This window comes from Oncorhynchus masou, chromosome 3 (assembly GCF_036934945.1).
Source record: "Oncorhynchus masou masou isolate Uvic2021 chromosome 3, UVic_Omas_1.1, whole genome shotgun sequence".
NCBI lineage: Eukaryota > Metazoa > Chordata > Actinopteri > Salmoniformes > Salmonidae > Oncorhynchus > Oncorhynchus masou.
This window is the reverse complement of record NC_088214.1, coordinates 35,170,466-35,242,323: the sequence shown is the minus strand read 5'-3', so window position 1 is coordinate 35,242,323 and position 71,858 is coordinate 35,170,466. Positions and strand designations below refer to the sequence as shown.

Here is a 71,858-nt window from a genome sequence, read left to right as displayed (position 1 = left end):
TGTACAACACTTGCCCATTATTATTATTTTTTATTCTGTAAGTTCTATCAAATTGGTTGTTGATAATGGTTAGTGTAATGAATTACTTCACCATGCTCAAAGGGATATTCAATGTCTACCAATAGGTGGCCTTCTTTGCAAGGCATTGGAAAACCTCCCAGGTCTTTGTGGTTGAATCTATGTTTGAAATCCACTGCTTGACTGGGGGACCGTACAGATAATTGTATGTGAGGGGTCCAGAGATGCAACTTATCATGTGACTTGTTAAGCACATTTTTACTACTGAAATCAACTTGCCATAACAAAGGGGTTGAATACTTGCCGACTCAAGACATTTCAGCTTTTCATTTTTGTAAACATTTCCATAAACCTAATTCTACTTTTACGTGATGGGGTAATGTGTGTAGGCCAGTGACAAAAACAAATCTATTTTTAATCAATTTAAAGTGTTGCCTGTAACACAACAATGTGGGAAAAGTCAAAGGGTTTCTGGAGGCACTGTACAGTATGTAGACACTGGGTTGGTGCTGGAGATAATAAGAGAATGAAAAGTGGTAGAATTGCCTGCTTATCCTTTATCCAGTGTTAAAAACTCAGAGGACATTGATTAAGTTCTTTGCTGTTTCGTCTCTCTCGTACAGGGTTATGAAAGAGTCGAAACGTGTCCCCAGAAACTTTCACATTGTAGCCTCTCTATCTCAAATGAGAAAATAAGTGCAAAATATAACTCTGTATGTTGTTACAGAAGCTCTAGTCCATTCCCTGTCTTTATATGAAATGGTCCAAAGGTTGACAATCTGTCCAGGTGGACAGTGTGCAGGGTGTTGAGCTTGGTTGGGTTCTCTCACAACAGTGTTTTGAGCCCGGCTGGACTCTTTCCCAGTCTGTTGTGTCGTGTTGTGTTTGCCTGGGTACTCTCCTCTTCTTAACCTTCGGCCCTTTTCTAACTGATCAGTAAACACTGGACGGTCGACATGTACATTTTGGCCTCACCTGTAGTGCATAGGTCCTATGTCAATGTTTGAGGAGATTCTATCACTTTTGGACAATGGATTAATTTAATCATTTGTTTTATTTGAGTCCGTTTGTTTGGAATTTGGGAGCAAGATAAGAGCAAAATGATTTTTGATGAAGTGCCTCTTGTGGTGTTCTATTGACGTTTTAGTTGAGGCTTGTTTGGAACACACTGCTTGCTACACCTCCATGAATATATATACAGTGGGGCAAAAAAGTATTTAGTCGGCCACCAATTGTGCAAGTTCTCCCACTTAAAAAGATGAGAGGCCTGTAATTTTCATCATAGGTACACTTCAACTATGACAGACAAAATGAGAAAAAAAATCATGAAAATCACATTATGATTTTTAATGAATTTATTTGCAATTTATGGTGGAAAATAAGTATTTGGTCAATAACAAAAGTTTATTTCAATACTTTGTTATATACCCTTTGTTGGCAATGACAGAGGTCAAACGTTTTCTGTAAGTCTTCACAAGGTTTTCACACGCTGTTGCTGGTATTTTTGCCCATTCCTCCATGCAGATCCCCTCTAGAGCAGTGTTTTGGGGTTGTTGCTGGGCAACACGGACTTTCAACTCCCTCCAAAGATTTTCTATGGGGTTGAGATCTGGAGACTGGCTAGGCCACTCCAGGACCTTGAAATGCTTCTTACGAAGCCACTCCTTCGTTGCCCGGGCGGTGTGTTTGGGATCATTGTCATGCTGAAAGACCCAGCCACGTTTCATCTTCAATGCCCTTGCTGATGGAAGGAGGTTTTCACTCAAAATCTCACGATACATGGCCCCATTCATTCTTTCCTTTACACGGATCAGTCGTCCTGGTCCCTTTGCAGACAAACAGCCCCCATGCTTCACAGTAGGTATGGTGTTCTTTGGATGCAACTCAGCTTTCTTTGTCCTCCAAACACGGCGAGTTGAGTTTTTACCAAAAAGTTATATTTTGGTTTCATCTGACCATATGACACTCTCCCAATCTTAGTACTGTAATTAGACAACTTATCCACTAATTTGAAAGTTTACTAAACCCCTGTAATTTGACTGTATCAAGTGAATATTTTATTTTTAGAAACTACAAAATAATATTATTACCCTCATTTGTAATTTTTCTTGTTGTTACCAATGATATTTTAACTTCCAGGTTTTTTGAATTTCAATCTATGCCCTATGCTCCAATAAATAGAAATCCATAGAAGTAGGGGAGGGGGAAAGCAACAGGAGTCTATCAACCATATATTCGACCCTCTATTTCTGAAACTATCCACCGCCATTGTCACAACCCCTATTACCAGCCTGTTCAACCTCTCTTTCATATCGTCTGAGATCCCCAAGGATTGGAAAGCTGCCGCAGTCATCCCCCTCTTCAAAGGGGGAGACACCCTGGACCCAAACTGCTACAGACCTATATCCATCCTGCCCTGCCTATCTAAGGTCTTTGAAAGCCAAGTCAACAAACAGGTCACTGACCATCTCGAATCCCACCGTACCTTCTCCGCTGTGCAATCTGGTTTCCGAGCCGGTCACGGGTGCACCTCAGCCACGCTCAAGGTACTAAACGATATCATAACCGCCATCGATAAAAGACAGTGCTGTGCAGCCGTCTTCATCGACCTTGCCAAGGCTTTCGACTCTGTCAATCACCATATTCTTATTGGCAGACTCAGTAGCCTCGGTTTTTCTGATGACTGCCTTGCCTGGTTCACCAACTACTTTGCAGACAGAGTTCAGTGTGTCAAATCGGAGGGCATGCTGTCCGGTCCTCTGGCAGTCTCTATGGGGGTGCCACAAGGTTCAATTCTCGGGCCGACTCTTTCTCTGTATATATCAATGATGTTGCTCTTGCTGCGGGCGATTCCCTGATCCACCTCTATGCAAATGACACCATTATATATACTTCCGGCCCGTCCTTGGACACTGTGCTATCTAACCTCCAAACAAGCTTCAATGCCATACAACACTCCTTCCGTGGCCTCCAACTGCTCTTAAACGCTAGTAAAACCAAATGCATGCTTTTCAACCGTTCGCTGCCTGCACCCGCACGCCTGACTAGCATCACCACCCTGGATGGTTCCGACCTTGAATATGTGGACATCTATAAGTACCTAGGTGTCTGGCTAGACGGTAAACTCTCCTTCCAGACTCATATCAAACATCTCCAATCGAAAATCAAATCTAGAGTCGGCTTTCTATTCCGCAACAAAGCCTCCTTCACTCACGCCGCCAAACATACCCTAGTAAAACTGACTATCCTACCGATCCTCGACTTCGGCGATGTCATCTACAAAATTGCTTCCAACACTCTACTCAGCAAACTGGATGCAGTTTATCATAGTGCCATCCGTTTTGTCACTAAAGCACCTTATACCACCCACCACTGCGACCTGTATGCTCTAGTCGGCTGGCCCTCGCTACATATTCGTCGCCAGACCCACTGGCTCCAGGTCATCTACAAGTCCATGCTAGGTAAAGCTCCGCCTTATCTCAGTTCATTGGTCACGATGGCAACACCCACCCGTAGCACGCGCTCCAGCAGGTGTATCTCACTGATCATCCCTAAAGCCAACACCTCATTTGGCCGCCTTTCGTTCCAGTTCTCTGCTGCCTGTGACTGGAACGAATTGCAAAAATCGCTGAAGTTGGAGACTTTTATCTCCCTCACCAACTTCAAACATCTGCTATCTGAGCAGCTAACCGATCGCTGCAGCTGTACATAGTCTATCGGTAAATAGCCCACCCAATTTTACCTACCTCATCCCCATACTGTTTTTATTTATTTACTTTTCTGCTCTTTTGCACACCAATATCTCTACCTGTACATGACCATCTAATCATTTATCACTCCAGTGTTAATCTGCAAAACTGTAATTATTTGACTACCTCCTCATGCCTTTTGCACACAATGTATATAGACTCCCTTTTTTTTCTACTGTGTTATTGACTTGTTAATTGTTTACTCCATGTGTAACTCTGTGTTGTCTGTTTACACTGCTATGCTTTATATTGGCCAGGTCGCAGTTGCAAATGAGAACCTGTTCTCAACTAGCCTACCTGGTTAAATAAAGGTGAAATAATTATTTATTTTTTTAAATGGAGTGTAACCCTTTTTTTTCTCCAATGGAATTACTCTTCCTTCCAAGGTGAAAGAATGTGGATATGGAATAACTTTTACAGTGGAATAGACTCCAGTGTCCACATGTGGACATGTGGTTGTGTTCAATTATGTTTTCCATGAAATGTCATAAAATGATGCGGCTAAAAAGCATAAAGCACAAAAATTACAGAATTGTTTTTACTCGATACTTAACCGGTAAAGTGTTGCCATCTAGTGGCGAAAATAGCAGTCCAAACGTGCATGAGTTAGTATCTTTATACATCCCATTATCCATTATCCTGCACTATGCTGTAAAATACTTCTATCAATTATCATTGTCAAATGACTCGTAGGTCTGCTATTAGACATGACCCCATGAATTGTACAGACGTCCATAAACGTACTATCAAGATATCATCTTCATTGAATGTAATATTTTACAGACAGAAATTATTATTTCAATGACTATTTCAATCCTCTGTGGGATAAAGATGAATATGTCTTGTTATTATTATTATTTTAATGTTTTAATTTATTATGATTTATTTTTTATATATATATACAGTGCCTTGCGAAAGTATTCGGCCCCCTTGAACTTTGCGACCTTTTGCCACATTTCAGGCTTCAAACATAAAGATATAAAACTGTATTTTTTTGTGAAGAATCAACAACAAGTGGGACACAATCATGAAGTGGAACGACATTTATTGGATATTTCAAACTTTTTTAACAAATCAAAAACTGAAAAATTGGGCGTGCAAAATTATTCAGCCCCTTTACTTTCAGTGCAGCAAACTCTCTCCAGAAGAGGATCTCTGAATGATCCAATGTTGACCTAAATGACTAATGATGATAAATACAATCCACCTGTGTGTAATCAAGTCTCCGTATAAATGCGCCTGCACTGTGATAGTCTCAGAGGTCCGTTAAAAGCGCAGACAGCATCATGAAGAACAAGGAACACACCATGCAGGTCCGAGATACTGTTGTGAAGAAGTTTAAAGCCGGATTTGGATACAAAAAGATTTCCCAAGCTTTAAACATCCCAAGGAGCACTGTGCAAGCGATAATATTGAAATGGAAGGAGTATCAGACCACTGCAAATCTACCAAGACCTGGCCGTCCCTCTAAACTTTCAGCTCATACAAGGAGAAGACTGATCAGAGATGCAGCCAAGAGACCTATGATCACTCTGGATGAACTGCAGAGATATACAGCTGAGGTGGGAGAATCTGTCCATAGGACAACAATCAGTCGTATATTGCACAAATCTAGCCTTTATGGAATAGTGGCAAGAAGAAAGCCATTTTTTAAAGATATCCATAAAAAGTGTCGTTTAAAGTTTGCCACAAGCCACCTGGGAGACACACCAAACATGTAGAAGAAGGTGCTCTGGTCAGATGAAACCAAAATTGAACTTTTTGGCAACAATGCAAAACGTTATGTTTGGCGTAAAAGCAACACAGCTCATCACCCTGACCACACCATCCCCACTGTCAAACATGGTGGTGGCAGCATCATGGTTTGGGCCTGCTTTTCTTCAGCAGGGACAGGGAAGATGGTTAAAATTGATGGGAAGATGGATGGAGCCAAATACAGGACCATTCTGGAAGAAAACCTGATGGAGTCTGCAAAAGACCTGAGACTAGGATGGAGATTTGTCTTCCAACAAGACAATGATCCAAAACATAAAGCAAAATCTACAATGGAATGGTTCAAAAATAAACATATCCAGGTGTTAGAATGGCCAAGTCAAAGTCCAGACCTGAATCCAATCGAGAATCTGTGGAAAGAACTGAAAACTGCTGTTCACAAATGCTCTCCATCCAACCTCACTGAGCTCGAGCTGTTTTGCAAGGAGGAATGGGAAAAAAATTCAGTCTCTCGATGTGCAAAACTGATAGAGACATACCCCAAGCGACTTACAGCTGTAATCGCAGCAAAATGTGGCGCTACAAAGTATTAATTGTCTTTCCACTTCATGATTGTGTCCCACTTGTTGTTGATTCTTCACAAAAAAATACAGTTTTATATCTTTATGTTTGAAGCCTGAAATGTGGCAAAAGGTCGCAAAGTTCAAGGGGGCCGAATACTTTCGCAAGGCACTGTATTTTTTAAACTTGCTATATTGTATTTACTTCGTCACCATGGCCTTTTTTTCCTTTACCTCCCTTATCTCACGTCATTTGCTCACATTGTATATAGACTCATTTTTCTACTGTATTATTGACTGTATGTTTGTTTTACACCATGTGTAACTCTGTGTTGTTGGACGTGTCGAACTGCTTTGCTTTATCTTGGCCAGGTCGCAGTTGTAAATGAGAACTTGTTCTCAACTTGCCTACCTGGTTAAATAAAGGTGAAATAAAATAAATAAAAATTGACATGGAGGCCCAGACAGACAGCCATTCGAACAGGAAGAGACACATATGTTTACATACATATAAGGACATGTTACCTAGTAGTCAGTAGGGTCCTGTCAATGGAAATAGCATGTTTCACCTGATGTACACCTTCATATATGCATAATGTACACCACCGCTATGTCAATACCAGCATATAGGCTAATGCATATGGGAACACTCCATGTGCTCTATGTATCAGTGAGTGACTCAGTGTGAGTTGAACTGCCGTCATGAAGTCATACAATATTATTGGCAGCAAAGATGACATGATGTGATTTTAGACATTTACTTAGGTATCACATTGTTGATAATCCCATTTCACAATACCTGGAGTTACCTCTTTGATGGTTCTGGGATATCTTTATTAATAAACCGGTTTAAAGATGTTTCTTTGTTCAGATAAAAAATAAAGCATTAAGATTAGCCCTTTGGTTCTGTATATTCAAATTAAATAAACCATTGATACAATGATGAGCATTGTGTGCCAGTAATACTAGTAAAGACAGTGTTGGGCACTGATTCCAGTCCATACAATCAATTGGACATTGAACTTGAATGCTTCAATTTCTTAGAATGTTAATCTGTCATGTGCATTTTCAGTCTGATCAGCAACTGTAAACCATTGATAGATCTCATCCACATATTGATACTATATACTAATTTACAGCCCAAACCCCTTAGGACACATACAATTCAATTTTTTATTTTATTTAACCAAATTCATATTTACAATGACGGCCTACCACAGCCAAACCCTAACCTGGACGATGCTGGGCCAAATGTGTGCCGCCCTTTGGGACTCCCAATCATGGCCAGTTGTGATACAGCCTGGAATCAAACCAGGGTCTGTAGTGACGCCTCTAGCACTGAGATGCATTGCCTTAGCCCGCTGCGCCACTCGGGAGGAATAGACATAGACTTGGCCTATTTGTACAGTATTTAGCCAGGGGTGTTGGAAACGGGACTACAAAACTCAGGCAGGGAGCGCCAAAGAGGTCCCCACTATAGTCCACTATCCCCCCTCCAACATTCCATCCAGGTGATTGGATCATCCCTCTAGCACTTTCATCAACACCCTGTCCACACCCCAACAAAATACAAAAATGGGTGAGGTGATCAGGACATACCAAAGCCTTTTGTCCTTCCTGTTGTCTCTGTCATTCATACAGTATGTGACAAACCAACACCCACTACCATATCAGACCCCTCCCCCACATCGTACCTGACCCCCTCCCCTGTCCTCTGCACCCCGACCCCACTCCACCCAGGCCACTGCCTGGGGCAGCATTATCTGTGAATCTGGGGACTGTTTGGATAGGCAGGCAAGCAAACGGAATCTCACTATTGGGTCTACTGTTGGGATAGTTTGGTAGGGGTCTTTATGAAAACTGACATGGAGGTGCCAAAATACATTACATTCAACTAGCTTCATTCACACCAGGGCTTGGTTTACATTGACAACAGAACCTAAATCCTGACACACACAACTGACTGAATATGTACTCACTGGTTACACTTGGGGGTCCCATCTTCTGCAATAGTTGAGAAATAAATTATAATTTGAAGATCGAAAATATGAGTGATAAGACTACAACTCTTTCTTTGCCTCTTTTGACCTCACCCTTCCCCAGACCCCTCCCACTCACAAGGCAGGCAATACGCTTGACCTCATCTTTCCGAGAGGCTGTTCTCCTACTAATCTCACTGCAACCCTCTCCAGGTCTCTGATCACTACTTTGCACTTTCTATCACTCTAAATTTCAAGCTTTTGCGCCAACGGTCCACCTTCTCCTCCCTCTTTAAACCTCCACCCCCTCCCTCTCCTTGGACGACTGTCAGCCACCTTGAAAAGAAGGTTGGAATGTTGACGACATCTGCTCCTCATTCACTCTGCCTATTGAGTCCATCCCACTCACACTGAACTACCCTACGCTTTGATCTCTCTCTCCCCTCTCTCTCCAGATGAAATCCTGCAACTAGTGAGGTCTGGCTGCCCGCACGACCCCACCCCCCTCCCTTCTCCAGACCATCTCTGAAGACCTTCTCCCATTCTTCATTACCCTCATCAACTCATCCCTGACCACTGACTGCGTCCCCTTCTGACTTCAAAATGGCCCGAGCCGCTCCCCTCCTCAAGAAACCAACATTTGACTCCTCTGTCGTCAAAAACTACAGACCAGTACCCCTGCTTTCACTCTTCTCTATGTGACGGAGGCTCTCTGCATTGCCCGCTCCAAGACCTCTCCATCACGGTTGCCAACTCCACAGTGACCCCTCCCTAAGTGCAAAGAACCTTGGCGTGACCCTGGACAACATCCTGTCGTTCTCTGCAAACATCAAAGCAGTAACTTGCTCCTGCAGGTTCATGCTCTACAACATCCGTAGAGTATGACACTACCTCCCCGCTTGTGACATCAAACCCCTGCAACTTATCCAGAGCGCTGCAGCCCGCCTGGTGTTAAACCTTGCCAAGGTCTTCCATGCCACCATGCTCCTCAGGACACTCCACTGGCTTACAGTCAAAGCTCACATCCACTACCAGAACATGGTACTTGCTCCCTAGTGGCGCAGTGGTCTAAGGCACTGCATCTCAGTACTAGAGGCGTCACTACAGACCCTGGTTCGATTCCAGGCTGTATCACAACCGGCCGTGATTGGTAGTCCTATAGGGTGGCACAGTCGTCCGGGTTAGGGTTTGGTCGAGGTAGGCCTTCATTGTAAATATGAACATGTTCTTAACTGACTTGCCTAGTTAAATAAAGGTTAAATAAAATAAAAAAATAAAATACGGAGCAGCAAGAGGAACTGCCCCTCCTTACCTTCAGGCTACGCTCAAACCCTACGCTCAAACCCTACACCTCAACCATAACACCCCCTGAGTAGCGCTTACTTTGCTGATAGAGGCTAAATGTACTTACTATGACTGTAATATGTGGTTGTCCCACCTAGCTATCTGAAGATGAATGCACTCTCTGGATAAGAGTGTCTGCTAAATGACTAAAATATAAAAGTAAAAATTCGCTGAAAAGCATTCTAACATCAGTAATGCACCAAATGCATGAACCTGTCCCTTGCACAACGCATCTCCGGGGGCAAACGACAGTTGAAGTCAGAAGTTTACATACACTTAGGTTGGAGTCATTAAAACTCGTTTTTCAACCACTCCACAAATTATCTTGTTAACAATCTATAGTTTTAGCAAGTTGGTTAGGACATCTACTTTGTGCATGACACAAGTCATTTTTCCAACAATTGTTTACAGACAGAGTACTCCTCTTATAATTCACTGTATTACAATTCCAGTGGGTCAAAAGTTTACATACACTAAATTGACTTTGCCTTGAAACAGCTTGGAATATTCCAGAAAATTATGTCATGGCTTTAGAAGCTTCTGATAGGCTGATTGACATAATTTGAGGCAATTGGAGGTGTATCTGTGGATGTATTTCAAGGCCTACCTTCAAACAGTGCCTCTTTGCTTGACATCATGGGAAAATCAAAAGAAATCAGCCAAGACCTGAGAATAATGGTAGACCTCCACAAGTCTGTTTCAAGTCTTGGGAGCAATTTCCAAACGCCTGAAGGTATCCCGTTCATCTGTACAAACAATAGTACGCTAGTATAAACACCCTAGGACCTCGCAGCCATCATACTGCTCAGGAAGGAGACACATTCGGTCTCCTAGAGATGAACGTACTTTGGTGCGAAAAGTGCAAATCAATCCCAGAACAACAGCAAATGACCTTGTGAAGATGCTGGAGGAAACAGGTACAAAAGTACAATGAGGGAAAAAAGTATTTGATCCCCTGCTGATTTTGTACATTTGCCCACTGACAAAGAAATTATCAGTCTATAATTTTAATGGTAGGTTTATTTGAACAGTGAGAGACAGAATAACAACAACAAAATCCAGAAAAACACATGTAAAAAATGTTATAAATTGATTTGTGTTTTAATGAGGGAAATAAGTATTTGACCCCCTCTAAATCAGAAATATTTCTGGCACCCAGGTGTCTTTTATACAGGTAATGAGCTGAGATCATGAGCACACTCTTAAGGGGAGTGCTCCTAATCTCAGTTTGTTACCTGTATAAAAGACACCTGTCCACAGAAGTAATCAATCAATCCGATTCCAAACTCTCCACCATGGCCAAGACCAAAGAGCTCTCCAACGATGTCAGGGACAAGATTGTAAAACTACACAAGGCTGGAATGGGCTACAAGACCATCGCCAAGCAGCTTGGTGAGAAGGTGACAACAGTTGGTGCGATTATTTGCAAATGGAATACTTATTTTCCACTATAATTTGCAAATAAATTCATTAAAAATCCTACAATGTGATTTTCTGGATTTCCCCCCCCTCTCATTTTGCCTGTCATAGTTGAAGTGTACCTATGATGAAAATTACAGGCCGCTCTCATCTTTAAGTGGGAGAACTTGCACAATTGGTGGCTGACTAAATACTTTTTTGCCCCACTGTCCATGCCCGTCTGAAGTTTGCCAATGAACATCTGAATGATTCAGAGGACAACTGGGTGAAAGTGTTGTGGTCAGATGAGACCAAAATGGAGCTCTTTGGCAACAACTCAACTCGCCGTGTTTGGAGGAGGAGGAATGCTGCCTATGACCCCAAGAACACCATCCCCACCGTCAAACATGGAGGTGGAAACATTATGCTTTTGGTGTGTTTTTCTGATAAGGGGACAGGACAACTTCACCGCATCAAAGGGTCGATGGACGGGGCCATGTACCGTCAAATCTTGGGTGAGAACCTCCTTCCCTCAGCCAGGGCATTAAAAATGGGTCGTGGATGGGTATTGACAATGACCATGATGACAATGACCATGGGCATGACAATGACCCAAAACACACGGCCAAGGCAACAAAGGAGTGGCTCAAGAAGAACCACATTAAGATCCTGGAGTGGCCTAGCCAGTCTCCAGACCTTAATCCCATAGAAAATCTGTGGAGAGAGCTGAAGGTTCGAGTTTCCAAACGTCAGCCTCGAAACCTTAATGACTTGGAGAAGATCTGAAAGAGGAGTGGGACAAAATCCCTCCTGAGATGTGTGCAAACCTGGTGGCCAACTACAAGAAACGTCTGACCTCTGTGATTGCCAACAAGGGTTTTGCCACCAAGTACTAAGTCATGTTTTGCAGAGGGGTCAAATACTTATTTCCCTCATTAAAATGCAAATCAATTCATAACATTTTTCACATGCGTTTTTCTAGATTTATTTGTTTGTAATTCTGTCTCTCAATGTTCAAATAAACCTACCATTAAAATCATAGACTGATAATTTCTTTGTCAGTGGGCAAACGTACAAAATCAGCAGGGGGTCAAATACTCCCCCCCCCCCTCACTGTATCTATATCCACAGTAAAAACGAGTCCTATATCGACATAACCTGAAAGGCTGCTCAGCAAGGAAGAAGCCACTGCTCAAAAACTGACATAAAAAAAGCCAGACTACGGGTTGAAATTGCACATGGGACAAAGATTGTACTTTTTGGAGAAATGTCCTCTGGTCTGATGAAACAAAAATAGAACTGTTTAGCCATAATGACCATCGTTATGTTTGGAGGAAAAAGGGGGATGCTTGCAAGCCGAAGAACACCATCCCAACCGTGAAGCACGGGGGTGGCAGCATCATGTTGTGGGGGTGCATCCGGCATCATGTTGTATATGTATTTGGCTAAAGTGTATGTAAACTTTCGACTTCAACTAAAACTAAATGTCCTAAGTTTAATCAAAAAATTTGTTTATACGTATGTGTAGTTTTATACAGGCAGGATTTTCACATTGTCTAGGATTTTCACATTGCCTGGAAAGGACCCATCTGCACTGTCTTTGATGATGTGGACAATTGAATAAATTGGGGAAGGGCACAATGTATGGAACATCAACCTACAGACACACAGTATACTAGGCTAGCACTTGTAGGCTACATCAGAATTGAATATTGAACTGGACAGTAATGATTTAGATTTAGTATGCTGTCGATGGAATATTTGCCATTTATAAAGGGGGTTCTCTACTTTGATAATAATATATATTGGTTTCTGATGAATAAGAGTAGAATCACCACCGTTGACACTGGATTTAATTGCGCAAGCACTACTGAGCTCATGGAAGCTAGGCTACTCTATGTGATTCATTCTCTGCACGTTCTCTGATCCGTGTGACGCTGACGGTGGTCATTCTCTGCACGGTCTCATCTTTGTGATACTGAGAGTACTCTATCAAATGTACATAAAACATCCATCAATGACATTCCACAACAAGATTACGTGGTTTTAAGCCACATATTTGTTAAAAACTGGTTACAACTACACAAAGGCTCAGAGATTACATAGGTTATGTAATAACAAGCTAATACAGTACTGTGAAAAACAGTCAGTTCTCGCGATGGGTGTATCTTCCATCTTGCCACGTTCGAGCGCTGACGTAAAACGGTTATGTCTAGATGGAATACAGCTTTTGTCAAATGACTGTCAAAAATATATTTTTTGCATTTTAGCTAACCCTAACCTAAACATAAGTATCCTAAACTGCTACGTTAATTCTACTAACATGCTGCGTAAGTTCTTCTAAAAAACTGCCGCACACTAGGAGCTCAGATGCAATCATTTAATAACCTAATTAACCAACGTTTCGACAGACAAGCTGTCTTCTTCAGCGTAGTTCTCATAACCTACGAAAAGTCAATTTTGACAAAAGCTGTATCCCTTATAGTTAAAACCACATAAAGGGGGGATAAACAAGGCGGTTCTAGCCTGCGGGGGTATCCCAATGACTGTATCCATACGATTGAATAAGACAACCACCTCTGAAAGCGAATTGGACGAGATTTTCCTTTTCTCCGCCCACCTTGTCTTCGTGAAGCTCGCACTGGCTGAGGGCGCATTCACTAAACTGTGGACGGGGTTGCTATGGGCTTCGGGTTATGAGGGCAGAGATTTGATTGAGATTCTATTGGGCCACCTTTAGTGCAAGAAATTGAGAGTGAAGCTCTTTAATTTTGAATTTGCACATTTCAACTTGAATTCAAGCAACTTCGAATAGCCATGGCCCCGAAGAAAAACGCACGAGGACACAAAATGAAAGGTTCGTAATTTTAGTAGTGGCAGTGGTGCATGGAACCAACCTTCACTTAGCTGCAGAATGGCTTTAAAAGTTAATCGGGGGGCAATATTGACATTTTCATTTAAGCATTGCAAGTTAGCCTACAACAATACGATACAACAAATACAATAAATAATACGAAGCCTATAAAACTGGACAGTATGTAGCATAACGTCAACAATATACCAACAAAGTAAGCCAGCAATTGTGCCCCTTTTTACGGAACCATCAACTGTACAGTACATTGTTTCGAGTTATAGTAAACACAAACAGTGTCTCTTTATATCCAGATTTCAGACGCTTTTCCCTATCTTACTATACATTGTACATACTATTCATAACAGGGCATTTGTTCGATTTGAAAAATGTTCGTGCAATTCGTCAGGTTGCAAAGAATAGTTTGCACGACCATAGCCCGTGCATTTTACATTGGCTATGGCATCTGTATCATCTTGTGCTCACGTATGACAATATGTGTCATTTTACGCAGCGAGACCAATTACAATATCAACCTCGTAGACTTCAGCGGAAACGGCATCAGTTGCGTGTATTGTTCCCCCCCATTTACTTTTCCTTAATTTCTCCCAAGTGCTCACGTGTCAATAGTGGGAGAACGTGGGAGGGGTTACACGTGGCTTATATCGTCACTGTTGCGAACCAGGACCCATATGGATCCCTTTGAAATTATATGGACACCCCTTTTTCTCATCGCAGGACCGCTCCCCAAATTATCGAGATTATGAATTATATTGGCATGGGCTAAACTCCCAGATTTAAACTTTCTAAACTATTGGTTTCAGGGCAGACTGCAAGGGGGAGCTAAATATTGGGCCCCTTTTCAAAAACTCCAGTGTCATTGTGACACGTGTCCTTAGAAAAGTTTACCCGAAATGTTATTGTATTTTAAAAAATATATATATATTTAACCTTTATTTAACCAGGCAAGTCAGTTGTTTTTTGTAGACTTCTAGTTCTTGTAGACTTATAACCTTAGAATGTGTTGCACAAAGGTAAGTAGATTGTGGCAATCTTCTGTTACTGTCAGTGTTTCAGTGCCCCTCATTTTTAGGCTACTTCCATAACTAGTTTTTTTTTATTCATCTGATATAGAAAGCAGCATTTATACCATGTTTTGTCACACTTTCAATAAGATGATAATTGGGGCGGCAGGGTAGCCTAGTGGTTAGAGTGTTGGACTAGTAACTGGAAGGTTGCTAGTCCAACCCACTGTTCCTAGGCCGTCATTGAAAATAAGAATTTGTTCTTAACTGACTTGCCTGGTTAAATAAAGGTAAAATTAAAAAAATAATCATCAGGCCACTATCATGCAAATCGATCATATCGGTGTGAATATTATGGTTCCTGCCATAAGGGAAAGTTGAGAAGTCATCAAGTAAGCAATTGCAAACTTTTTTATCAACTTCAAGTGGTTGCAAATGAGTTGAAGGTACACACTTTGCATGTTATGCATGATCAAACGGTGGTTGTATTAATAAAAAGTCCTTTGGAACATTATGTACTGTTCTTATCGGAGCGTTTCACAACTCAGGGCTCCTCACCTTCCATGTATGTTGAAGTTGTACAGGGGCATATTCATTAGGTGAACTGTTCAGGAAGTTGCTGATAGAAATGTAATTTGTAGAACTGACACTATTCACTATTCAACAAGACAGACGCATCTGTGATAAATTTCTGTTAGTTAACATGGGCTATGTTGCACCCCCTCTGAACAGGCCTCATACTCACTTCCCAACATCTGATGACTATCAACTGCGTGCCTATAGCTCCCGAGTGGCGCAGTGGTCTAACAGGCTGACTACACCTCTCGTGTCGAGTGCGCGAGCATTGCAAAATAAAATTTGAAATCTATATTTTTCAATAATTGCACCCACACTGCTTGCACGCACCAACGAGCGTCTGCGTTGCCAAGGGCTAAATAGAAGTCAGTTCTATTTCTGACGCAGATTGCACTGCAAGTCCTACCTCTCCCATCTCCTCATTGGTTTATAGAAGCAGGTATCCACGTGCCATCTCCTCATTGGTTATACCCACGTGGCTGACTGAAAGACAAACAAGGTCAGTGACGGTAATGCACCTAATTTATGAAAGTTGCCAATCGCAATATAAAGTCAAGAGAAGAAAAGACCTGGAAGGAGGAGAGATGACTAGAAACGATTCGGTTGACCGTTTTATGTGTCAATTAATTGGTGGAGTAGAGGACCTTGTGCATTTCAGGTAAAATAACAACTCAAATGTTTATAACACAGGACAAATTAGCTAGCAACAACAAGCTAGCTAAATAGGACAAATTAGCTAGCAAGTGCAAGCTAGCTAGCTAAATTACCGTAAATGTTTAATGCTTTTCGACCTGTCCCCAAATTAATATAATTGAACCTGCTTGCCATGATCGCATTTGGTGTGGGGGGACAAAATACATTTATGCGCGATGGCGCACGATGGGGCATGCGCGCAGCCGGGATTGGGTTCCGTGTAAGGCACTGCATCTCAGTGCTAGAGGCATCACTACAGACACCCTGGTTCAAATCCAGGCTGTATCACAACTGGCTGTTATTGGGAGTCCCTTAGGGTGGCGCACAAATGGCCCAGCGTCATCCGGGTTTAGCGGGTGTAGGCTTTCATTGTAAATAAGAATTAGTTCTTGACTGACTTGTCTAACTAAATAAAGTTTACATTTCAAAAATAATTTAAAGCTATAGGGACTTATTGATGCCTCAAAGTGAAAGCTATTTCCTAGTTTCCCTTTCAACATGCTGCATTTATGTAATAATACAGAAAGAGTATGTGGAAGTCAGTTACTATACTGTATGACCAAAATATAAAAACAGCTGTTCCTTTTGAATCTGCATCCTTTCAACATATTGTTTGTTCAGAGGTTGGATTGTCATTGATATTCTACACAGTGTTTCTATTGACATGCCATATTTTATTATGTCTTGTCATATTATTATTTATAAACAATGAGTTTGCTCCCTCCAGCCTCTTCTCTCAGCCTGATGGTTTAATTGGAAGAAGGCCACAGAACTGGTAAAGGCAATAACTGACATGTTACCTTGTGTGTTTTCTTTGCAGTGTATCTCCCACCCCCCAAACTAAATACTATTCTTAGTTAGGGAATAATCTTGCATGTGTGGTGTGAGCTTGTTTGTAGGGGATGTTGTTTTGCTTGCCTGTTCTGCTTTGGATTTTGCACCGAGCTGTACAAGAGTTGTAGGACTGAAAATGTTGTATAACTGATGAATGAGGGTTGTGAACATTTCACACATTCTTGTAAGCTATGCTGAAGTTTTTTTGTTTGTTGCTCTCACTGATCCTTGAGTTAAGTTTACTGCTATTGAATTGGTGGCACCGAAGTATCAGTATTTGAATAAGTCAATTTGCCCACTTCATTACTAGAGTCCTTTGTACAGTATGTGGTCCTGCTGCGTCTCAGAGACCGGACTCTGTTTGTTCAGTTTGCACTATGGTTCTGAATGTCTTTGTTCTACAGACGTTAAAGGACACAAGCATGTCTTTATGGAGAGTCAGTAAGGTGGTTTTGAAATGATTTAGGCTAATTGCTTTTAAATTGTGTCTGGCACTACATCAGCGAAAAAGCTTCATTTTAGATTTCAACTGAGCATCATAGTTCATTTCCTGATGCTCCCACATAGTCCATAGAATGCTGTTATGTTACTGGTAATGTGAGCAGTATCTCTAAAGGTCACTTTGGTTATGAATGGAGGCTGGTGTGTTGGCTCTATGTGCTTGAAGGAAGTATTTAGCAGCATCAAATCAAATGTTATCTGTCACATGCGCCGAACAGGTGTACAGTAAAATCTTACTTACAAGCCCTTAACCAACAATGTCGTTTTAAGAAAAATAAGTGTTAAGTTCAACAAAAAAAATAGAAGTTAAAAATAACCAATAGTTAAAGAGCACCAGTAACATAACAGTAACGAGGCTATATACAGGGGGTACTGGTACAGGGTCAATGTGCAGGGGCACCGGTTAGTCGAGGTATTTGAGGAGGGGGACGTGTAGCCATTTGATTAGTTTACCCTGTATCTTTCCTGTATCTGGTCTGGGAGTCTCTTCCACTCCCCTTTCTGTGGACTTGGTAACTTCTGACTGGCCCTTTTAGCCAAACCATGACAGTGTATGAAGTAACCAGGTGGTATTAGTTGGGAAACCAAACAGATCATGATTAAATCAAACTGGCCTTGTGTGAGAGCCAGGGGGTGGGGGAGTCGAGGACGATTGGTAACATTATCTTGTCAATGTGACCACATGCACCAACTTAAGTCCCTAAAATCGAGGTGTGTGTGTGTGTGTGAGAGAGAGAGAGAGAGCGTGTGTTTGAAAGAGAAGGGGACTGTGTCAAAGCAGACATTCCACAGGATCCTTATGCAAGCTCAAACAGAACAACGTACCCACAAACAACACCAGCAGAGAAAGAGAACAGAGAGAGCGAGTTTCTTTACAACTAAATACACAGTTAAAAAGGAAGTAACAGTATTCAGTTGGTAGTCTGTCTGTGGCCAGAAACAAGTCTGGCCAGTGTGAGAGAGGGGGTATGTCTCTCCAGAGAGAGTCGGTAGGGAAGGTTGTAGTAAACGCTTCGGCAGCAAAAATTGGATTGATACAGAGATTAGCATGGCCCCTCTGAAAGGATGACATGCAAAATCCGTAAACGCCTGCACAAATGGCTTAGGGGCTTTAAAACGTAGGTCTGCTAGATTAGGGCTGCAACCTTTTCAGGACTGTCAGTACCCATGTTCCAACGGGGAATGCAAACAGTTTAGACAGTTTGTTGGCATTTATTTTTAGGCCCACTTGTTAGGCTATTTTCATTCTCTTGTAATCTTGTGAAGGCTAAGTGTTTGAAAATGTGAGCGAGTAGCAAATACCTTATACAAAACAGATGCAAATAGTTTTATTATTGAAAACGGATAGTAAAATGTTTCCTTTTACCTTTATTTAACTAGGCAAGTCAGTTAAGAACAAATTCTTATTTACAATGACGACCTACCCCGGATGACGTTGAGCTCTGCCCTATGGGACTCCTGATCACGGCCGGTTGTGTTACAGCCAACTTATCATCTGCCAATATCCTATTGTTTCTGTATTCTGTATCAGCTAAAAATATGTGTATCACTTATACAGTACGCAGGCTTTTAGCATGTCCCCTTTTACACTAGGGCTGGGCGATTTTTATCGAATCAATTTGAATTGATGTTTTTACACGATATTCCAAATGCCTTGTTTAGCAAGAATAATGTTTTTCTTTCTGTTTTTTTTATGAGCGATTGTCTTGATTGTTCTCATGTTTTTTTTTTGGTCTCGTCTCCTTCGCTCCCTCTGTGCTTGTGTGCACCTTCCCATTTACACCAGAGATCTGTATGTAATGAGGTGATGCTAGGGCAGGGCGGTATACCGTTTTTTATGATATACAGTGTGTTTGGAAAGTATTCAGACCCCTTGACTTTTTCCCACATTTTGTTACGTTACAGCCTTATTTTAAAATGGATGAAATAGCTCTTTCCCCTCATCAATCTACACACAATATCCCATAATGACAAAGTAAAAATCCAAACCGGTCCGTGCATCAATACTGGTTGGTAGGTAGGTAGGTATTTATTTATTTATTGGAGGTCGGCCGATTAATCGGAATTGCCGATTAATTAGGGCCAAATTCAAGTTTCCGTAACAATCAGAAATCAGTGTTTTTGGGCGCCGATTAAAAAAAATATATATAGGAAAAATCCCACTCCTCTAACAATAGGGGGAGTCATCCCAAACTCGAGAAGGCCGGTGACACGCTTAGGTCCAAAATAAGCTGATAAAATGCATTGGGCTTATTTTGGACAGATTTTGATGAGTGAAACCTTGCCTCACCTCTTCCTCTCTGTTTATACACGCACACAGCAACCCCCCCCCCCCCCTGCCACTCCCACAACACAATGAGAGGTCACTTCTTCCTCCCCGACAAAAAGTTTTAACTTGCTATTTGCATTTGAGGTTTGGTCCATCAGAATGGGTCATAGGCCACTTGATTTCAACATCTGAACAAAGTGGACAGGCTAGCCTGCTGTTCAAACAGTTGGAGAAAGACAGAACGGTGTGTTCATAACAATTCAACTGTTCTGCTTTGTTAACTAGCAAATAGATCGAAGTTGGCTAAACTTAGTGTTCATTTTCCATAATGCCAGCTACAAGAACTAAATGTGCATTATACATGGTGCTGGTTAAAATTGTAACAAAAAGGGCATTTTCATGGACAGATTTGAAAGCCAGATCAGTGATTGTTGCAACTATTTTGATAAAATAATGTAATTATTCGTGGGTCTTGTGTTTGTGGAAGGCTTATTTAGCCTAAGTATAATTTCACAAGCCCTGAATTCATTGGATTATTGCTGACTGGGCCTCCCGAGTGGTGCAGCGGTCTACGGCACTGCATCGCGAGTACTAGAGGTGTTACTACAGACCCAGGTTCGTTCCAAGGCTGTGTCACAACCGGCCGTGATCGGGAGTCCCATAGGACGGCGCAAAATTGGCCCAGCACCGTCCGGTTTGGGGGAAGGGTTTGGCAGGGGGGCTTTACTTGATTCATTGCGCTCTAGCGACTCCTTGTGGGCGCCTGCAGGCTGACCTCGGTCTTCAGTTGAACAGTGTTTCCTCCGACACATTGGTGTGGCTGGTTCCCGGGTTAAGTGGGTGTTAAGTAGCGCAGTCTGGCGGGTTTCGGAGGGCGCACGACTCAACCTCCGACTCCTGAGCCCGTTGGGGAGTTGCAGCGATAAGACGAGATCGAAATTGGGGAGAGAAAGGGGGGTAAAATAGACCCCAAAAATAAATAATAATAACTAAGATTATTGCTGACTGTTTAAAGTACAGTGTATTTGACCTTTAATTGTACAACAAATCTTATTTAGAGATAACATTTAAAAAAATCTGAATAGCCCATAAGTTTGAAAAAGCCCATATTTTACACCCCTGCTGGCTTACCCCTACTCGCTAACCACTAGCAGCCTTAAAACACTTCACTTATTAGCAGTTCATCACATTAGCATTTCCCGTATTGTTACACAAAATCAAGATGAACCTTTACCATCATAGTAGACATTGAACATCTATAACCAAACTGGCTAAAACTCTGTTGTTAGCTGACAGTGCTATAGTTAGCCACATGCTAACATTACTAACGTTTAACTCGCAGTAGTAACAGTAAATCCAGATAATGGCTAACACAAACATTGGCTACCATGATGTCCTGCAAGTTATATCGGCCAATAAAGATCAGGCAGTTCAGCAGAAATAAATATCTTGGAATAAACAGTGACATTAATCTGATTTGGTATTTGAACATTCATTTCTGTAAAACGTGCAGTGTTGGAGTTGTTGTAGCTTGCTATCTAGCTAGCTTATTCCATCCCCAAACACCTGCTAGATCCGAGTGGGCTAGTTTGTTTTGCATGGCCCGGGTGCTCTAAGATAGCCAGCTATTTTTTTATTTTGATCAAATAGGAACATAACTTTATGGACACTTCAGTACCTCCCGATTGGCCAACATCACCGACGCGACCAGCTGGCTGTTCCTTTGTTGATGTCAAAGAAGCAATGTATTGTTGGAGTTTTGATAAATGGAATTCAGATTGCAAAAGATAAGTGTTTAATAAACAAAAAATAAGCTTAAGCATAAGAATATAATCAATCGATGCTGTTAGATTTGTGGAATCTCTCTCTCTCGTGCAACCTTTCCTTTTAACATGACCAACAACTTTCCGACCAGGGTTGTGACAGCGCATGACATAGTAGTTTGTGTTTTCCTGTGTTTTATATTTTAATGTGATTTCTAGGACCGGGACGGTACCAGTATTGCAACTATTTTTTTCCACGGCAAAAATGATAACACAGAAGCGGAGCTCTCTTTGGTCCTTTCAAAACAATAAAATACTGTATGTTATAGCTTGGAAAATAAAGAACTGTGAGACTTGATGATGTTTCCAATGTTAGGGATGTTTTCCTAAAGAAGTAAAATCCGCTTTGTGCTGTGTTTCCTTGCCACGATACTAACAAGTATTGCGATACTAGTATCTCCTGGCCCTGGTGATTTCCATGTGTGCTAGGCAATGTGAGGCCCATTGTGCATTTTGCTTTGATTTGTGGTCATGCGAAAGTATTCTGGATGAGCAACATTTTTACTTTACCCCCTTTTTCTCTCTTGTGATATCCAATTGGTAGTTACAATCTTGTCTCATCACTGCAACTCCCCGACGGACTCGGGAGAAGCTAACGTCGAGAGCCATGCGTCCTCCGAAACACAACCCTGCCAAACCGCACTGCTTCTTGACACACTGCTCGCACCAATGTGTCAGGGGAAACACCGCCTGACTGACGACTGAAAGTCAGCTCGCAGGGGCTCGGCCCGCCACAAGGAGTCACTAGAGCACGATGAGACAAGGAAATCCCGGCCGTTAAAACCTTCCCCTAATCTGGACGACGCTGGGCCAAATGTGCACCGCCCCACGGGTCTCCCGGTCACGGCTAGATGTGACAACAGCCTGGGATCGAACTGCGATGCTGTGTCTTAGACCGCTGCGCCCCTCTGGAGGCTTGGATGAGCAACATTTAACACATTGGCAATAACCCAGCTCCTTCTCCAAAATGCACACACTTTTTTGCAGCAGATTTGCTTTGTACTCTACCTATGTCAGGCAGGTGATGTACGTTTGTGATTGACGTCCCTCAATCCTGAGTGTGCAGAGAAGTTTTGAAATGCCTCTACACTCTCGGAGAGCCTGCTTAAACCGCCCATGTAGGTCTAATGAGTATCCCCCTGGCAGCCAAGCAAAGTCCCTGAATGTCTGCCAGGATTTGCATGGGCTGTGGCCTGTAGCCTTTAAATCCCTCCCCCTCAGCCCGCTCCACCACACGGTAGTGTGTGAATGAGTGTCAGCCAGTTCACTTAGTGAAGCTCTCCCCTTCTCTGCCTGTTGCTGTTTTATTGTTACTGGGGTGGGAGGTAAAATTGACATCCATTTTTTTATGACCCTTTGAATCCCTGGGGTTCTGTCCTGAGGGATGCCGGATAATGTTACATTGGCATGGCGTTAACACCGCCTCTCCATATCAATGCCTGAATGTCTTCTGGTGGACGAGCAGACAGCTCTAAAAATAGCCCTATTAGCTGGTTCAGGTCCCATATCGGGTTCCTGCTGAGTTTGCCTGGAACAAATAGAGGAAGGTAGCTGTTGCAAAGGGGTTTGGGGGAAGGATAAGGGAGATAAGACTCACGGAAGCTTTTCCCATTCGGACGGGTCAGGGACGGTCTGCACGGATGGAAGGGCCGATAGTCAAGCCCACCCCGGTGTTGGAACCCGTGGTGGTTGTCGAACACACAGAAGGTAGATGGAGCGATGTCATCAGTTAACAACCTTCTCCGGGAATGAGGGTTACTTTTATCGACATTGGTTCGACCCGTGAAATGTTCCTTTTTTGGTGATGGTGGACAAACCGTTGTTATTGTGAGGGGTGCACATCTGGGGTTGATACTTTGGTGTTTGTTATACTCAACTGAGGGATGATGTGGAGCATGACACAGCTCTGTCGATAAGGTCATAGGATTGTGCCTAGTTTTTGGATTGGTTTCGGTGCAGATGTGGAACCACTTTATTGAACTTTTGGAAAAAAATCTCAAACTGTAGTGTGAAGATGAGGTTTGCATGAAAGTGTAGTCGAATGACCAATGGGTGCATTGATTATGACTAATGGCATTTGGAGATTTTTTTCGGGACTATTCATATAAAAAAAATATAAAGAACTGTCATTGACATAAGCAGGTGCTGTGTGTCTATATATGGCGTCCAGTAAGCGTTTCACTGTTACCCTACACTTGTTGATTACGAAGCATGTGACGAATATCAGTTAATTTGATCTGTATGTGTGAAATGGTTTGACCTAGCTTTAGGTTAGCAGACTCTGCACCTGTTCATTATTCCACTGCCGTTTCTTCGAATATACTGTTGTTTTTACCTATACAGTGCTTTGTGTTCAGTGTCAACAGAAACCTGAATGATTACTCCACTGCTTTTGTATTTTTGCCTCTCTTGGGACCATACTGAATTCTGAATTCAGTTACTTGAAGCTCTAGGCCTATGTTCAGGCCTCTTGAGGTTTGCAATGTGGCATTCTTAGGTTTTCATGCTATATATAGGCAACATTTTATCTACTTTTTCTTTTTAAGTATCAAAAATGTGGTCAGTGGCTTATGAGATTTCTCCATTCTTACTCATTTAACTTCCCATTTTATATCTCTGACTGCAAAACAAAACAAAAAAATGCTTAAGTCATGAGTATTATCGCAAGATATCTCTTTGCCGTCAGCTTCTTTTGACCACAAAAGCTATCTGATTTCTGGAACATTTAGGCCTAGGCCTGTATTTTGACCACCTTACACCTCAAATGGAACACATTGCATTTGTGTGTGGCTCATGTCTACACATGTCTTTATCCTGTATAGTATTAGTTTCAGGTCTGACTCTCTGACTCATCTCTCTCCCTCCCACCATCACAGAAGCCAAAGCACAGCTGGCCAGTAAGAATGGCAAGAAGCCTGAGGTAGCAGGAGGAAGCTCCTTCTTCACCTGGTTCATGGTTCTTGCCCTCCTGGGCGTCTGGACCTCTGTGGCCGTCGTCTACTTCGACCTGGTCGACTACCAAGGCGTCATCGGTAAGTGACACCCTAAAGGGGCAGTGCAGTGAAAAATTAGATTTTCCTGTGTGTTTTATATATATATATATAAATATATATATATATATATACACACACACACTATAAGTGTAAGAGCTGTTTGAAAAGACAGCCTGACATATATTGGGATATCACCAGGCAGTATAAGTTAATAGACCAATAAATAGTTTGCCCTCTTCTCTGCCAATAATGGCTAGTTTTCAGGTTACATATCCCTACAAATAGGCTCCCCCAATAAGGTCCCTCACTCAGGCCACTCCCAGACAGTCCTAGCAAAAGTCTTGCTTGAGAAATTGCTTTTTTACTAAGAAGCTGTTTTTGTTTCTTTTTGGCCATTTCAATTGAAAGAAATCAAAGTAATGTACTTAATTGTAATCCCGAACCCATTTGATATTGAGATAAAAACGGCTTCATTGAACCTTTTAACAGGAAACATAAATGCTACAGTACTGTAGCAGGGCTACATTTCCTGCTAGCTACAGCAGTCTGTCACAGTCAGTTGGTAGAACCTTCAGCCTTTGCTACAGTCATGAATGCCATTGAGGAATAACCCAAAGTGATACTGAGTGCTTTGATGCATTTTAACATTGAACTTTCAACTTCTCAACCATGACGTAGTTTTATCTATAGTGCATGTGTGCACTTGCTCAGTGTGTGGATCTGAATATGTCTGTTTACTAACTCATGTTTGGATCTCAAATTGATAGTAAATCATTTATTAATCTTGCAAATATTTTTATTTCTCCAATGTGAATGTTTTTGTCTGGTCTTAATCTTGCATGCAGCCAATGCAAAGGACTTGCACATTAAGCTCTCTGAGACACTGCAAGGTATGATATTTGCACCCATGATCATGCCCCCAAATAACCATGAGACTCACCCGCCCTCCAGTCCCAATTGAAATAATCCATTTATTTCCCATACATATCGTCTAATCACTTGCTTTTGACTAAATTCTTATTGCGAGAAAATACAACATTTTTAAGTTGCATTTGTCATAAAAGAGATTTAACCTTTTTTTAATAGTCACACTGTATTTGTTTAATGATACAAAGCTGGCAAAATAATATTTTGAATCATTGCTTCCTTGCTTTTTTATGCTGAGCTAGTCATGTTTATTTAAATAAGACAGTGTGGCTATGTTGTGATAGGGGTTGGAACCGGTTCAGGGAACAGTTAATAATGTTCTTTTACGTTCAGGGCATTTTTTTAGGGTCCCACAAACGCAACAACTCGTATGTGCCAAAGCCCTCACTCTGTCACTCAAACTTATTCCAGGGTCTGCCTGCCAGCTGAAAATCTTTGTACGCTCGTGTGTGTGTGTGTGTGTGTGTGTGTGTGTGTGTGTGTGTGTGTGTGTGTGTGTGTGTGTGTGTGTGTGTGTGTGTGTGTGTGTGTGTGTGTGTGTGTGTGTGTGTGTGTGTGTGTGTGTGTGTGTGTGTGTGTGTGTGTGTGTGTGTGTGTGTGTGTGTGCAACTTGCCTCTCCCCCTCTGAAGCTTAGGCTACTGTAACCTGCTGACATTACAAGCGTAGTTCAGAAATTGAGAAGATTTTTAATTAGAGAAGAATGGATTCACTTTTCCAGTGCTAATTATGGATAATATAGTATCACGTTTCACATTGGATATATTAACTACTACGAGTTGAGACACGTTTTTAATTCTGCACTAACAAGCTCGTTAACTAGCTAGCTCTGGTCCAACTCTCAGAATTTGAAAGACATTCAAAGTTCCCCTGTAGAAGCCGTTCCTCTGTAGGTGTAATTCTGTGGGTCTAATTACGATAATGCATGTCATAAGATGCCCAGTGCCTCAAGCCAATCCTCCTCCTCCACCCACTCTCGCTCTCTCCCCGCAAAATTTCAGTCCCATCTAGCGCCCTACACTTGATTGTCTATTGCGCAATGTAAACAACTATTGCTACGCAGCCAATAGCACCCAGGCCAAAATGACTAGGCCTATACCGTGCACACTCCATAGCAAGCGCCTGTATCCACATTGATTGGTGAAGTAATTGAATGTTAGGCTAATGTACATTTTTGTTCGAATTGGTTCAGGACTTTTTTATTCTTCCGGTAGGAACAGAACAAAAAAAAGATTGGTTTGTTTCAGAACGAAAAATGTGTAGCTCATCATTAAAACATTTAAATATTGAAATGCTAAAATGTTACTATAAGGCTAATCTCTCATGGGCAGATTCTGCGCGTAGGCTCATGCTATTCTCGGATCCCGAAATTGAGATCCGAACGGACTTGGATCTGTGAAATTCCCAGCTCACAGGATCCTGTTATTTCTTTTCAAAGTTAGTATCCGATTTGGATCCGAGGTGGACCAGATCCTACCCAAAATATGTCAGATGAATCGGATCCAAATTGGGTCGGGTCTGTATCGGACCCAAATGGATCCGAAATATTAAAAATGACACATTATTGCTGCGCAATCCTTGTCTGGCAGGCAGTGAACGTTAAAGTTTCACATGTATTTTCTGTTGTCGGCCTATTTAAAATAATTGAGTTGCGGTCTACACTACAGCTTAGTATTTTGATAAATTACATCCCTAATTTAGAATGTTGACACAAGAAGGGAAGGGGTGTATGTGTGGAGAAGGCTCACTAGTAGGAACATCTCTCTCCAGAATGCCCTCTGTCTCCCGCTAATTTGTGTGCAGTTATTGTTTCATTACGTCAATTGTTTGCTCTTTGTTAATGTTTGTCAAAAAAAATAGCTTGAGCACGTACAGAAGTGCCTGGCCTGTATACCAATTACCCCACTGAAGGCATTCTTTCAAAAAGTATACTCTGCCGTAAGACTTTATATGGGCAAATAAAAATGAAAGTTTTACATCACCCCAAGTCTGAGGGTGGTTTTAATTGTATCAACACGCCACCCAAGGCTTTTACTTGAGACATATTGTTAAATGCACTAAAGAGGAACAATGGGTAATTACTGAAGATGCGCATGCTCACCCCCAGAATCTTTTCACGTGTCTATTTTCAAAGAACATTAACAACTTCATAGTTGTATGGAAGAAGAAAATGAAACCGATTCTCAAGAACAAATATCATTCCCAAAAACACAACCCTGTGGAACAATCCTTGGAAACTGTAAGTTACTTGGTAATAGGAAGTAAGTATATTTCCATAACACAATTGAAAAGCAATTTTGGACTGGCAAATGTAGATATTTTCAAATATATGCAACTTAAAAGTTTAATATCACAATTTCGATTTGTAATATTTTGGACATCAGAGCAATCTTGAGGGAACCCTTTTTGAGTCAGGAAATGATATTGATATGGTGGGTAAGATGAACAAAACCTTGCAGAGAGCATATCCAACTGACAACATCTTCGGAAAAAAAAATATGAACTATTGGAACCATGACTTAAACATAACTGATATTGGCACAAGATGCAGGGGGGGGGGGGCAGCAGTTTCCTTTTGCGAGGGTGGAGACTTCTAACACACATAGACCCAGAAGTTTATCACACAGCTGCCCAAATTACACAAGATTTTACTTCTGGGTTAACCAACATACTTTATTATGTAACCAGATTTACCAGAAGCGCTAATATGATAATTTAAAAAATTACTCATGATAATATTGCTTATCGTAGAAATAAATAGCAATACTTCTGGAAATGCAGAAATGAACAGTGATGATTATCCTCATCCTCATCCAAGAACGATAGCAATTAACATACTGTTTTGTTATTATCATTTAAATGCTAATATCCCCCATCCTATGCTATTTTCATTGTGTAGGGTATAGTAACCCACCCCCATTTCATCATACATACCCAACCCCCACTGACCCGGGGATAAAGACTAACTCCAATTACTTTACTAGGTCAACTTTCGTCCTATGATGCTGATGGAGATGGTGACTTCGATGTGGAGGATGCTAAAGTACTGCTAGGCAAGTTCATCGATTTGAACTGGATTGTTATTTATTGACGTGTGATTACATAACTGATTTGGGTTTTCTTTTGCATGACTGACTGGTTTAAGCGATCTCTGCCACACAAGATACTATTTTAGTCAATTCTACCAAACTGGACAATGAATCAACAAAGTCTGCATGTGCCTGTTGTGAAAAGGGGTTTCGAGTTTGATTCCATACTAACTTTTGCGTTTTACTTCCACTGACATAACATCCAGGGCCTATTGCTGCATGCTTTAAGAATGACTCAATCATAACAAAGACTTCTGTGTTCTCTCATCTCTAAGTCACTTGTTATATGATCTTAAAGTTGCTCATTTCTTTCTAATCAAAAGGGAAGAACCTACTTCAGGAGTGTTTGGTCCAATGAGTTGGTTCAATGTTCTGGTACTCGGTCTACTCTGCTGCTGTCTGCCATAAAGACTACTGCTCTGCTTTGTCACCCAGACCACTGCCTGTCTGGCACAGCTGTGGTCCCTGCTGCTAGTGATAGATTCTATAGAGTCCCCCTGCATGCCCGCCCACCCCTCTCTAGGCTATGCTATTGCTATTCTCTCCTCTCTTTAGTCTCCAACCCTGCTTCATGCAATCTTAGACCTGCATAGTTTCCCTCGCTGCCTGACCTCGCTTAAAACTTTCCACCCTTTCCTTTCCTCCCTTCTTTCCCCTTGCTCTACCACCTTTTTCTCTTCTTTCTTTTTCTCCCTCCCTCCCTATCTCCCTTTCCTTGTTTTCCCCTCTGTTTGCGTAGGCCTGACCAAAGATGGCAGTCAGGAAAGGTCGGACTCCCTCGAGGAGGTCCCGGATATGTTAGTGGAGGAGGGCTCCGATTGGTTTCAAGGCTTCTTCACCTTCCTCTATGGCCTCATGAACCCGTTTGAGGATGAGGATGGAGCGGCGGAGGAGGAAAGTGCTGGCACTTCTCAGACTGATGGGGTTCAAGGAAAGAGTTGTGTGATCTTAGGCCTCCACAACCAGTAGGCCTTGCTTACCATAACCAGTAGGCCTTGCTTACCATAACCAGTAGCCATATCCCCCGTGGCATGAAGTCCCAAGTGGACTTGTTGCTTCTTTAGACTTGTTTCCCATTTGCTTGAGGTGCGTTTGTTGAAAAACACTCGGTAAAAATCACCATTCCCTGGAAGAATAATTTGAAGGGTTAAGTCGTGTAGATGTTGACCCCTCAAGTCTTTTTTGAAGATTTGATGGTGGGACGAAGACTATGCCTTCAGGATTTTTGCAACAGTTTTAAATGCCAGCCAGCTTTTCTATGATGTGCATTTCCACTTAACAGACTGCAAACACCCGATTTTATGCAATGAACAGCTGCACTTGGGTAACAGATCGGTTCTCTTTTTTCCAACCACAGTACTGCATGCCCTAGGGCCCTAACGTTCGCACATTTTTATCCACTTAAGCAGGAATTATATTTATACTTTTTTACTTTATTGAAAGTTTTGTGGAAGATTATAATTTTTCTTTATCAGTGAAGCATTCCCTCATTATCATATTTATTTTTCTGTTGTCCATATTAGGATTACTATTCATGTTCTGTGTTTGTTGGTTTTTGAACGTATTCAGGTCTGCTATTTGTCCCCAATCCCTGTCTTCGTCATCCATTCGTTAAACACAATTAGAGATTATTTATTCGCTGAGGTTTATGTGTTATTTTTTGTGAATGTTCTTTTTTTCCTTGCATGGTAAAGTATAGATTTTTGGGGGGTTGAAACTTTGCACATAAGATATTTAGAGAACGGCTTGCTGGAGCACTGCACAGGTGTTAATCATTTCTTGTTAGCTGTCCACTTTTGTTAAAGCCAACCCTTTGAGAAACTAGCTTTCGACTGTTCCTTAAACCTATTTTCTAGACGTCCTGGGACAGGGTTAGGAAATATGATGTTGCATACTTAGCCCGAGGTGGTTTTGGAAAAAACGTGCTCCCTGATGTGGAGGATTCCATGCTTTTTGAGCACGACTATGAGTTTAAGGACTTTTACCGAATTCCACACTCCGTGGACCTTTTACCTGCTTTGAGACACAGATCATAACCTGAACCCCAGATCTCTGAAATGGGTCAATGCTGACTCCCACTCGCCCTAAAGAGACTTACCCAGCTAGTATAGATTTCAAACTCTAAACATTGTGGTCTATAGATGGAACTCAAGAAATTCCAGTCATTTGTAATGGTATGTATGGTCAAAAATGTGTTGTCTATGACAACATTGAAAGCAAACGAAGACAGGTTTCTTGTAAGTACTAGCAAACACATGTCTGACACAAAAGGTATAAGGAATGGCACTGTCAAAGATACAATAAACCTGCTGAGCAAGCTTTTGGGTGGAATACATTCGGATTTCGTATTCGCTTTCACTCATTTAGAGGCTTGACTTAGTACTCAAGTACAATGACCAAGCATTGACCGTATAGCTAGGAACAGGTTGAACTGGTGAGATTCATGCTCTCGTGTGAAAATAAGTCATAGTGGCTGTAGTAGATTATGTCGCCTCAGCTCAAGCGGGTCATGTAATACTTAACTGCCCATTTTAAAATAGAACTAGACAAGTGACCCAATTGGTGAGGTGTGGTCATGTTGCGTGGCCTTTTGGGCATTACCCTGTCAAACAAGCCCTGAAAGACTTGATGTTGCTTTTTAAGTCGTCAGGGCTGGCGAAGAGGCAAGTGGAGTATGCGCACAACCAGTGACTCCTGGATGGCCATTGTACACATGGTGCTTTGACGCCCCTTTTGATTGTGGACAACTGTAAAAATGTATTTCCAGGTGAACAAAAGAAGAGCAGTCGCAGATAAAGTCAATCATAAATCAATTTGGTTTAATACAAGTTGCAACAGGGAGACAACACCAGCCCAAGACGCTTGTAGGAAGCAAAAAACTAAAGGTAGTGACTTTGTCAGCTGCTACAGAATCATTGTTTCACAGAATACAATAATAATCAGTGTCCTCGGTCCTTGTACCTCCAATCACTATCAACAGATATGAGTTGAATCCATAACATGTGACCAACCAGTGTGTTAAAAACAGAACACTGGATATCATGTGTATTACAGAAAGGGAAAAATATGTACATTTGCTAAACATTTTGTTAATCACTCTAAACTGAATATGAACTTTACTCATCTTAAATATTTCCATTGCAACTACCTATCTATTGTTTGGGCTTTGATGATGATTGGTCTTTGGCACCATTGACAAATATGATTCCAAATGTATTGATAAAGTGTAAAATTAGTTATACAGTAATGTCACACTCACATGGTCATCATTTCCAAGTCATACTCTTACAAGTAATGTAATAAAACCATCAGAATAGGAGGTACGGGTAAACACAATACAATCGTGAATGTGTGGCAGGGGTCCACAGTGTGACCATTTTACTTGTATTTTGCACCTAAATATTTTGCTGTAAGACCTGGAATTGTATTTAGGAGCACCAGTGCACCTAGAAAAATGAAGGATTCTAGCTTTATTACCTCAAAATATTTTGGATTGTGCTCCCAAATTTCCTGGTGTGTTCCTACATTTTTCAACTTAGGCGCACATGCTGCTTGTAAAAATGGTCAGCGTAGAGCCCTGAATGGTAGCATCTGTCCGTCCGCCTTTGGGGTTTGGCATGGGCATGTTTTGAGTTGTCAAATTTTGTTCTGGTCATTTTTGGATATTAGTTTTGCCTGGTGTTCATTAGTAATGGTCACAGTAAGTAATGGTCATTGTTAGATTCTAATGCCATGTTCCTTTTGAAAAATATCAGATGAACCCCGACCCGATCGGAAAAGAGCGAGACACAGAGGTACTTCACCTGCTCCCCTTTTTTTATTCTGTCTGCTGAGAGCAAAACTTCAAGCAGCTCTGAGTAGCCGACTACGCCACATGTCAATTTTCAGATGTGTGAATGCATGGCATTCCATTCATGGAAAGCAGGTCTGCTAGTTAAAGAAACCTGTATATTCTGCTAACGTTTTGAAATAGAACATTGCTAGGTTAGTGTTGATTTATGTTTTTATCTTCTTAGCCAACTTAATCGAAACAGAATCTCCAAAAACAAAGGTCAAGAAAAAAGAGGTGGCTACCGAGACCAAAGGTACTTTGTTGTGGATGAATGTCCAGATTGCTTTGTAGTCTAGTCCATGCTCTCAAAATGTGTAGAAGCGTTTTGTCTGCTTTTCCATGTTATCATCATGCACATTTAGTTGAGTTTTTTTTTTGGGGGGGGGGGGGGGCTGTAACTTAGAATCTGTTTGAGGTCTGGCTGGTTTTTAGTTTTGTTAATTCGTACTGAATTTGCCCCTGATTTCGTGACTTCACCCACAGCCACTATTTGGCAATGCCAGACGAGGGGTGGCCCAAGTAGATTCTGTCTGCATTATTATTACTACCAATACTCCTGAAAGCTCTATGTCAAAGGCTTTACTATTAGATTGTGAGAGAAAATCTTAGCCCCATCCAGGAGTGAGCTTGCCATGGGTGTCAATAAAAGCTGAGAGAGGTACAAGACTTCCCTCCATCTGTTATTGGTTGAGCCTGGTTTGTTCTGTTGTAACGGTTGCTCTCCCCTACTATAGGGGAGCTCTGCTCTGCGATTCGGCTGTTCCTATTGGTGGTTGAGCACCAAGCAGATACACCAGTCTTACTGAGACTATATCCATATTTTAACTATTTGTTTTCCTAAACCTCAGATGAAAATCCAGGACATGTTTCCAAGAGAAAAGCCAAAAAAGGTATTGCATGAGGAACAGTGTGGGTTCCAGTGTGCAGTAGAGTTTGAGCTATGAAGATCTTGCTTACCATAGTTCTAATAACCATATTGGGATCTTTTGAATTTAAGTGTACTAGTAGAAAAAAATATGATTGCTTCTTGACATACAATCATGAATTGGTTTTTAAGCCGCATGCTGTATTTGACTACCCCTTTTGTAGTTATAAGGTATTTGGTATGAAATAATTGAAATCCATCATGTCTGCGTGGTGTGCTGAGTGTAATATTGGACAACATCATATAACTGTTGGACCAACTGAATCCCATCTGTGTAGTAAAACGTGTTTGACCACAGATGTAGTCTGGAAAGCGAAACCTTTCCAAAGTGCAGCAAAATGCCAGTTGTTGTTATCCTAACATACCCAGTCAGCAAATCCAATTACCCAGGGTGCTTTGCAACCTACTAAACGCTTGAAGTGTGGTCAGCAATATGCTTGCGTTGTGGCCCTAGCAGCCTGGCAGTGAAAAAACTGTCAAAGCCGCTAAATGGTATTCTCGTGTCCCAGAAAACCCTCTTACCAAAGGCGTGGGCTGGAAGCTGAGGGAGGCCCTGAACCAGCAGCTGGCCATCATCCATGAGCGATTGGAGGCCAAAAAGATTGCCAAAATGGCACTGGCCGAGGTGAGGAACATCCTGGCCAGGGAGAAGGAGAAGGTCCTAGGGGTGACGAGGGACGAGGTGGCAAAGAAGGCTAAGGTGGCAACGGCAGCTAGGATGGAGGACAAGCCAGAGAAGGGGGAGTTTAAGAAGGCCTTGGGCAAGATTAGGAGAGACAAAGAGAAGGAGGGAGAAAATAAGAAAGAGGGAGAAAATAAGAAACAGGAGCAGGGCAAGAAAGCTAAGAAGAATGCGACAAAGCCAGACAAGAAGTCAGTGAAAGAGGTGAAGGGTAAGAGGGTGGAGGTCCCCAAAGACGCCAAAAATAAAGAGTCCCCCAAAGCGGCTGCTAAAAAGCTCAAGATGTCTGATAAGGGGGTCCGGAAATGATGCTAAACTCTTCACACCTGCACTGATGTCGGTGATCTTTCACTCCCTCTGCTGACACAGATGTTAAAAGATTCAGGAGAAACACCACCTGTGAGAGGTCTCCAGTGACAGACCCCTGCGAATGGGAGTAGGAAACCCCATACTGTGCAGGACAGCCATTTCCGCAATGTATAGTGCATAGTGTTTTAGCCACTTCCTGCTTGTGGAAAAAACCATAATGCTGTCCTCTATAGAAGTATGAACTGGACAAGGAAAGGCGCCAAGAGGATGGCAAGGTGCTATAAGCTTAGTTTCAGATGTGGTTTAGTTTTGTGTTAATTTACATCAGAAAATATAGCTTTATTTAAAGTCGCTAGACAAGATATTTGTGGAATTAGATAATGATTTATTTTGCATTTGGTGGAGAAGTGGATTTGAAAGGATCAGCTATGTGCTTGTTCTTTGTTAATAAAGTTGCTGGATTCTGGCAGGTTTCCTGTTTTTTAATACTTTTTAATAAGATGTTTTGGTGTTACACAAATGGCCAATTGTATGCATACATCCATAAGGTTTGGGTTAGACATTGTGCCTAAATGGGCATTCCCTCCCAGTTGTTTCTATTGGAATGCTCTTTCCTTTTTTCTTTGCTCCCCTGTCTTGCTATCTCTTAGCACTGCAGACCTCACCTTTTCACAGCATATCAGAACACAATACCAATTCAGTGTTTAAGTGCAAATGTAAACCCAAATCAGTCTTTCAATGTTATATTATTGTTTTTAATTATGTTAATTTCTAAAACGTTTATGCATATGACCTCCTAGACCTAAATCCCAATGTACATTACTGTATTGTTTCTAGCCATATAAACTCAGCAAAAAAAAAGAAACGTCCTCTCACTGTCAACTGCATTTATTTTCAGCACACTTAACATGTGTAAATATTTGTATGAACATAACAACTGAGACATAAACTGAACAAGTTCCACCGACATGTGACTAACATAAATGGAATAATGTGTCCCTGAACAAAGGGGGGGTCAAAATCAAAAATAAGTCACCAGCTGCATTAAGTACTGCAGTGCATCTCCTCCTCTTGGACTTCACCAGATTTGCCAGATATGTCACCCCGCTCTTACACCAAGGCACCTGCAAGTTCCCAGACATTTCTGGGGGGAATGGCCCTAGCCCTCACCCTCCGATCCAACAGGTCCCAGACATGCTCAAAGGGATTGAGATCCAGGCTCTTCTCTGGCCATGGCAGAACACTGACATTCCTGTCTTGCAGGAAATCACGCACATAACGAGCAGCATGGCTGGTGGCATTGTTATGCTGGAGGGTCATGTCAGGATGAGCCTGCAGGAAGCGTACCACATGAGGGAGGAGGATGTCTTCCCTGTAACGCACAGCGTTGAGATTGTCCGCAATGACAACAAGCTCAGGCCGATGATGCTGTGACATACCGCCCCAGACCATGACGTACCCTCCACCTCCAAATCGACCCCCGCTCCAGAGTACAGGCCTCAGTGTAACGCTCATTCCTTCGACGATAAACGCAAATCCGACCTTCACCCCTAGTGAGACAAAACCGTGACTCGTTAGTGAAGAGCACTTTTTGCCAGTCTTGTCTGGTCCAGCGACGGTGGGTTTGTTCCCATAGGCAACGTTATTGCCGGTGATGTCTGGTGAGGACCTGCCTTACAACAGGCCTACAAGCCCCCAGTCCAGCCTCTCCCAGCCTATTGAGGACAGTCTGAGCACTGATGGAGGGATTGTGCGTTCCTGGTGTAACTCAGGCAGTTGTTGTTGCCATCCTGTACCTGTACCGCAGGTGTGATGTTCGGATGTACCGATCCTGTGCAGGTGTTACACTTGGTCTGCCACTGCGAGGACGATCAGCTGTCCGTCCTGTCTTCCTGTAGCGCTGTCTTAGTCGTCTCACAGTACAAACATTTCAATGTATTGCCCTGGTCACATCTGCAGTCCTCATGCCACCTTGCAGCATGCCTAAGGTACGTTCACACAAATGAGCAGGGACCCTGGGCATCTTTCTTTTGGTGTTTTTCAGAGTCAGTAGAAAAGCCTCTTTAGTGTCCTAAGTTTTCATAACTGTGACCTTGTTCATGCATGTTCATTAAAAAAAGTATATATATTTTTTTAACCTTTATTTAACTAAGCTGATCTGTGAAGTTATTTGGATTTTTAGGTATTATCTTTGAAAGACAGGGTCCTGAAAAAGGGACATTTCTTTTTTTTGCTGAGTTTACATTAATATTACTATGCCAAATACAGTATACATTATACAGAGTTGTAGCCTCTGAAAAGGCACTTCTCCTGAACAAGAGCTGTTGCCATGTCGTCCTCATCCCCCTGCGTCACTTGTAAAACCCTCAGGGCTGAAAGAGAAGGCTACCGTCGTCATTACCAGAGATGCAGCACCAGAGGAGGCTCCTGCAGCACCTGTGGAAGAAGGTAGAACTCCTGCTGGTCTACACGTGTACACACACACACACACCTTAACTGTGGTAGATGGTAAAGGTCATGAGAGGAAATGTATGTCATGAAACACGCACACTACCCACAGACACAGGAGAAGGCTCCAGTAGCACCGTACTGGATACAACAAAGGCATCTTCTAAACTGTTCTCATCTGTACATAAACAATGTGACCAGTGGTTATTTTTTTTTAAATACTCAAACATAGCCTACTACTTAATTTCCTCATTACAATTCCATTCAACATCCCTTTGTCAGCTGTTTATGTAGTATCCTAATTGCTTAAACATGCAAGTTTTTCATCACTAATCTCATTGAATTTGAACTGTGGGTTTGACTAGACAAAACAGCATCCATCTACAACGTCACGAGCTGTTAAGGCCTTCCCGCAATGTACGTCGGATTCCGTCTTTTACGATTATTAGATGCCGTACTGTGTGACGTTACCGAATTTAAAAAATCTTGACGTCAACCTGGCCAGATTGTACGATTTGCTTCAGTTCATTTGTCACATTCTGCGATTGGCTTGCGAGGCTGTCAGTCGATGTAGGCTACGTCAACTGCAGCGGTGTGTTTGATCTGAGCGTGTGCCAGCAGCTCAAGCCTCCCTCTATGCTTATGCGCGAGTGGAATGAGTTCGGGAAAAACTGAAAGTATGCATCTTAGAAATACGTTTCGCATCCAAACTTTGTCTGAACTCGGAATCAAATAGACGTCCCAAAAATAACACGGTCGCTGTGGTAGAACGTTTATTTTGATTGCCGATTTTGTTCGTTTATCAAAATCCCGTCAGGTGGCCTGATTTTCAGATGTCATGTAAACGCGTTTATTAAGGGAAATCGTTCTTCTTGCAAAGCACGTCAATGTTTAAATCTAACCGTTACATGAATATGGCTATCCACAATCATATTATGGTGTGCATACTCTGTGTACCTATTGGTCAGTCACCAGGATCATCTCGTAAACACCAGCCACACGCTACACGATAAAGACACTGACAGAACTTTGTCGGCGCCTACGACCGCACGTGGTGGTACTTAGTCGGCAGACCTAGACCCTGTCACCCAGAACGAGCCAGGACGTCCGACCAATTGTTTACGCCCTAATAATTTTCCCCACAACGTGGACATTTCCCGGGACAGCAGAGTCGTGGCGTAAGACGGCTAAAATCATAGTATGTGTGGGTCTTAATGGGTCTTTGAAGCCTTTACCCTCAGTAGAACTGTGTCCTCCACCAGACACTCACATGGTGCTGCTACGACTATCTAAGTCAAGAGCTAACCATTAAACTTGTACACGTAAACTGTAAGTTGTTGTGTAAAACCTGCACGACATGTACACCACATGTTTACACCTACGGTCAACAAGACACCAATACCTGTTGTAACATTATACAAAGTAATGTTACATACATATACAGTGTGGCAAAAAAAGTATTTAGTCAGCCACCAATTGTGCAAGTTCTCCCACTTAAAAAGATGAGAGAGGCCTGTAATTTTCATCATAGGTACACTTCAACTATGACAGACAAAATGAGAAAGAAAAAATCCAGAAAATCACATTGTAGGATTTTTAATTTATTTATTTGCAAATTATGGTGGAAAAGAATCATATTTTTAAGTGGGAGAACTTGCACAATTGGTGGCTGACTAAATACTTTTTTGCCCCACTGTACGTACCATGGTTTAAGTCAGCCGTTTCTATTCTGAAGGGCTACGGGTTAGAAATCTATATTTGACGGAGCATACACTTTTTTTTCATTATTGACACACCATGGAAAGTCACCTCATAAAGTGAGTGCACTTTCTTAAATGTGCCGTAAGACATTTGGAATGTTCTGTCCGAGAAGAAAATTAGGAAGTATGCCAGATAAGGCCGTATTTCAAGTAAAAGGATCAACTGCGATCAGGATGGTCTTAACTGTTCCCCTCTACCCCCTTATCTCTTTCCCCGCGTCCCTTTGCTTTATCCGCACCAGAACCCGTTGTTGAAGAAGTGATCGAGGCCACAGAAGCAGAGGAAGTTGCTGCTCCCCTACCAGGTCTGTAAGCTTGAAGAAGACATTGAAATTGTCATTTTTTTTAAAGGAAAAAGTCAGCCAATATCATAGACATGTATCACCCGGTGTCATTTTCAGTTATCAGCTAAGTTGCATAATGCTTTCACTTCCTTACAGAGCCTGAGGTTGTGGAAGAACCTGAGGTGGTTGAGGAGGAAGACGAGCCAGAGGTGGATGAGCCTGAAATCATTGAGGAAGAGCCTGAGGTTCTGGAGGAGGAAGAAGAGCCTGAAATCATTGAGGAAGAGCCTGAGGTTCTGGAGGAGGAAGAAGAGCCTGAAATCATTGAGGAAGAGCCTGAGGTTCTGGAGGAGGAAGAAGGGCCTGAGGTGGATGAGCCTGAAATCATTGAGGAAGAGCCTGAGGTTCTGGAGGAGGAAGAAGAGCCTGAGGTGGATGAGCCTGAAATCATTGAGGAAGATCCTGCGGTTCCGGAGGAGGAGGAGGTTGCCTCAGTCGAGGAGGAGGAGGTCGCCCTAGTCGAGGAGGAGGAGGTTGCCCCAGTCGAGGAGGAGAAGGTTGCCCCAGTCGAGGAGGAGAAGGTTGCCCCAGTCGAGGAGGAGGAGGCCGCCCCAGTCGAGGAGGAGGAGGCCGCCCCATTCGAGGAGGAGGAGGAGACCGCCCCAGTCGAGGAGGAGGCCGCCCCAGTCGAGGAGGAGGAGGCCGCCCCAGTCGAGGAGGAGGAGGCCGCCCCAATTGAGGAGGAGGAGGAGGCCGCCCCAGTCGAGGAGGAGGAGGCCGCCCCAATCGAGGAGGAGGAGGAGGCCGCCCCAGTCGAGGAGGAGGAGGAGGCCGCCCCAGTCGAGGAGGAGGAGGAGGCCGCCCCAGTCGAGGAGGAGGAGGAGGTCGCCCCAGTCGAGGAGGAGGAGGATGCCGCCCCAGTCGAGGAGGAGGAGGAGGCCGCCTCCGTTGAAAAGGTAGAGGAAGCCGCCCAAGTCGAGGAGGAAGTCGCCGCCATTGAGGAGGAAGCCGCACCAATTGAGGAGGAGGTTGCTGAAGAGGCTGCCCCGGTTGAGGAAGTGGATTCTCCCACAGAAGAAGCTGTTGAGGAGGAAGCCGCTGAGGAGGAAGTTGCTGCATCAGTTGAGGAGGAAGTCGCTGTTGAGGAAGAGGAAGAAGAAGGAGACGCTGCACCAGTTGAGGAGGAGGCGGAAGAGGCAGAGGAGGAGCCAGCAACAGAGGAGGGTAAGGAAAAATGATCCAGAACAGAACAAAAGGTTTTTAGTCCAGGGGTAGGCTTAATCTGGGTCCAGAAATTATTGAAAAAAATCCTCTCAAGGCCTCGGTTTTTGCTGATGAGGTGTTTGTCTTCACACAGTTTAAAAACGAGCACAGTTGAACACCAGGTGCTGCATTGCAGAAGTGTATGCATACATTGTCTTTTCTGATAAGGGTCACTACATGTTTGTAGAGAGGTCGGGCAGTGGCCCCTTTCCCATCTAATCTTGGGGTAGTGGATAGGGCACTCACTTTTCTGTCTCTCCTATCTGCTTTTTGTGTTGCTCATGTCACCTCATTTTGTATTATTTCTTATGGTTTTTGCATTGTGGAGAAGGAACCTGCAAGTAAGCATATCGTTGGATGATGTATACCATGCGTATCCCGTACATACGACTAATAAAACTTGAAACTTAATCTCTTGCGACGAGCAATCCCGTATCCGGGAGCGTAATTATAGCCTCAAGCTCATTACCATAACGCAACGTTAACTATTTTTGAAAATCGCAAATGAAATGAAATAAAAATATTGGCTCACATGCTTAGCCTTTTGTTAACAACACTGCCATCTCAGATTTTCAAAATATGCTTTTCAACCATAGCTACACAAGCATTTGTGTAAGAGTATTGATAACTAGCATAGCATTAAGCCTAGCATTCAGCAGGCAACATTTTCACAAAAACAAGAAAAGCATTAAAATAAAATCATTTACCTTTGAAGAACTTTGGATGTTTTCAATGAGGAGACTCTCAGTTAGATAGCAAATGTTAAGTTTTTCCAAAAATATTATTTGTGTAGGAGAAATCGCTCCGTTTTGTTCTTCACGTTTGGCTAAGAAAAAAAAAACGAAAATTCAGTCATTACAACGCCAAACTTTTTTCCAAATTAACTCCATAATATCGACAAAAACATGGCAAACGTTGTTTAGAATCCATCCTCAAGGTGTTTTTCACATATCTATTCAATGGTAAATCATTCGTGGCAGTTGCCTTTCTCTTCTGAACCAAATGGAAACGGAGATTACGCAATAATTTCGACGGAGGACACCAGGCGGACACCTGGTAAATGTAGTCTCTTATGGTCAATCTTCCAATGATATGCCTACAAACACAATGCTGCAGACACTTTGGGGAAACGACAGAAAGTGTAGGCTCATTCCTTGCGCATTCACAGCCATATAAGGAGACATTGGAACACAGTGCATTCAAAATCTGGGGCATTTCCTGTTTGAAATTTCATCTTGGTTTCGCCTGTAGCATCAGTTCTGTGGCAATCACAGATAATATCTTTGCCGTTTTGGAAACGTCAGAGTGTTTTCTTTCCAAAGCTGTCAATTATATGCATAGTCAAGCATCTTTTCGTGACAAAATATATTGTTTAAAACGGGAACGTTTTTCATCCAAAAATGAAATACTGCCCCCAGAGGTTCAAGAGGTTAAGTCTCTCTGCTCATTTTGTGTATGAATTTGTCAATTCTCAATGTGAGGCTGTCATTCTTTGTCTTTTGAAAAACAGTGTTCTGTTTTTCAACTTGTTCCTTTGCTCCACAGAAGAGCTGGTAGAAGAAACAGCAGCAGAAGATTCAGAACAAACAGAAGAAGCAGAATCAGAAGCTGAGTCAGAAGAAACTCAACAGGAGGAAGCTCTTCGGGAAGAGTTTGCAGGTACGTGTCGAGTGTGATTTTATGTACGTATACCTCCACTCAGTTGAGGGTAAGAATATTCAGATGTCATTCTTCAGTGCCTCCTCTCTCTCTCCGTTTTAACTAACTGCAACTGCTGCTTTTCTGTTGCAGAGGAAGCAGCTGAAGTAGATGAGCTGGAGGAGTTGATAGGTTGGTGATAAGATTATTTTAACTCCAGTCCAATGTTATTACTATGAACAGTTCTCCTGCATAAGCTTTCATGGTGGTCATTGACCCTGTTTTCCGCAAGCATGTCCAGTAAAAAGCATGTGTGTTGAAGCATTTTTATATTATTTTTTATTCTAACTTTGACTTGTTTCGTTTCAACAGAAGAGCTTTCCCAGGCAGAAGAACAGATGGAAGATGAGCCAACAGGTACACTTTCATTTAAAAACTTGTCATACCGCAATTGCATCTTCTCATTCCTTTTTACTCTATTGTATGACTGTACAGCAGGAAGTTTAGAATCAGACATTCAACAAGTTTCATAGAATCGACATTTCACAGCTGAATGCAGGCCTAGTGTAATTAGTCCGTAATCATTGTTTAATAGATAGTTTGCACTTTGGCTATTAACTAGCAGTATGGTTTCATGCCATCTAAGAAGCCCAGCTTTCTCAGTGAAGCTGACCTGTGGGCATGTATCCACAGCAGACACAAATAGGCGGTCTTTCTTTGTATGTCGTACAATAAGATATTCCTGACTTTGAAGCCCATGCCAGTGAGGACACACGTGATTAGTAGGTAGCGTGTGCTCTAATATGTGTAGGCCACATGTAGTCTGTGGATTAATCCTATCAAGGTAGGTAGACTTAACTCTCCCTTGTGGTGAGTAATGAAGGCCAGTGAAGCTATTTGTAGTGTATGCTATAGCTCCCCCTTGAGGCTGGTTTATGAAACACAGCTTATGAAATGGCTCTCACAGGAGTCGACAAACTAGTCAACTAGTCATTCCATGCATTTTCCATATCTTGATATTGTTTGAGGATTTTTGTTAAATGACTTGTGATGTGACTACAACTGAAATAGAAGGCCTCCATCCTGTTTTTGTCTGTTAGATTGTGTGGTGAATTCTTTATTATATGATGTATCAATCGTGTAAAGTGTTATGTTGTCAAAATGTGTTTTTCTACATGATGTAATTGTATTATGAATTAAATTGAATGATAACTGCTTTTTTATTCCATCACTGTCACTTAGTGAGGTCAGTATCTTCTTTCCATAGAAACGCAGAGCCTGCGGTCTCAGCGCGGTAAGACTGATTGAGGACCAGCCCACATCGCATCCCACTGAGCGCATGCAGCCGCGCTTTCCCACCTCCAGAGAATGAAAAGCGCCATCACGGCCTTCAACACTCTCTCCTATTTGTCCTATTTCTCACTCGCATACCCAGAAACTTGTTTGTTTTTCTCACTTCCAGAACTTGTTAGATTTTTTTCATTTACCCTATAGATTTTTTTTTCTTCCCCTTTTCTTATAATGACAAGTATCAATGAATTTCTCTTACCGATGTAGGTAGATAATGGGAGGGTAGCTTTTCGCTAATGGAATGTAGTTTGTTTTCCATTTCCTGTGTATAGCAAGCAGAGGTACATGTTGCTAGTCAAAGAACTTCACGTCTGAGCCGAGTTCAGTTTTGTTAAATGTGAAGATGCAAAGCTGCAGTTTTGTATTACCAGTATGTATTGAGTCTACATGTCAAGATGTTGCATATCAAGGGCAAAGTTATGCTGACAGGTGAACAGACGAGTCTGGTGATGTAGGGTGAGTGTGTGAGCTTCCATATGTGTATGACTGAGAATGTGTATAGATGTACACTACATGACCAAAAGTATGTGAACACCTGCTCGTCGAACATATCATTCCAAAATCATGGGCATTAATATGGAGTTGGTCTCCCCTTTGCTGCTATAACAGCTGCCACTTCACTCTTCTGGCAAGGCTTTTCTACTAGATGTTGGAACGTTGCTGCGGGGACATTCTTCCATTCAGCCACAAGAACATTTGTGAGGTTGAGCACTGATGTTGGGCGATTAGGCCTGCCTCGCAGTCGGTGTTCCAATTCATCCCAAAGGTTTTCGATGGGGTTGAGGTCAGGGCTCTGTACAGGCCAGTCAAGTTGTTCCACACTGATCTCGACAAACCATTTCTATATGGACCTTGCTTTGTGCATGGGGGCATTGTCATACTGAAACAGGAAAGGGCCTTCCCCAAACTGCTGTCACAAAGTTAAAGCACAGAATCTGCTAGAATTTCATTGTATGCTGTACCATTATGATTTCCCTTCACTGGAACTAAGGAGCCTAGCCCGAACCAATAAAAACAGCCCCAGACCATTATTCTGGGGCAGGTAGCATTCTCCAGGCATCCACTAAACCCAGATTCATCCTTTGGACTGCCAGATGGTGAAGCATGATTCATCACTCCAGAGAACGCGTTTCCACTGCTCCAGAGTCCAATGGCGGTCCGCTTTACACCACTCCAGCCAAAGCTTGTCATCGCCTATGGTGATCTTAGGCTTGTGTGTGGCTGCTCGGCAAAGGAAACCCATTTCATGAAGCTCCGGACGAACAGTTATTGTGCTGACAGCACGTACAGTTGACTGGGGCAGCTCGAGCAGGGCAGAAATTTGACTGACTTGTTGGAAAGGTGGCATCCTATGACGGTGCCACGTTTAAAGTCATTGAGCTGTTCAGTAAGACCGTTCTACTTCCAATGTTTGTTTATGGAGATTGCATGGCTTTGTGCTCAATTTTTATTAACCTGCCAGCAACGGCAGTGGCTGAAATAGCTGAATCCACTAATTTGAAGGGGTGTCCACATACTTTTGTATATATAGTGTATGTTTGCGTGTGTGCATTTTATAGACTGTATGTCTATAAAACAATCCTATGAGCCGTAGTTCTCATTAAGATGCGTTTGAGACTCGTTTCAATTTCAGTTTTGTTTGTTCCAACTCCTAGTACCTTGCTCTCACTGTTACTTCTTTAATACTGAAAGTGTTTTTGACTTACTCATACCTCCAGCCAGAACAGTGAACATCTAACGGAACACAATGAGTTATCCCCAAGCCAGGCTTGTGTCCATTTTTTTACTATTTTATTTATTTTGTGGTCTTTTTTTTTTTTTTTACTGTATTTGGGTTGGATGTAAACTCTCCAAATGGGAGAAATGTTGGCATATGCCATTTGTTCTGGGAAAAACTGATTTTTACCTGGAGACTAAGGAAGGGCATGTCTCAGAGTCTGGTAGTAACTCTTAGGTGCAGCTCAGTGTGGGCGTAGCTGTTATGGGTTAATGGTCCGACCCAACCCAGTGTCCTGATAAAACAGGCTGCTGTGCAGTGTCCCAGGTCCTCCAATAGATATGCTCTCCACACGCACACACGTGGTCCAACAGGAACATGATTATTCGAAATTCATCATTCAGTACACGTAAACTGTAAAAAAATATATATATATATATATATTTAAAGTCTGCGTCAGTAATGTTCATAAACTTTTGTTCCCTTTCTCTCTAAATGTACAGTTCCACTTTCACTTGTATATTAACTGGCTCAAGCCCAGGGTAAGTGCTTCATTTGGAACAAAGGTTTTTGAATGTCTGTAATTGTTGCTGATTTAGCAGACACCCGGACCACCTCTTTTTGTCCCTCTGCATGTGTTTCAGTGCGTGACCCCCCCCCCCCAAACCAACTGTTCAAAGAGAAACACTGTTGTACATCTAGAAGGGACCTTGACAGTGTAACCTGCTTACTCTGTCCTAGCGACATCTAACTCGACTTGTGCTAGTATTTAATATTGATGTTGTCGTTAATGATGTTGTCATGGTTTGTTTTTACTACAAGGATGATGCTAGCTCATGCTTTGAACTTAAGGCTGTATGGTGAAGAAAAAGAAAATTGATTTCATTTTTTTCAAGGAAACTCAGTCGTGTGCTTAGTTTGTGTTCCTCCAACGATGTAATGTTTCTGTGAATTCAGATGAGTGCGTTTTTGTTGTAGAAGTTTTCTGTACATTGTGGTAATAAGGGGCCTGCCGGATGATATAATGGTGATAAGGTGATGGACTGTAGGGAATGCTGCAATGCAAATCTTCTCTGAGGAAACCAAATAACGGTTTGTTTCGATGTACACGAAAACAAGTGGTTGCAATCTAGTTCTTAGGACTTATTTTGTCTTTTTTCTATAACACTAGTGGGTCTTTTTCTATTACCTAACACTTTTGAAGTCAATGTGAATTTTTAACGTGGTGTTAATTTTACATTATACAAAACTTTACAAGATAGATCTGTTCTAGATTTTTAAATAAAAATACACTTTTTTAGGATCAGACCTTTTTAATTATGAAAATTTAAATAAATAAAAAGTGCTTCACTTTTTTCAAAGCCATATGTGACAGTTGAGGCTCTTCTGCTCAGAATGGACTGTACTCCAAGGGAAAGACATTCCACAACCAGCAGTAACCGAAAACATCACTACAATCTCAGTGTTTATTTTTTATTGCAGTTCACATATGAACAGGGGTTTACACACAAAAACATGTTATACATAGAGGTAAACATAGTATCCAGCTGTATAGGCTAACAGGTTTTCAAATTATTGTGAAAATGCATTCTGTATGCAGAGTTGGACGGCTGTCACAGTTTCTATAAATCAGGGGTGTCGAACTCATTCCATGCAGGACCTAGTGTCTGCGGGTTTTAGGTTTTTTTCAATGAGGACCTAGACACCCAGGGAGGAGCGAAAACCCGCAGACACTCAGCCCTCCGTGGAATGAGTTTGACACGTGCTGTAAATGTTCTGTTCGAGGGCTGCAATAAAGGTTTGGGACAACACCATGGTGTCGTTTATCATTTTTTAACTGTTTATTGGAATACCTTGACATGGGCATAGTTAGTCCGCCATCCCATGCATGATAACACTTCACTAAGGTACCCTTTAAAGACCCGGTGTTGTCAATGTGATTTGCTTGTGTTTTATATATACCACACATTCGGAACACCTTCCTAATATTGAGTTTCATGCCCTCCTTTTGCCCTCAGAACAGCCTGAATTTGTCAGGGCATGCTCTACAAGGTGTCAAAAGAGTCCCACAGGGATGCGGGCCCATGTTGACTCCAATGCTTCCCACAGTTGTCAAATTGGCTAGATGTCCTTTGGGTGGTGACCATTCTTGATACACACGGGAAACTGTTGAGTGTGGAAAAACCCAGCAGTGATGCAGTTCTTGACACAAACCGGTGCACCTGGCACCTACTACCATACCCCGTTCAAAGGCATTTTCAATATTTTGTCTTGCCCCTTCACCCACTGAATGGCATACATACATACACAAATCATGTCTCAAGGCTTAAAAATGATTTTTTAGCCTGTCTCCTTCCCTTCATCTCACTGATTGAAGTGGAGTAAGTGACATCAATAAGGGATCATAGCTTTCACCTGGTCAGTCTGTCATGGAAAGAGTAGGTGTTTAATGTTTTATATACTCAGTGAATTTCCACACTATGGAGTTGGAATAATACAGTGAAATTGTGAAAATGATAATGCCCTTTTCATGTAAGAGCTGTTTGAATAGCCTGCCTGAAATTCAGCCTGTTTTGGTGGGATGGCGTTTTGGTCTGCCTGGTGACATCACTAAGAAAGAGTTCCAAACCTCTGTCAATAACAGCTAGTTTTTAGTTCTCTCTCCACTCAGACCACATAGTGACACAGCTACCAAAATTCTTGCTTGAGAAATTGCTTTGTTAATAAGAAGCAATTTGTTTCTTTTTTTACCATTTTAATGGAAAACAATCACAGTACTTGAGTAGTTCTTATTAAGATGTGTTTGAGAAATAGAAATAATTTGATCTTGAGATAAAAGGGCTGCTATGGACCTTTGAAGGGCAACTTCACCACTTAACATTTGGGTTGTTATTATGACTTATTTAGTGATGTCCTACACAGTTTTAGTGTAGTTTTCATGTTTATTGACTGTTTAGTCGCGAGCAAAAAACAGATATTGCTTCTCTGTGAGGTTTTCAAGTAGAATCCCTGAGATAACTAAGAAAATAAATTATGGACAGTCATTTTCAGCTATTTATATAACCTGTCTATAGATTTCTGATCATATTGGAACTCCCTGCTACATGTTGCTCTGGTTGTCTTCAAATAACATTTTTAAATAGACGCTCAAAAACCTATAGTATGATATTTATAGTTGGCTTGCTACAATATGTTTCTGTTGTTCAAGGCTCATACTCCCATGATTCCATTCGGCACAACCACTTCCACCGTCACTGTCGAAGCCCTTTCCAAAGAGAGAAAAATAGTAATGGTGTCTTTTTAGTAGGTACTAACTCCGCCATCGTTCGTTGGACATAGCCCATGGATTAACACTGAAAATTAGGTTTAGCAGATTGTATATGTTGTGTTCTATCTGATAATCTTCATCAGCTAACTTCACTTTGTGAATTTTGAAGAATTTATGTAGTACTAAAAACAAATCCCATAAAGGCTTCTTAATTCATAACGTTCATGTTAACTGACCTCTTATAAATATACAAAACGTATATTTTAAAAAGCCCGTGTTAACCTCTGACTTTATTTTCGGTGTTTATTCCCGGAACCCTATTCTTTCCCCATAGGGATGGCTGAACAGACCAGATGTAACTTATTTCCGGGGTTTAAGACTACAGGAGAGCGAGCCTAAATTTTCGTAGTAAATGACTTGTAACATTCACATTGTTGTATTAGTTCCAATATGCCTACGGTGTTGTTGGCTACTGGTTGCTTGGACAGTAGCTAAGGCTGTATTTGGCAGATAATTTTTGAAAACACTAATACAGAGGCAACAGGGTTAGCTACTTAGCTAGCGTTGTTAATGTTAGCACCAACGATGCAGAAGTCTTCAATCATGAGACTATGATTCCGTAGTTATTTTCCTGTACATTTAATAATACATGTTGTTTGGACTGTTGTTTAAGACAGTCGCTAAAATTAAACTGGGGTGAAATTGTTGTAATCTATTATTTCAGATGTAGCAGTCGGCTAATCAGCATCAGACACCAATTTATTGTTGGCATCTAATATCGTTTCATTGTTCAATCTGAAGCCGTACTATTATGGCTGACTCTGTAAAACAACATGCATGCAAGCATTATAATACGATTATAACCCAAGAGCAATGTGAAATGCACTTAGAATTTATGACAAACTTAATATTGGTTTGATTACCTACTATATGGTGTGGAGTCCGTCGACTCCCATTACTGGATGTCAAGCTTCGATCTACTCCTAAATTTCTGTATTTTTTGCAACGGAGGAAACTATTCTCCGTAGTCTATTTCGAGAACAAACATATTTCACAGCAAAGAAAGAGAGATATAGGGGCATAGGTAGGCATATCGGCCACCAGGCAGCACAACAGAACCGTGTATCGGTAATCAGAAGATGTAGGCTATAGGCTATCGCAATTTCTTGGCTTGCAATCTCTCGCGCAAATGAATTAAAGTAGTGGATATCAATGAGTAAGCTGAGCTATTTTACAAGCAACAGTCCGAAGACCAAACACTAGCTTTTTTTGCTGGAGAGAGAAAGGATGAGAACCGTACACGTAGGCTATATCTTGGGAATCTGTATCTAACAATGCTTCGTAAATTCACCAAAACTGTATTCAAGTATATATTAGGCTATCAGTGAGTATGGCTCAGCTATTCTTCATATTACCAGTGAATTGAAGTTGAACGTCGCCAAATGCATGTTTAATTAGGCCTAAATATGCAATAAAAAAAGTATTGCCTATAGTTTATTTAATGAAACCCTGGCTGGCTGTTGATGACCTAGGTCAGGATTCTCCAACCCTGTTCCTGGAGAGCACCTTCCTGTAGGTTTTCGCACCAACCCCAGTGCCCATGTGACAACAATTTTGGACCCCCTAAATGTGGAGTATGAAATCATTTTTACATAGCAAAGATTAGTTATCGTTTTTTTACATCCATTATTAGACAGTGGCAACGATGATGATTATGAACATGGCATTTTGAAGAAATACCAGTGAAGAAAACAATGACAACAATAACGTATAATGTAACTGGCTCCGTAACAGTACAACCCCCCCCCCCCCACACCACTATTCAGCAGCTCTAATCATCAGGATGTAAGGCATTGCTATCAGGAAGGACGTATACCATGGATGGATAGCTAAAATAATTATGATCACACTTAATCAATTTAAATATAATAGTGAGACCTATACATTTGGCAGCCAAGCACGAGTTGTCAGTGTGTAGCCTATTATCGTCTAGAAATGACGTTGACCAATCTACGGATGCAATAAAGTCCGTCATAAGAAACAAATCAATTTGAAAAAAATAAGAATTACGAATCGTGTGTGAATCGTCCCCTGGAATAACGCACATGCTTGAATAATAGCTTGGATAATAATGGCATAACCAACGTCTCTAGTAATACCGGTCCGATTAGGGCTACAGCCTAACATGGCAAAGAATACGTTTATCAGCGAAGAGTGCGCCACATCATCCCATTGGATCCGTCAAGACTGCACACAGCAGAAATATCACTGAAATATTCTAGTTCCTACACAACACCTATATTCACACAAAATAGGCATTTTATAGGCAGCATCATGCTCATGTCAGTCCTCTGTCAAACTGCAGCAAACTTATTCTTGTTCATATAAATTATATTTAGACTAGATTAGGAGGGGGATTTCTGCTACCCAGACACAGAGACAACTGATAGGCAATATAACTCACAGGGCTGAGCTTGCTTTATGTATGTTTGCATCATGCAGGTATATGCAAATGTCGGCCTCGTAGAACATGTACTCACATCTGTCATCACGTATGTTGATTAATTCCAGTTAATAATTTGGGATTAAATGAATAGACAGCCCAGTCAGCCCAATTTTGAATATAAACCAAATTGGATCACAATCACATTTTCTCCTGACACGCAAATGGACTAGAAATACATAAAGTTACCAATTAGTTACCCTGACCAAACGGACAGTGCACATAGGCTGTATGCACATGCTCTTATTAGTAGCCTACAGTTAATCAGACTGAAAATGGTCTCGTTTTCATACCATATAGCATGTCAGATCTCTAACATTTAGGTGTAGCCTAGGCTGCTGCAACATTTATGCAATGAGTTTTTGCTTCTTTCTGTCCAGAGTGATTGTGTTATCATCTTTGCTAAATAAATACCGGAGGAAAAAATGCGCTGCGTCAACCTCTCTCTTTAATCTAACTTTTGATGGATGATGGGATGGAATCTATCAAATAATTCTGAATTGATTTTGACATCCAAGAAAAGACAGTAGAAAGTTCTATATGTTCAACAAGTAAAGCATCATAACTTGCAATTACCTCTGCAAGCTGTCACTGATTTCCCCGGTACTACTTCTCATTCCGTGCACCAGTTCTGGAGTTCTAGTCACCGGCATCTAAGCTTCACTGAACTGTCTCATTACGCTCACCTGGTCCCCATCCCCCCCCAATAGTAATTGTATATTTAGTGCCCTCTGTTCACCATTGGTGGTTATTGTGCCCTAGGTCTTGTGAGTACCTGTACATTGTGGTTTCAACTTTTGTGCTGTGTGTATTTTGTACTTGTTATTACCCGTGTATTGTGTCACATGTATTTATTAAAGGTTTAACCTCGCTGTTTTTGTATGCTTGTTTGTTTTGGGTTTCCCCTGTGCCTTTCATGGCATGTTGTATTTTTGGGTGGAGTATTAAAACCCAATATTAGGTAGTCTTGCTCCTGTCTCCAATCATTGATACCATGTAACAGTATTACCGACCCTAACACAGAACCCAAACCGGCTTCATGCAAAAATATATTTTGTCCCCCCACACCAAAGGCGATCAAGACACGCAGGTTAAAATATCAAAACAAACTCTGAACCAATTATATTAATTTAGGGACAGGTCGAAATACATGAAACATTTTTGGCAATTTAGCTAGCTAGCTTGCACTTACTAGCTAATTTGTCCTATTTAGCTAGCTTGCTGTTGCTAGCTAATTTGTCCTGGGATGTAAACATTGAGTTGTTATTTTACCTGAAATGCACAAGGTCCTCTACTCCAACAATTAAGCCTTCCAGGCTTTTTCTTATCTTGATTCTATATTGCGATTGGCAGCTTTCATAAATTAGGTGCATTACTGCCACTGACCTAGATCATCTTCAGTCATCCACGTGCGTATAACCAATGAGGAGATGGTACGTGGGTACCTGCTTCTATAAACCAATGAGGCGATGGGAGAGGCAGGACTTGGTCTCAGCTCCTCAAATGTCGATGCCTGCGTGAAGGCCACATGTGTTCTCCACAACTAACTGCAGAGGTCATTCCTGAAGATGGGCACTCCAAATGGTTCCCTTCCTGATGTCACCAGGGCAGGTGCCAACAACGCCCCCAGACAGACACTCCAGGTGAGGGAGAAGCTGACCACCTAACTTCTCATCGCCAGCAGGTGAAGTCCCATGGCAGTATGCCGTGGAGTGAAACGGCTCTTAGGAGCCCCCTAACACCAAGGTTATTTTAAGAACCATCCTCCATTGTCCATAAAAATAGCATTTTTTTCCCCCCAGATTATTTTGTCTCCTTGTCTCTCTTCATTTGGAGGTTATACGGTGCACAGTTAGTATGATAACAATGTGGAAAGGGTAACCTAGGGTCCATACAAATAGTACAGTTTACCACCATCTTCACTGGTCTGACAAAATACAGGTGGAAAAAAAAAATTAGGAAGAGTGTTTTTACATTCATCTTGTCTTAGATCTGCAAAGGTGTAGGGAAGAAATAAGAAGATTAAGTCTAAATAAGATATTAATAAACAAATTTAACAACTGACTATGACAACAGAATGAATCACTATTCAAGTACAGGAAAGAACATGACAGTTACGTGTGTTGTAAAAAGGTTACAAAAAATAAAAACAATTGAAAAAGGTGTGTGCGTGTAAAAATGAATGTGCAATCTGTAAGAGAACAACAAGAGCATGTATTTTTGGCACAACTGCAGACCGATACAGGGACAACTCAAAGCCTAGACGTAGTAGAAGAGCTTCAGACATGGCCATAACGAGAGCGAAGGCAGGGCACTGGAGCTCTGATGACCAGGATGGAGTGGAGGAGAGGTGTGTCTGAGAAAAAGTGAACGTGTAACCACAGTACAGGTAAACATACATTTCACCTTTAGTCTTGTAAAATAACAAGTGCTTCCGAATTCTCCAGTGTGTCAGTTTCAATTCAGTCAATGTTCATGCGATCTCTGTACAACTAATAATGAATGCTATCCTAAGTATTGAGAAATGACTAACCAGGACATAACAAGTGGAATAAGGACAGTTGGAAAATCTGTCACAGATTCCCCCGGCAATGATGCTCATTCTGTGCACTAGTTCCGGAGTTTTATGTCACCGGCCTCTAGGCGTCACTGAACTGTCTCATTATGCACACCTGGTTCCCATTCACCCCCTGATTAGTAATTGTGTATATGTGCCCTCTGTGCACCATTGTCTGGCCGGTTATTGTTCCTATGTCGGTTGGTCTTGTGACTACCTGTGGTTTCAGCTTTCGTGCTGCGTGTATTGTGCACTTGTTATTTCGGGTCTCATCCCGTGTATTGTTATTACGGGTCTCGTCCCGTGTATTTATTATAGGTTTAACCTCGCTCTTTTGTTTGGGTTACATCCCTGTGTTTTTGTATACGTGTTTGTTTTGGGCTTCTCCCCGTGCCTTTCCTGGCATGTTGTATATTTGGGTGGAGTATTAAAAAACCCTATTACGTATTCCTGCGCCTGTCTCCAATCATTTATAAACTCTGCAAAAAAAGATATGTTCCTTTTTCAGGACCCTGTCTTTCAAAAAAATTGTAAAAATCCAAATAACTTCACAGATCTTCATTGTAAAGGGTTTAAACACTGTTTCCAATGCTTGTTCAATGAACTGTAAACAATTAATGAACATGCACCTGTGGAATGGTCGTTAAGATACTAACAGCTTACAGGCGGTAGGCAATTAAGGTCACAGCTATGGAAACCTAGGACACGAAAGAGACCTTTCTACTGACCCTGAAAAACACCAAAAGAAAGATGCCCAGGGTCCCTGCTCATCTGCGTGAATGTGCCTTAGGCATACTGCAAGGAGGCATGAGGACTGCAGATGTGGCCAGGGCAATAAATTGCAATGTCCAAACTGTGAGATGCCTAAGACAGGACGGACAGCTGATCGTGGCAGACCACGTGTATCAACACCTGCACAGGATTGGTACATCTGAACATCACGATCGAGAAGAAAAAACATCTGAACATCACACCTGTGGGATAGGTACAGGATGGCAACAACAACTGCCTGAATTACACCACACAATCCCTCCATCAGTGCTCAGACTGTCCGCAATAGGTTGAGAGAGGCTGGACTGAGGGCTTGTAGGTCTGTTGTAAGGCAGGACCTCACCAGGCATCAGCGGCAACGTCGCCTATGGGCACAAACCCTCCCTCGCTAGACCAGATAAGACTGGCCAAAAGTGCTCTTCACTGACGAGTTAAGGTTGTCTCACCATTTATTGTCGAAGGAATGAGCGTTACACCAAGGCCTATACTCTGGAGCGGGATCGATTTGGAGGTGCAGGATCCGTCATGGACTGGGGCAATGTGTCACAGCATCATCAGACTGAGCTTGTTGTCATTACAGGCAATCTCAATGCTGTGCGTTACAGGGAAGACATCCTCCTCCCTCGTGGTACCCTTCCTGCAAGCTCATCCTGACATGACCCTCCAGCATGACAATGCCACCAGCCATACTGCTCGTTCTGTGCGTGATTTCCTGCAAGACAGGAATATCAGTGTTCTGCCATGACCAGCGAAGGGCCCGGATCTCAATCCCATTGTGCACATCTGGGACCTGTTGGATCGGAGGGTGAGGGCTAGGGCCATTCCCCCCAGAAATGTCAGAGAACTTGCAGGTGCCTTGGTGGAAGAGTGGAGTAACATCTCACAGCAAGAACTGGCAATTCTGGTGCAGTCCATGAGGAGGAGATGCACTGCAGTACTTAATACAGCTGGTGGCCACACCAGCTGTATTATTTCTGATTTTGACTCCCCCCCCCCCCTTTGTTCAGGGACACATTATTACATTTCTGTTAGTCACATCTGTGGAACTTGTTCAGTTTATGTCTCAGTTGTTGAATCTTATGTTCATACAAGTATTTACACATGTTAAGTTTGCTGAAAATAAACGCAGTTGACAGTGAGAGGACATTTCTTTTTTCCTGAGTTTATGTATTTAGTATTTTCATTTTTGATGTAGGGATGTAAGGTTTTGATAATTTTGTATAATATAAACAAAATACATTAAATATAAAAAATGTATTAAAATAAGAACACTGCAATAATGCTTTGCAGCACAACCCCAATACACTAGGTTCATGATCCTAATCTTATGACTGGATGGATGGACAACATGTCAGTTCATACTGCAAAAGCTTTGATTTGTTGGAGGTGGGTCCTCCAGAAGTGGTCATAATTACCATGTAGGTCTATGGAAGAAGTGAGGCCTATGAGCCTCCTAGGTTTTGTATTGAAGTCAATGTACCCAGAGGAGGACCGAAGCTAGCTGTCCTGGTGCTACTACAGAGAGTACTGAAGTTACTTTAGACCTTCATTGCAAAAGTGTGTTTTATTCAATTATTTGGTGACATATTAATATATTTAGTATAGTTTTATCTAAAAAGGATAACTTTTGAGTTTTCACTATTTTTATTTGTATAAAATTTCACTGAGGAGGATGGTCCTCCCCTCACTCCACTGGTGTGTGTGTGTGCGCATACGTGTTGTGGGAGTCGACTACTTTTGACTCCAATCACAGGAGTCGGGGTCGACTCCAAAAAACCTGGAGTTGTGCACCACCAAGCTAACTAGGCGGAGCATTGCATCATTGGAGATTAAATGCATCCTTGGAATTGTAGTATACTTTTGTCACGCCCTGGTCGAAGTATTTTGTGTTTGTCTTCATTTATTTGGTCAGGCCAGGGTGTGGCATAGTTTTTGTATGTGGTGTGTTTGTATTGGGATTGTAGCTTAGTGGGGTGTTCTAGTTAAGTCTATGGCTGTCTGAAGTGGTTCTCAATCAGAGGCAGGTGTTTATCGTTGTCTCTGATTGGGAACCATATTTAGGCAGCCATATTCTTTGAGTGTTTTGTGGGTGATTGTCCTTGTTCTGTGTTTATTTACACCAGTATAGGCTGTTTCGGTTTTCGTTACGTTCTTTGTTTTGTAGTGTTTGTAATTGATTTGTGTTTTACGTTTGTTTATTAAACATGGATCGCAATCTACACGCCGCATTTTGGTCCGACTCTCCTTCCCACCTAGAAACCCGTAACAGAATCACCCACCACAATAGGACCAAGCGGCGTGTCAACAGGCAGGAGCAGCAACAGCGGCAGCAGGAGATACAAAATAAGGATTTCTGGACTTGGGAGGAAATCCTACACGGAGAAGGACCCTGGGCAAAACCTGGAGAATATCTCCGCTCCAAGGAAGAACTGGAGGCGGTGAAAGCGGAGAGGCGCTGGAATCAGGAGAATCAACAGAGGCAGCAGCAACAGCAGGAGAAGCAACAGAAGCAGCAGCAGCAGTGGGAGAGGCTGCATTTCTTGGAGAAATGGACTTGGGAGGAGATCCTTGACGGAGAAGGACCCTGGGAACAGCCTGGAGAATATCTCCGCCCCAAGGAAGAACTGGAGGCGGCGAAGTCAGCCCCAAAAATTTCTTGGGGTGGGGGCTCAGGGAGAGTGTGGCAGAGTCAGGAGTCAGACCTGAGCCAACTCCCCCTGTTTATCGTGAGGAGCCAAGGAGGAGACCAGAACCAGAGCCGGTGTTGGAGGTGAGCGAAGCAGAGACTGTGAAGGAGTTCATGGGGAAATTGGAGGAGAGAGAAATGAGGGAGTTGCTGTGTTGGTGCTTTAAGCATGGAATTCGCCCGACGGAGCGTGTCAGGGATTTGATGGCACCTGGGTCAGCGCTTCATACTCGTCCTGAGGTGCGTGTTAGTCGGTTGGTGAAGATTGTGCCAGCCTCACGCACCAGGCCTCCTGTGCACCTCCCTAGCCTTGCACGTCCTGTGCCAGCCCTGCTCTCAAGATCTCCAGTACGCCTTCACGGTCTACCCCATCCTGTGCCACCTCCACACACCAGTCCTCCGGTAGCAGCTCCCCGCACCAGGCTTCCTGTGCGTGTCCTCGGCCCAATACCACCAGTGCCAGCACCACGCATCAGGCCTACAGTGCGCCTCGCCTCTCCAGCGCTGCCAGAGCCTTCCTCCTCTCCTGCGCTGTCGGAGTCTCCCGCCTGTTTAGCGCTGTCAGAGCCTTCCTCCTCTCCTGCGCTGCCGGAGTCTGCCGCCTGTTCAGCGCTGCCAGAGCCTTCCTCCTCTCCTGCGCTGCCGGAGTCTCCCGCCTGTTCAGCGCTGCCAGAGCCTTCCTCCTCTCCTGCGCTGCCGGAGTCTCCCGCCTGTTCAGCGCTGCCAGAGCCTTCCTCCTCTACAGCGCTGCCGGAGTCTCCCGCCTGTCCAGCGCTGCCAGAGCCTTTCTCCTCTACAGCGCTGCAGGAGTCTCCTGCCTGTTCAGCGCAGCCAGAGCTGCCAGCCTGCATGGAGCAGCCAGAGCTGCCAGTCAGCATGGAGCAGCCAGAGCTGTCAGTCAGCATGGAGCAGCTTGAGCTGCCAGTCTGCATGGAGTTGCCAGTCTGCATGGAGCTGCCAGAGCTGTCAGTCTGCAAGAAGCCGTCAGAGCTGCCAGTCTGCAAGAAGCCACCAGAGCTGCCAGTCTGCAAGAAGCCGCCAGAGCTGCCAGTCTGCAAGAAGCCGCCAGAGCTGCCAGTCAGCATTGAGCAGCCAGATCCGTCAGTCTGCCAGGATCCGCGAGTCAGCCAGACTCTTCCAGATCCGCCAGTCAGCCACTCTTCCAGATCCGCCAGTCAGCCAGACTCTTCCAGGTCAGCCAGACTCTTCCAGATCTGCCAGTCAGCCAGACTCTTCCAGATCCGCCAGTCAGACTGACTCTTCCAGATCCGCCAGTCAGACTGACTCTTCCAGATCCGCCAGTCAGACTGACTCTTCCAGATCCGCCAGTTAGCCAGGATCTGCCAGATCCAACTACCTGCCTGAGCTTCCCCTCAGTGCCGAGCTTCCCCTCAGTGCCGAGCTTCCCCTCAGTGCCGAGCTTCCCCTCAGTGCCGAGCTGCCCCTCAGTGCCGAGCTGCCCCTCAGTGCCGAGCTGCCCCTCAGTCCAGTGGGGTTCTGGATGAGGACTACTAGGCCATGGTCGGCGGCGAGGGTGGACTATCCAAGGACGCGAGGAGGAGGGACTAAGACTTTGATAGAGTGGGGTCCACGTCCTGCGCCGGAGCCGCCACCATGGACAGACGCCCACCCGGACCCTCCCCTATAGTTTTTGGTGTGCGTCCGGGAGTCTGCACCTTGGGGAGGGGGGGGGTTCTGTCACGCCCTGGTCGAAGTATTTTGTGTTTGTCTTCATTTATTTGGTCAGGCCAGGGTGTGGTATGGGTTTTTGGTGTGTTGTAGCTTAGTGGGGTGTTCTAGTTAAGTCTATGGCTGTCTGAAGTGGTTCTCAATCAGAGGCAGGTGTTTATCGTTGTCTCTGATTGGGAACCATATTTAGGCAGCCATATTCTTTGAGTGTTTTGTGGGTGATTGTCCTTGGTGTCGTTGTTCTGTGTTTATTTACACCAGTATAGGCTGTTTCGGTTTTCGTTACGTTCTTTGTTTTGTAGTGTTTGTAATTGATTCGTGTTTTACGTTTGTTTATTAAACATGGATCGCAATCTACACGCCGCATTTTGGTCCGACTCTCCTTCCCACCTAGAAAGCCGTAACAACTTTAGACAAAGGCAATGCAGAAGCTTAATTTTTTTACAAAAACAAGGAATATACTAAATAATAACTGATTATAAACAGGTTCATTATCCAGCTCTTCTTAGAAAGAGAAAGAATCATCAGAAGCAGTCATTGTTTGTAATTATTTCTCTAGCCATCTCGGATAGACAGTGCACGGTAACATAGCTCCCATGAACCTGTAGAAACTAGTAACCCGTTTTGAAAAGCCTGCCTTAGAGGGTTGGAACACAATTGGATAAAATAAGAGCTCCAGTCAGACAGTAGTCTTCACAAAGCCAAGGAAAAAATGTCAACCTAGATATCCTGCAATGTTGTGACAGATGGGAACATCATTGAGACAAGTCCAATTGCTCTACTAAACAATGCCAACCATATCTACTTCCTGCTAACGTGATCTTGCAATCGGTGAAACACAAAGGCCACACGAATTGCTACAAAACATGACTCCGTTCATTTTTAGATCAGACAGCAGGTTCAATCAACCAACGACGTAATTGGTTGAACTCTCCCAGCACGAAAATGCAAAAATACCACTATGGTGCATAATAATGCAAGTTGAAGACTTAAGACAGGATCCTGATGTTATCTCCAACCTAGCTTGTAATGACCTAGACAGAGCGACCTCCGAGACCGGTTCTGGGTCAGCAAACCACGGCTCAGAGAGGGCTCAGAGTGAAGCGCCCTGTTCATCAGCTAATATGCAGGAGCTCCTCTCTAGGGTTCTGAAAGCTCTGGATATTAATCTAGACCCAGCTGCCCGGGAAGAGTGTATATTCCTCAGTGCCCCAAGTTCTTCAATGAACCGCGTCAAACTTGGGTTTAGGTGAACTCGGTCCTCCCAGACAGGAAGATCATTAGTAGGTCTCCCCGCTGTCCTCCGGGAGCTCATTGGGCTGCTGACGATCACACCTTCATGACCTTGGCAATGGTGGCTCACCTCATGAATGAAACCACTCTGCTGCAGGCATACCTACACAGTCTGATAGCTTGCCTGTCCACCGATGGTGGCCCTGAGCTGACGGCTGAAATGACTCAGGTGTCCACATTCCGCTCCCTATTAAAACACAGATGTCACGTGCTAATGGAAAAGCCCTGCATACTGTCATCTCATCTATTGTTGGCTCTCACAGACAAAGATGTCAGCCTCCGTAAAGAAAACTTTTATGGAGCTCCCCATCTCCACAGGCCAAGTTAGTGGACGCCAAACGGCGAAGCTGCAGAAGCACAGAGAGACCCTGCAGTCTTTCATGGGTCCCTCTGCACCGCGTTACCCTACCCAGAGACCATTCAGTCTAGACCTCAGCTCTCCCCTGCCATGAAAGGCCGCTTGGGCCCACCCCCAAACCAACCACGCCCTGACCAGCCACGCCAACACCAGCACAGGCAGCGGCATAACAAGCACCGTCCCTCTGCTCCGAAGATAGACGGGCCACCTCACTCATCCTGATGGGTGTTGTCACGGCCATTCCTCTGCAGTGCAGGGGCGGGTCCTCCTGCAGGCAGAGAAGGGTCGTTAGTGGTTGGAGTCACCTGGATCAAAGTATTTAAACTGTTTCACTAATCACTCGTCTCTCTGCTCCTCCAGGGATGATCCTGTTTTGTTTGTTCCTTTGTAGTTTTGCATAGTTTTCACTCAGTCATATTCACACACACAGATTCACGCATCCCTGCACTTTACATACACCTTACTTTCACACCTCATTCCCTTTTCTTTGTTTTAAAGTTAATAGTTTTGGTTTACAATAAAGAACCTTTTTGATTGGCCTATACCTGTTGTTCGTGTCCCCTCATTTTTGCCACAGGCTATGAGCAGGCCCGTGACACTGTGTCCCCAGCATCGGCCACTTCTCCCACGCCCATCGGGCAAAGTGGGAGGAGCTTGTGGAGTCCCCCTGGGTGCTGGATACCATACTACAGGGGTACAAACTCCAGTTTCAGAGGGGTTTGGTGAACTACAACAACTGACCCCCTGAGAAACTCTCCAGCTGGAGATTGCCTCCCTTCTGGAGAAGAATGCAATCAGACAACTGGAACCATCAGAACAGCTCAGTGGGTTCTATGGAGAATATTTCCTAGTCCCCAAGAGGGATGGCGGCTTTCACCCCATCCTGGACTTGAAGCCTTTCGACCGGTGGTTGAAAACCCACCCCTTCAAGATGCTATCTCCGTCCCGCATCCTACAGCCTATCATCCCAGGCCAGTGGGCTGTCGACATTAAAGATGCCTACTTCCACGTTCTCATTCACCCGGCTCACAGGAAGTTACTGCGCTTTGCATTCAGCGGAATAGTGTACGAGTATCAAGTGTTACCTTTCGGTCTCTCCCTGGCACCAAGAACATTCACAGAATGCATGGATGCCACTCTAGCACCCCTAACATCACAAGGGATGATAGTACTAAATTACCTAAATGACTGGCTAATTTGCGCTCATTCACGTAAACAGACAGCAGCAGACACGACCTCTCCTGAGGCACATCTCAGAGCTAGGCCTCAGGTTGAACATGCAAAAAAGCCACCTGGTCCCCACACAAACTTTGATGTTCATGGGCATGCGGATCGACTCATTTCTATTGAGGGCTCCCTCACCAAAGAGAGAGAGTCCAGAAAATTGTAGATCACCTCAATCCTTTTGTCCAAGACCAGAAGATGACTGTTCTTCATTGTCAGAGACTAATAGGTCTCCTCTCCGCAGCCTCTCTTTGACCCCATTAGGCCTTCTACACTTGAGCATTGAACCACCTTGGCAGGGATCTCAAGGTTTACATCCCAAGGAACACAGGTATTGTTGCCTGACTGTGTCCAAGGAATGCAGACGAGCACTGGCAAGATGGTGATCCCCGAATTTCCTTTCAAGTGGGACACATCTGGGCAGAGTCCATCGTAGGAAACTGGTTCAAACAAATTCCCCCTTGAGAGACTGGGGAGCAGTAGTGAGAGGGAGGGTGGCCAGCGAGACATGGAGCCCCAGCTGGTCCAAACTCCACATCAACATGCTGGAGTTGAGAGCAGTCCAACTAGCTCTGCTCAACTTTCTCATACAACTGCGGGATAAATGTGCTGGTACAGACAGACAGCACCACAGTGGTAGCATAATAAACCACCAAGGAGGTCTGGGCTCCATCTGCCTCCACCAGATGGCACATACCCTTTGGCTGTGGTCACATAAGAATCTGGCCCCACTACAAGGGGTATACCTCCCAGGGGTCCTGAACACTGCAGCGGACATGCTGTCCAGGGAAGGACCTACGGAAGAGGAGTGGTGACTACATCCTCGAATAATGTGGGGATTCTTTGGGAAAGCGGAGGTGGATCTGTTGGCCTCAGAGAGAAACACACAGTGCTCCCTCTGGTTCTCGATATCCAACCCCTCCTGGGCCGCTTGGCCTAGATGCAATGAGGAAGAGGCCATACACCTTCCCCTGATCCCGCTGTTTCCAGTGACTCTGGACTGAATGTTTGCCCCAAGATGGCCGAGACGCCACTGATTCAGCAAAATACAGTCACTCCTAGCGGGGACATCATGGGAACTACTTTAGCCTGTGACAATAGGTCCGACATCTGAGGGCACATTGTGGCATCTGAACCCTTCCCATCTGCTGCTGTGGGCTTCGCCACTGAACAGCGTAAATAGTCTGGTTTAGATCTTGAGCCCTCTGTTGTTAATGTCTTACAGAGTGCCAGGGCCCGGCACACCACGTCAACGTATGACACAAGGTGGCCCGTGTTCTGCCAGTGGTGTGGGGAGCAGGGGGTTGCTCCAGAATCTTGCTGCATAAAAACTGTGCTCCAGTTCTTGAGGTCTTTGTTCGATGCTGGCAGAGTTGCATCCATTCTTAAGGTATATGCAGCTGGCATTTCAGCATTCCATGATGAAGAGCAGGATGGTCCGATTGGCAGACAAAAGGGTTTTTGTAAGGGAATCTGTTGAGTACTGTTAGATCTCCCTTCGAACCGTTAGATGCTATAGATTTGAAATATCTCTCTTAAGACAGCATTTCTGGGTTGGCAAGCTCCATGCTTTATCTGTAAGTGATGAGTGTTATCATCTAGGCCGGGTAAGACAAGCGTTACTCTGCGGCCTAATCCTACCTACCTACCTACCTAATCCTGCCGCCAGGAAATGGTGCTGACAGCCTTGTACACCTCCATGCACCTTGGGGCTCTTGATGTTGATTTACACGCTCTGTGTCCTGGGAGATTCCTAAATGCGTACATGGAGTGGACTCAGGCGATCTGTCGCTCTGATCAGCTGTTTGTGTACTTTGGAGATAGGCTTACCCTGTACTCTCTCTCAAAACAATGGTTGTCACATTGGATTGTAGACACTACCCTGCAAGCATATAGCCTAGCTGGCCACCCAGCCCCATCCACTGTGGTAGTGCACTCCACCAGGGGAGTTGCCACCTCCTGGGCACTGCTTAAGGGAGTCCCTCTCTCGGACATATGAGCGGCTGCCAGCTCGTATCGCCCAGTACCGTTGCAATGTTTTACCAGGTAAATATGGCTGACCCTCACGGTGTGAGTTTAGATGTGCTTGGTGCTACCCTTCCCTCCCAACAGTAACCTGTGGTTGGGCAGGGTACTGCCTTGAGCAACTGTAGTGATGTGTTGTTCTAGGCCAGTGGTTAGCCTTCCTTTTTGTCTTGACTTGAGCGATTGATAGTGAAGTGCAACATTGTATCAAATCATCACTTGGTCCTGCCAGACTCTGTCTCTATAGCGAACTTACATTCTATCAACTAGCCTATTCCGGGCCCTCAGAGTTTCCTGCGCCAGTGAGCTCGGGACAGAACGGCGGTCAACTCCTACTCATTCAAGATTGTTTTTTGTGTGTTTTTTTTTACTATTATCTACATTTGTAGAATAATAGTGAATACATCAAAACTATGAAATAACAAATATGGAATCATGTAGTAATCAAAAAAAAGTGTTAAATAATCTGAATATATATTATATTTGAGATTCTTCAAATAGCCACCCTTTGCCACACTCTTGGCATTCTCTCAAACAACTTCACCTGGAATGCTTTTTCAACAGTCTTGAAGGAGTTCCCACATATGCTGAGCACTTGTTGGCTGCTTTTCCTTCACTCTGCAGTCAGACTCATCCCAAACCATCTTGGAGGTCAGATCATCTGATGCAGCACTCCATCACTCTCCTTCTTGGTAAAATAGCCCTTACACAGCCTGGAGGTGTGTTGGGTCATTGTCCTGTTGAAAAACAAATGATAGTCTCACTAAGCCCAAACCAGATGGTTCAGCGTATCGCTGAAGAATGCTGTGGTAGCCATGCTGGTTAAGTGAATTCTAAATAAATCAGACAGTGTCACCAGCAAAGCACCCCCACACCATCTCACCACCTCCTCCATGCTTTACGGTGGGAAATACTCATGCAGAGATCATCCATTCACCCACACCACATCTCAGAAAGACAGCAGTTGGAACCACAAATCTCCCATTTTAACTCCAGACAAAAAGACACATTTCCAACAGTCTAATGTTCATTGTTCGGGTTTCTTGGCCCAAGCAAGTCTCTTCTTATTATTGGTGTTCTTTAGTAGTGGTTTCTTTGCAGCAATTCGACCATGAATGGCTGATTCACACAGTCTCCTCTGAACAGTTGATGTTGAGACGTGTCTGTTACTTGAACTCTGTGAAGCATTTATTTGGGCTGCAATTTCTGAGGCTAGTAACTCTAACATGCTAACCAAACCGGACGTCCGCACATTGATTTTGTTCACCAGAACGAGAAGCGACCAGGACACGTAGGTTGAAATATCAAAATAAACCCAACCAATTATATTAATTTAGGGACAGGTCAAAAAGCATTAAACATGTATGTCAAATTAGCTAGCTAGCTTGCTGTTGCTAGCTAATTTGTCCTGGGATATAAACATTGGGTTGTTATTTTACCTGAAATGCACAAGGTCCACACTGCTCCGGCAATTAATCCACAGATAAAACATTAAACTGCATTCATTTCTCCTCCTTCCTTCAGGCTTATTTGTCTTTGGACTTTACATGACGGTTGGCAACCAACTTTACAGCATTACTACAACCGACTGGAGTGTGGACCTCCAGTTAATCTTTCAAATCCCCCATGTAGGTATATATTCCTAAAAACCAATGAGGTAACGTTGAGCATACCTTGTCACAACACAACTGATTGGCTCAAACGCATTTAGGAAAGAAATTCCACAAATTAACAAGTCACACCTGTTAATTGAAATGCATTCCAGGTGACTACCTCATGAAGCTGGTTGAGAGAATTATAAGAGTGTGTCATCAAGGCAAAAGGTGGCTATTTGAAGAATCTCAAATATATTTTGATTTGTTTAACACTTTTTTGGTTACTACATGATACCATATGTGTTATTTCATAGTTTATGTCTTCACTATTATTCCACAATGTAGAAAAATAGTAAAAATAAAGAAAAACCCTTGAATGAGCAGGTGTTCTAAAACTTTTGACCGGTAGTGTATGTGATCATCTGATCATGGTATTTTGCTCTTTCACATGGCTTGGTGATTATCGAGGCCGGGCGTGTTGGGAAGATTTTTCAAATACTGAGGAACTATAATTCTCAATGGATGTTTAAAAAAACATACTTCGTTGACTTGTGTGAGGCAAAATAAAAACTAGCGGTGTACGTGGTGAGTAAAGACAATCAGAAATCAGACTGCCAAGATGGCACTTACCAACAAATGCATGCATTCTTGAGAGAGACGCACCATATCTTCGTCACATCCCCCACCCCTTCTAATTGATGCAACATTTTCAATTATACTCAAGACATTATCCTCACACATATTTTAGACGCTTTTCACTGACCGCCGCAACTCAATCAGCTAGACCTATTGCCATGCGCACTACCCAAATCGCGAGTTTCCCCAAACACAATAGTGATGTGAAATAATTCACAGCAACATAAAAAAAAATGTAGGAAGCTAATTATTTTCTGTGGCTAATTCATGCTCCCCGGTGAATTAGTGAGTATTTTGAACGATTTTATTTAGACCGAAGTCATATCATTTTGGCGAAACATCAATTTACTTTAGGGCAGTCCACCATCCTAACAGTGCACCGTACACTCGCCAACTTTTATGTCCAATTCGCAGTAGGCTGAAACCAGAGATCTGTATATAATGAGGAGATGCTCATACCTCCGCCCTAACAATGGGACACTGTCCCAAAGGCAGGAAGGCAGGTTTAGGACTGCATATTATTCCCATATTATCAAATTTTATTTGTCACGTGTACCGAAAACTTACAAGCTCTACCAACAATTCTTTGAAGTAAAAAATAAAAAAATAACTTATTTTTTTTAAAGTATTTAACAAAGAATTAATCAGCAGTAGTAAAAGAGCTTTAGCGAGGCTATATACAAGGGGTACCGATACAGAGTCAATGTGCGGGGCACCGGTTAGTCGAGGTAATATGTACATGTAGAGTTAGTGACTATGCATAGATAAATAAGACAGCAGCAGCGTAAAAGAGGGGTCTGAGTAGCTCTGTAATTAGCTGTTCAGGAGTCTTACGGCTTGGGGGTAGAAGCTGTTAAGAAGCCGTTGGCACTCCGGTATTGCTTGCCGTGCGGTAGTAAAGAGAACAGTCTATGACTAGGCTGACTGGAGTCTTTGACAATTTTTAGGGCCTTCCTCTGACACCTGGTATAGAGGTTCTGGATGGCAGGAAGCTTGGCCGGAAGCTGGGTCGTACGCACTATCCTCTGTAGTTCCTTACATTTGGAGGCCATACTAGGCAGTGATGCAACCAGTCCGGATGCTCTCGATGGTGCAGCTGTAGAACCTTTTGAGGATCTAAGGACCCATGCCAAATCTTTTCAGTCTCCTGAGGGGGAATAGGTTTTGTTGTGCCCACTTCATGACTGTCTTGGTGCATTTGGACCATGATAGTTTTTTTGTGATGTGGACACCAAGGAACTTGAAGCTCTCAACCTGCTCCACTACAGCCCCATCAATGAGAATGGGGACGTGCTTGGTCCTCCCTTTCCTGTAGTCCACAATCATATCCAGTTTCAACTGTTCTGCCTGCGGCTATGGAACCCTGACCTGTTCACCGGACATGCTACCTGTTCCAGACCTGCTGTTTTCAACTCTCTAGAGACAGCAGGAGCAGTAGAGATACTCTTAATGAGCTATGAAAAGCAAACTGACATTTACTCCCGAGGTGCTGACTTGCTGCATCCTCGACAACTACTGTGATTATTATTATTATTTGATGATGCTGGTCATTTATGAACATTTGAACATCTTGGCCATGTTCTGTTATAATCTCCACCCGGCACAGCCAGAAGGGGACTGGCCACCGCCTGGTTTCTTCCTAGGTTTTGGCCTTTCTAGGGAGTTTTTCCTAGCCACTATGCTTCTACACCTGCATTGCTTGCCGTTTGGGGTTTTAGCTGAGTTCCTGTATAGCACTTTGAGATATCGGCTGATGTAAGAAGGGCTATATAAAAAAAATTGAATTGTTTTGATCACGTTGAGGGAGAGGTTGTTGTCCTGGAACCACACGGCCAGGTCTCTGACCTCCTCCCTATAGGCCATCTCGTCGGTGATCAGGCCTACCACTGTTGTGTCTTTGGCAAACTTGATGATAGTGTTGGAGTCGTGCTTGGCCATGCAGTCATGGGTGAAAAGGGAGGACAGGAGGGGCCCCTGTGTTGAGGATCAATGTGGCAGATGTTAACAACCCTTACCACCTGGGGGTGGCCCGTCAGGAAGTCCAGGATCCAGTTGCAGAGGGAGGTGTTTTGTCCCAGGGTCCTTAGCTTAGTGATGAGCTTTGAGGGCACTATGGTGTTGAGCGCTGAGCTGTAGTCAATGAATAGCATTCTCACATAGGTGTTCCTTTTGTCCAGGTGTGAAAGGGCAGTGTGGAGCGCAATAGAGATCGCATCTGTGGATCTGTTGGGGCGTTATGCAAATTGGAGTGGGATAATGGTGTGGATGTGAGCCATGACCAATCTTTCAAAGCACTTCATGGTTACAGATGTGAATGCTACTGGTCGGTAGTCATTTAGACAGGTTACCTTTGTTCTTGAGCACAGGGACTATGGTGGTCTGCTTGAAACATGTTGGTATTACAGACTCAGTCAGGGACATGTTGAAAATGTCAGTGAAGACACTTGCCAGTTGGTCAGCGCATGCTCGGAGTACACGTCCTGGTAATCCATCTGGCCCTGTGGCCTTGTGAATGTTGACCTGTTCAAAGGTCTTACATCGGCTGCAGAGAGCGTGATCACACAGTCGTCTGGAACAGCTGATGCTCTCATGCATGGTTCAGTGTTACTTACCTCGAAGCAAACATAGAAGTAATTTAGCTCGTCTGGTAGTCTCACTGGGTAGCTTCCCTTTGTAGTCTGTAATAGTGTGCAAGCCCTGCCACATCCAACGAGCGTCAGAGCCGGTGTAGTACGATTCAATCTTAATATTGTATTGACGCAATGCCTGTTTGATGGTTCAGAGGGCATAGCGGGATTTCTTATAAGCTTCCGGGTTAGAGTCCCACTCTTTGAAAGTGGCAGCTCTACCCTTTAGCTCAGTGCTCAGTATTTTACCTTTATTTAACCAGGTAGGTGAGTTGAGAACAAGTTCTCATTTGCAACTGCGACCTGGCCAAGATAAAGCAAAGCAGTTCAACATATGTTGTCGAACCGTTCAGTATGCCCCCGATGGTTCAATACACACATGTGAACCACGGCATTACGATATTCCTGTCATTTTCCTAAACTTGCTTATTGCGCTGCAGACTACATGCACGTTGTACATTCAGATCCACAGAACCAGACGTGCAGCTTGTGACCAGGCTTGGCAGGCAACAGCTTGGGGCCCCAAGCTGTTAAGGGGCTCCTGAGGGCTGACAAACTTTACCTCACAGCAATGCCTCAATATGTGGCAACTGCAGAGATCGCAACCCCCTCCCCTTAAACAACCAATGGACGATTTGCAATGACATCTCAGTTGGAAACCTCCCTAAAGGGGCCCCATGAAGAGAGGGGAACTAAAAACAAATATTCTCTCAGCTCCAACTTAACAATGGCAAGCGCTAGCGAGGCAGAGAAGCAAATTTGAGGCACCATTGTCTTTCAAATCCACTGTGTGGGAACATTTTGGATTCAGCATTCAATACAAGGACGAGGGTAAGAAGACCTTAAACAACAAAGTACAGTCTGCAAGCATTGCTTTGCCACTGTCGGCTACTCAAGGGGAAACACTTATAACATGTCATTTACATAACCCGGCCGTATCCCTTGCAGGTGGAGTTGGAGCAAGGAGAGTCCACTTGTTAGCGAAAACACAATCTTTCGCTGCTGCCTTCCTACAACAAATTCAGAAAAACAAAGAAATAACTAAAGCAGTGGGAGTATTCATAGCCAAAGATTTGCAGCCCTATTCGGTGGTTACTGACTCGGGATTTCGTCACCTGATGAAAAACATTGAACCGCGTTACAAAGTCCCCTTCCACACATTTCAGAAGCAAAGTAATTCCCAAACTCCATGAAACATCAGAGAGAAATTGGATACGAATTGACAGACACCCTATCTAGCTCTCTCCACTGAAAGTTGGTCCTCCAGAGCAACTCAAAGCTACCTCACTGTGACAGTTCACTATGTACTGGTTTGGGAGAGCTACGTGTTGCAAACTTGTCCCCTGTATGAGAGTCACACAAGCGTACACTTTTCTTAAAAATAAAGATTTTGAAACTGTACCGTTACCCACAAACCGTGATACATAGCAAACCATGGGCCCACTGTACCCTTGCATCCCTAGTACGTACTGTCGCATACTCCTCAATGTCTTCGGATGAATCCGGGAACATATTCCAGTCTGTGCTAGCAAAACTGTCCTGTAGTGTAGCATCTGATCACTTCCTTGGGGGTGCTGAAGATGGCGGCGAGTGCAGACGAGATTTCAGCTTGCTCCGAGTAACCTTACATTTAAGTACGTTTGAAAGGGATAAAAGTTCATGGAACTTGGCTTTTAGTAAACACAATAGAGGACAGCGCTGTGTTGACTGCTAATTTGATCTGAAACTTTGAGAAATGGAAGAAAACAATGTGCCAAAGAGCAAAGGGAGGAGACGGCAGTTGCTAGCTGAGCACTCATACGTTGGAGAAAAACTGCCACCTGACTCCTCGGGAGAAGACATGGAGGATTCTGGACATTCGGTTGATTCTGAAAATCCAGTCAATAGTCCTGCACCCAAAAAGAATAGTCTTTGCACGAACTACAGGTCAACATAATCAATACGGTCTCTGCAAAGATAAACGAAAGAGCCGATGGTCTGGAGAAAATTATACGCGAAAACACATCAAAAATAGTTGACCTTGAGACCTCTCTGAAACATGCATACAAGAGTATCGAAGAACTTAAACTTTCAAACAGTGCTACTTCTGAGAAATGTATTGCACAGGAGAAGACCATCACAGACATGCAAGAGCACTTATCGGAAGCGAAGCGATAACGGAGAAGGTGGGGGCTAAGGCTTTGAGGACCAGGATGAGAATGTGAAGCGCTTTGTAAGAGACATCTGGCACCGAACTTCCCCGATGGATATGGCTGTGGATGTCACTCATCGTATTGGGAAGAAACAAGATGCCATCGTCAGCCGCTAGATCATCATCCAGTTTGCTTTCGCACAGCAAGAGATGCAGTTTGGAACCAAGCAAAGGAAAGCGCCTTTCTGAAAGGGAAAATGTAGATTCAGTAAGGATTTGACTGCAGCAGACAAGGCAACAAAGCCAAATTGTGGCCTCTTGTACAACCGGCCTGAAATCAAGGAAAGGGTGGATACTTGTAACACTTGTTGTTTGAAGGATCGGACCAAGGTGCAGCGTGGAAAGCATTCATCATATTTATTAAAGTGAACCAGTAACAAAACAAAATAAATAGTAACAAAACGTCCAGCTTTGTAGGGCTCAAAAGCAACCATACAAAATCAAGATCCCACAAACAACAGGTGAGAAAAGGCTGCCTAAACATGATCCCCAATTCGAGACAACGAAAGACAGCTGCCTCTGATTTGGAACCGTACCAGGCCAACATAGAAATATACAAACTAGAGTTAATCACACCCTGACCAAACCAAAATAAAGAATAAAAATGCTCTAAGGTCAGGGCATGACAGTACCCCCCCCCCTCCGAAGGTCGCAAAACCTGACTATGGGGGAGGGTCTGGTTGGGCATCTAGCCTTGGTGGCGGCTCCGGTTCGGGACGTAGACCCCGATCCGCTCGTGGATCCCTCCGCTTCCGGGGACTCCGTGCCGTGAAGCAGGCACAGGACGTACCAGGTTGGAGACATGCACAGGAGGCCGGGTGCATGGAGCTGGCACAGGATATACTGGACCGTGGAGGCGCACTGGAGGTCTGGAGCGTAGAGCCAGATATAGCCCTTGGTTCCCTCCAGACCTGACTGCCCTCGACCAGCACAAAAACATCCTGTGGCGGACTGCAATAGCATCGAATAGTCCCCGCGATATGCAACTGTTCAGGGAAGTCAAGAACCAATACACGCAGTCAGTCAGGAAAGTAAAGGCCAGCTTTTTCAAGCAGAAATTTGCATCCTGTACATCTAACTCCAAAAAGTTCTGGGACACTGAAATGTCCGTGGAGAACAAGAGCACCTCCTCCCAGCTGCCCACTGCACTGAGGCTAGGTAACACGGTCACCACTGATAAATTCATGATAATCGAAAACTTCAACAAGCATTTCTCAACGGCTGGCCATGCCTTCCTCCTGGCTACTCCAACCTCGGCCAACAGCCCCCCCCACCAACACACACACACAGTTACTCGCCCAAGCCTCCCCAGCTTCTCCTTTACCCAAATCCAGATAGCAGATGTTCTGAAAGAGCTGCAAAACCTGGATCCGTACAAATCAGCTGGTCTTGACAATAGGACCCTCTATTTCTGAAACTATCCGCCGCCATTGTCACAACCCCTATTACCAGCCTGTTCAACCTCTCATATCATTGGAGATCCCCAAGGATTGGAAAGCTGCCGCAGTCATCCCCCTCTTCAAAAGCGGGAGACACCCTGGACCCAAACTGTTACAGACCTATATCCATCCTGCCTTGCCTATCTAAGGTCTTCGAAAGCCTCGTCAACAAACAGATCACTGACCATCTCGAATCCCTCCGTACCTTCTCCGTTGTGCAATCTGGTTTCCGAGCCAGTCACGGGTGCACCTCAGCCACGCTCAAGGTACTAAATGATATCATAACCGCTATCGATAAAAGACAGTACTGTGCAGCCGTCTTCATCGATCTGGCCAAGGCTTTCGACTCTGTCAATCACCATATTCTTATCGGCAGACTCAGTAGCCTCGGTTTTTCTAATGACTGCGTTGCCTGGTTCACCAACTACTTTGCAGACAGAGTTTAGTG

General features: G+C 43.3%; 2 protein-coding genes across 3 annotated transcripts; both read left to right on the top strand.

Moving 5' to 3' along the window:
* Positions 1-13,426: 13,426 nt before the first annotated feature.
* Positions 13,427-46,359, top strand: LOC135515272 (fibrous sheath CABYR-binding protein-like). 2 transcript variants are annotated; one of them, XM_064938975.1, is made up of 11 exons: positions 13,427-13,618; positions 24,210-24,365; positions 25,172-25,216; positions 28,236-28,304; positions 36,459-36,536; positions 38,539-38,601; positions 38,737-39,804; positions 41,389-41,502; positions 41,635-41,673; positions 41,854-41,898; positions 42,724-46,359. In XM_064938975.1, the coding sequence occupies exons 1-11, from the start codon at positions 13,579-13,581 to the stop codon at positions 42,777-42,779; spliced, it is 1,773 nt and encodes a 590-aa protein (XP_064795047.1). In that variant the 5' UTR covers positions 13,427-13,578; the 3' UTR covers positions 42,780-46,359. The 2 variants fall into 2 exon arrangements, with proteins under 2 accessions (XP_064795047.1, XP_064795042.1); XM_064938970.1 differs by lacking the exon at positions 13,427-13,618 and adding an exon at positions 22,870-23,040 and having other exon boundaries at positions 42,749-46,359.
* LOC135518435 (triadin-like) lies at positions 29,136-34,554 on the top strand. Its single transcript, XM_064943610.1, has 5 exons — positions 29,136-29,238; positions 32,087-32,134; positions 32,357-32,425; positions 33,021-33,062; positions 33,607-34,554. Exons 1-5 carry the CDS (start codon positions 29,136-29,138, stop codon positions 34,086-34,088), a joined length of 744 nt encoding a protein of 247 aa, XP_064799682.1. The 3' UTR covers positions 34,089-34,554.
* Positions 46,360-71,858: the final 25,499 nt, after the last annotated feature.

Excerpts from the sequence above, each read along its gene's own strand:
- LOC135518435 (XM_064943610.1), top strand. The coding sequence starts at position 29,136 with ATGTTAGTGGAGGAGGGCTCCGATTGGTTTCAAGGCTTCTTCACCTTC. Across the intron at positions 32,426-33,020 it reads GGTGGCTACCGAGACCAAAG|ATGAAAATCCAGGACATGTT; the intron begins GTACTTTGTTGT and ends CCTAAACCTCAG. Across the intron at positions 33,063-33,606 it reads CAAGAGAAAAGCCAAAAAAG|AAAACCCTCTTACCAAAGGC; the intron begins GTATTGCATGAG and ends CTCGTGTCCCAG.
- LOC135515272 (XM_064938970.1), top strand. The coding sequence starts at position 22,974 with ATGGAAGGGCCGATAGTCAAGCCCACCCCGGTGTTGGAACCCGTGGTG. Across the intron at positions 24,366-25,171 it reads CGACTACCAAGGCGTCATCG|CCAATGCAAAGGACTTGCAC; the intron begins GTAAGTGACACC and ends TCTTGCATGCAG. Across the intron at positions 25,217-28,235 it reads GCTCTCTGAGACACTGCAAG|GTCAACTTTCGTCCTATGAT; the intron begins GTATGATATTTG and ends TTACTTTACTAG.